Consider the following 68,766-nt stretch of genomic DNA (forward strand, 5'->3'; position numbering starts at 1 on the left):
AGCCTCGGGGAGAACTGACACCCACACCGTAGGGTCACCGCCCAGCTCTGCATTTGCTGTGGTCTTCGCGGATTTTCTTCATTGCCGTTCTGTACTCGTCAGTGTCTAGATCTCCTGCACATCTTGTCAGATGTTTTTGGAGCCATTGGAACTGTTACTCTGGTGGAGAGTCATGAAGAGAAACCTCGCCGAAATGGAGTCTCACACCCTACTGCTCCCGCACATGGATACTGAGTTACTGCCCCAGCAGGAAGAAGGAGGTCTCCTCGTGCCCCCACCCCCAAAGCCCAGCCAGTGAGACTGTCACAGTGCAGACTCTGAGCTCCCAGTTTGCTGCAGTGGACTTTTCCTTTAGCACAGCCCTCCCAGCTCCCCATTCCTCTGTAAAGTGTACCTCTCTTCTGTTCCCATACCTGCCCGTGGTTTCCCCGTCACCTGCTTGTCCCAGACGGCTGTTCCCCAGAAGCCCATCCTTTTTTTTTTTTCTCTTTTAGATTTTTTAAATTTACGACAGAGTGAGAGAGGGAACACAAGCCATGGGGGAGCTGGAGAGGGAGAAGCAGGCTCCCCACTGAGCAGGGAGCCCGATGCACGGCTCGATTCCAGGACCCTGGGATCATGACCCAAACCGGAGGCAGAGGCTTAATGGAGCCACCCGGGCGCCCCTAAAACCCATCCTCTGCTGGTAAAAGCAACTGGCCATTTTAGTTTTACAGTTAACACTTTTTAAATTTTCTTTTTTCATTGTTTCATTGCTAGTGTATAAAAATATGATTTTCATCTAAGAAATTGTATTCTATGACCTCGCTTAATTCCCATGTTCTGTTGATTCACTGTAGAGACGACTTTCTTCTTTTCTTTCTTCCTAGCTGGTTTGCTTTTCCTTTTCTTATCTCATTGCACTGGTGGGGACCTGTCCTGTGATGTGGAGTAGGAATGAGAAGAGCCTCATGTTGTGCCCAGTCAGGGTGGAGGCCTTTGTCGTTTGCGAGTGTGGTGCCCACAGTGAGTTCTGCTGGGGGGCGGGGAGCAATTTGCCTTCTGTTCCTACTTCACTGAGCGTTTTTGTGATGAGTGGGTATTGAGTTTTATCAAATGCATTTTCTGCTTCAGTTGAGACAATGGATGAATACCCAGTCAGCCTTGCCTTCTCCCAGAAGCGCGCTTGCTCGTGCCGTATTACCCTTGTTATACATTGTTGGGTTCCATTTGCTGAATTCCTGGTAAGAATGTTTCCGTGTTGATGAGAGGGTTCTCTGTAGCTTCTTTATGGCGTCTTCACATGGTTTCGGTTTCAGGGTAATGTTTGCCTCAGTGAGGAAGCTGGGCGTGTTCCCCACCCCCAGCCCCTTCGGTTTCCTGGACTGATGATCGGGCACTAATTTCTAAGCATATCAAAAGCCATCTTGAGCTCCGTAGGGTGAGTCGACACAAACCTGTAACACCCATTTGCCAGTGCTCGTGTCCTGCGGTGGCCGTGAGGTCACCAACTTTTATCTGAAGCGGACTTCTTCAGTATTCCGTAAGAGGGGCTTGGGCTCTTAAGTCATAGCCTTTTTACTCAGAAACTGTGGGCTGACCATTACTTATGGGAAAGAATTCTGGAAACACTCGGGACCGTTTCTGAAGGACACACAGAGTGCTTCTCCCAGAGGGCCACCTCACCTAGGGACTGACCTCTTGGCCAGTCAGGGACAGGAAGGCTTAACGACGGAAGGGGCCAGTGTGCTTCTCGAGCTGGGGTGTCCTTTGAGATCTAAGATTTTTCTGCAAACATTTCATAACTCCGCATTTACGTTTTGGTGATCTGAGAATATTAGACCGTATTTGGTCATCTATAGGGGCCGCATAGACTCAGGCCACTCCCCTGGGGTCCTGCCCTGGCCTGGCCACTTGGAGCCGTGTGACCCTGCCGTGTTACAGAAGTGGGAGCTCCTGCTGGTTGGCAGCGCCCCGTTCAGAGTCCGTGCTCATCACGAATGGCAGTCGCGTCGCTGCTCCTGACCGCCCGGTGGGCACTCTGCGGCCAGTCATGTGGTGTGATCCAGTGACCGACGCCACCGACACATGGACTCTGATCGGCCTGACGTTGTGCGGTGAGGGGAACACCTGTGGCGGTGGGAACGGAGGAGGCGGAGTGGGGGCGGGGCCAGAACCCAGCCGGTGGCACTGGGAACTCCTCGTAGGGGAAACCACCAGCTGGGAGGCTGGTGTTCACTCTGCGGGGCTGCGCGTTGCCACAAAGTGTCAAATACAGGCGTATCTGCCTTTAGCGGTATCGTGATCTTTGGATTTGGTTTTACAAGTTGGTTTTGGTTTAACAGTTACATGAGGGATTAATGCCTTCTTTTATGTTATGTAGGTTGTATTCAGAATCATTTAAGTCAGTGCTGGAAATGCAGGGAAGTTTTTTCCTTCAGAAGGCGTTTGCATCTTACTCAAGTTTGAGAAATACTGACAGAAATTCCATCTGCCCTGGCAGACTTGGAGGTGGATGTATTTTTTCTGGGCCTTGTGCTGTCCTGTTAAAGGCACGTGCCTGACCCCTTTGTCACCAGGAATAAGGCTCTGAGTGACAGCTGCCAGGCCTGAGGGTGGTCCGTGATCGTAGAGAAAAACACGGTTGGGATTTCCAGGCCGATCTGTACTCCGTGCTGTGAGTTCCGGGTGTACCGGCAATTTTCAGGGAAGGGATGTTCTGCGGGAGACCTACTTTGGACAGGCGGACGGCTGTCCTGCTCGGGTGGTGCTGGCGGTGGCCAGCCTTCAGTCTGTGGATGTTACACGAACAGCCTCCTAGTGACTTTTGTTTTCAAGGACATACAACGATGTCTCATACTTAGGGTACTTTTTTCCAAAAAGCTACCCTGCAATCTCGAAATGAGATTTCTCATTTCCAGAAGCGAGAGTTAACTGGCTTTTTCTGTCCGAGTGTTATATGTTCTAGAGACGCCTGCTCGCAGCGGGGTCTCGAGGGGAGAGCGCCGCTCAGGCTTCAGGCTCAGTCCAGCCAGGTTCTGCCCCTCACTTTGTGACTTTGGGCCCAGCCTCTCCGAACTGCTTTTGCTTTCTCTGAGATGCAGGGAGTGCGGGTCCCGTTACTGTCTTGACCAGCATCTCAAATGGCTCCTAGTTCTGCAGGAGCGCGCTGGGCGTGGGGTGTTTACTGAGGGATAAAACAGAATGGCCTTTGCACTGCTGAGCTTAGGATCTGGGAAGAGGGATGACTACCGAGCAGGTGAATAGCCAGATACTTAATTACAAAACTCACACAGTGCCTGAGGCGTTAGCATCCAGACGACAGCGTGGGCGGGCCACTGTCCTGCTTGTGTCCAGTGAGCTGCGTGGCTGCTGGCCTTGGAACTTACCAGCTTCGGGTGGGCATGGAGGGGTGTGGTCCCCAAGAGACTCTGGTGCGGGATTTGGCCCTGGGGCTTGGCTGACCAGATGTGCTTCTCACTCTGGTGCAGGGGGCAGGGGCCAGGGCAAGCCCAGGCTCAGTTCCCTCCCAGGCACTTTGAGCCAGCTCCGCAGTTCTCACCGGAGCAGACCCGCTGGGCATGGCTTGGGGAAGGTCCGTCGGCTCTGCCTTCAGCGGTCTGTGCCCAGCAGCTTCCTGGGGTCTCCTGAGGAAGTCAGATGAGGACCCCCATCGTGGATGTGCACCTCGCTTCCCTTCGGGCCAGAGAGCCCTGCGGTGATGCTCTGGTAACAGCCCTCCAGGCTGGCTGCCGGCATCGGCAGCGCTGGCTCACCTGTGACGTGTGACATGGATGTCGTCAGTTCGTCGCTCGGGGAAGTCACTCCAGACGTGGCCTTTGCCCTGGGGAGTGCCCTCTGTGCAGGTCAGACTGCGGTGTTCCTTTCAGGGCTCTCCTGCCACTGTCCAAGGGCTGGGGGTCCATTCAGGACGTGCCCCCTTCACCCCAGTTTCAGGAGCAAGTAAAGGAATGTGAAACACATGTCAGAAAGTCTGAAGAGTTATGACCAAGACGGATGGCAGTATCGAATCTCCCCACTGTGACAAAGGGCTAAGAGGCATCACGCGGAAATGTGTGTTTAGTGGACTTTCAGATTCATTATTTTAATACGCTCTGCTCTCACACCTCCTCAGTGACAGGCCCTTTTCCATTCTCTGAGTTGCAAAGCTGAATGTTGGGGAGGGAATCCCAGCCAGGTAGGGCGCGCGCAGAGCAGCGGGTCACCTGTCAGCAGCATGGGACAGTGAGGATGGGTGCACCCTGGCCCGGCAGAAGAGAACCGAAGAAGTGGACGGCTCATCTATCGCCATTGCGGGCCCCTCCCTGGAGCTTTGCCCTCGCCCTCTGCTTTGCCTGGATGCGTCCGTCCTAGGCTCTGTCCTAGGCTCCGCCATCCTGCTGGGGGTTTCCTCGGATGTCATCCCGCAGGTCTCTTGCTGACCTGACTTAACTGCTCTGCTCCACTCATCTCTGCCCTGCGTGCTTAGCACCTGGCCCTGCCTCGGTCCAGCGCTGACTGTAGCTCACTGTGCACACGTGGTGCCTTCTCAGTGTCCGCACGTTCCAGTCGGGTCTGGCTGCCACGTCCTCAGGTGCACGGTTCTCTGGGCACCTTCCAGACCCCCTGGGCGTCTCCGGCTGGGGCGCTGGCCTCTCCCCGCCCTCTTAGACCCCGGCCAGGCACCACTGGGAGGGGTACCGAGAGCTCTTCGGACACGGTCTCAGAACCTTTCAAGGTCGGGGAAGTTCACAGGAGGAACTTGGATATGTGTGAGGGAGGCGCTTCCGGCAGGAGCCCCTGCAGCGTGGGGCCCGGGGGTCAGGGCAGGGTGGCCGGGTGGGCTCAGCAGGGGCAGCTGCAAGCTGTCTCTGGGGGAGGCGCAGAGCTGGAGGTGGCTGGGGCAGTTGTGGCGTGGCGGTGCTTGGAAGCAGCCGGTCATCTGGAAGGATCCGCGCAGGAGGCAGGCGTGGGGACGGCACCTTTCCTCCAGGTCCGAGATGCCCCGGCGCGCTGTCAAAGCCCGTCCTGTTCTTGCCGGTGTGCAGACTTGGTCTTCGGAGGTTGGCGGGGAGATGAGTGGACGCCCTTCTCCTCCCGAGGGGCGGCGAATGTGCCGCCAGGCCTCCTCTTTTCCTTGTGGCACTACGTGCCGGTCGCTGGGATGCACGCCTTGCGGAGTAGCCGGTCTCCTTTTACCCAGATCATTGTTTTTGCCTCATGCAGTGGACACAGGAGACGTTTTTGTATATCTGTAGTGATTGGCTGTATTGCTCATATCCTACTTAAAAAAATGTTTCTGAACAAAGATACGGAAAGCACCTTGTGCTGCAAGCGTTACCGTGTTCGTTCCTCAGATGCTGCCTTTCTTCGTTTCCCATCCAGTCCAGAGGTGTGGGTGGGTTTGTCACTGGGGTTCCTGTCTCAGTGATGGGGTGGGGGCACGTTCCGCTCAGCCCTCCACAGTGGGCCTGGGATAGACAACAACTCTGGGAATGAACAGGTTTGGCTCAGAGGAGCCTGTGTGAATCAATGGGCCCAACCAGAAAGGTGGGGCTGGGGCCCCGGTTGGTACACCTAACCCCTCCCGGCCCCTCCTGGCTTCTCCAGACCCCTCTTGACCCCACCCCCTGGCCTCTCCAGACCCCTCCTGGCCCTTCCTGGGCCCCCCCGCCCCCGGCTTCTCCAGACCCCTCCTGGCCTCTTCTGGCTTCACCTGGCCTCTCCGGGCCTGCCTGCCTGTGGTGTCCCTGCGGAGCTCTCCCTGCCTCCATGAGTGCCAGAGGAGTATGGGGATGGCTCCATCTGGCCTTTGTGTGTTTTCTCTTCTGCTTAGTTTTAGCGTAATGTCTAAAAGACTTGGGCCCCCGCAGGTTGAGCAGACTCACGAGGCCTATTTTGCTGGGGCATCGCCCCGTCTCCTACAGCCCAGAAATGCAGAAAGCTGAGAACTGGGAGAACGGGAGGGAAGCCCGCGTGGCGTCTGGCCCGAGGGAAGCAGACGGAAGCTCTCTCAGTTTTGCAGAGAAGTGTGAACGTGCTGGATTCCAGGCAGCTGGGGGGCTGTTAGTGGTCTGCTCGCACCCCGCGTGAGCTTTCCGAAGTCGAGACCTCCGGCCGCCCCTTGGATGAGGGGTTGGGAGCCGAGGCCGAAGTGAGGCCCGTGAGGTCAGGCAGCTTTGCGCCGACAGAACCCCGCGTGGGCGCCCGGGTCTCCCCTGTGACCAGGCAGCCTGAGCTCGTGGCTCTGCGGTGCCCACGGCCTCATGCCACCTAAAACCTCGGAGAAGCGCAGAGGGGCTGCTGCAGGCCACAGCCCCCGCCTGTGGGGAGCCGCCGGCGCGTGTGCCGTTCTCATCCTGAGTTACTCAGAGACCGCCTTTGGAATGTGCTCTTTATTACGTTACAAAAACAAAATTACCCACAAAACACAGCTAAAAAAATAACACATTTTCCCAAGATTACATTACCAAAAAAAGTTAATATCATTGGAGTAGATCCATTAATACTGCTTGAAGAAGCATCAATTACATTAAAAACATGGGTGGTATTTTTTTTTTTTTTTTTTTTGTAACCTTAGAGCATTAAAGTGCTTTACCCTATGGAAACAGAGAAGTGGCCATCTGCATTTGAGACCTGTCCCTGATCCGTGCGTGGGGGGGCCTGGGCCATGGAAATGACTGCTCCCCTGTGGCCCAGCCCTGGTGACGAACTTTGCACGCAGCCAAGCCTGTGGGGAGCCGTGAGGGGCGCGGGTCCCCCCGCAGCAACGTGCTCTCTGGCCCGAGCCCAGGCCGGCCGGTGTCAGTGTGGGCGCGCGGCCCACCTCCCTCTCCAGGCTGCTTCCCAGCCAGAGCGTCCCTCCTGCCCCTTCGCCACTGGAAAAACCCCTGCCCTCAAGGTTTATTTGTTCTTGGTTTTCAAGTTCTGCAGACCCAGGGCCTCAGACCTGCGTGGTGTTGCTCCTCACCATTTGCACCGTCTCCTAAGCAGGCCCAAGTTCCTACTCAAGTGATTCTCGTGCCTTGTTCTCCCCAAAGGTGCTCACCCTCCAGCACAGAGAGAGGCTCCAGGACGGCATGTGTGGCCCAGGGCTCCGTGGGATGACCTCCTCCCTCCCCTCTTGATGTTCAGGGCTCTGCCTGCCGCTCTCCAGCCCTTTCCTGGGCACCCGGTGGGGCCCCTGTGGCATTTCCTGCTGGACTGGGGCCCACAGGAGCAGGCTGCAGAGACAAAGCCAACGGAGCCCTGGGCTTGCCCCATCCAGCTGGGTTCCAGCCAGGTTTGCAGACCCCAGCAAGTTGGGGATGAGTCCCCAGCACCTGTGGTGGAACAAGGGGGCACCACTGGGGAGCCCCAGGGTGTGGCCACAGGAGCACTTGCCAGACTCCAGCCCAGCCTTGATGCCCAAGGCAAGAGCACGACAGTGTACTTCTTTCCCCGGCCTCGCGGTGGAGAGGGGGGTGGGGGGGGCATGACATGAGAAAACGGTGGCACGGGCAGCCTCACACAGCCCCCAGTAGCCCTGAGTCTGCGGCCCGTGACCGTGGTCCTCTAGTGCGGCATGCACCTCCCTGGGGAGACGGCAGAGCCCCGTGCGCACGGAGCCCCCCTGGGCTAGGGATCAGAGTCTGCTGCCCGTTGGAATGAGCTGGTTCTGTTGCCCCGGTTGGCCCCTGCTGAGGGTCAGAACCTCCTGGTGCGCTGACAGCCCTGGAAGCTGGTCCCAGCAAGTGCACGGTGCGGGGCGGCGGATGACGGCATTATCCCAGACGCAGCCGCTCACATCCACACAAACGATGCTTTCGGTCAGTGTAGACTGGCCACAGGAACGGGCACGGCTTTCCAAGGCGAAGTCCTGGTCTGGAGGTGGCCCCCAGGGTGGGCTTGGGGTGGGGCTGGCCTGGGTTCTGTTCTGGGGCTCCCTTCCCCTGCTGGCCAGTCTCTGAACCACCACGCAGCAAGGAACATCCCCCCTTCTCCCAGGACAGACACGGGGGAGGGGAGCTGGCATTTTCCCACCCACTCCTGGTCCCGCGCGGAGTGGGACGGAGCTGGAGTCCTGGACGCCTGTGAACACGGGGCCTGAAGAGGAAGGCGCCTCCCACGGGGCTCAGGGCAGCCGGCACACCTAAAGGGAGCGAGGGCCGCGCGGCCACCTTCCCCGGCCTGGAGGCTTGCCTGCCTCCGTGGGGCGTCAGCGGGGACCCGCGCGGGAGGGGCTCACCCACGTTCCACAGGCGCGGCAGGGGCCGGCTGAGCTTGGGAACAGCCACGCGCTGGCACGCCTGCGGGCCTTTCTCCTGCCTGCTGGAACAAGGCGGCGTCTCTGGCCGCATGTCCTGCCGTGGACATGGTGCTGGGTCTGTCGTGTGCTGGCCACAACGGCTCAAGAGTTTCCTTGCAAATGAAAATGGCCCCATGCTGCCCCCAGCCCCCAGCCCGCTGCCCCCCGGGGGTCCTTGTGAAAGCCTGCAGCCCCAGTGCCTGCCTCAGGACCACCCCTAGGAGGACAGGAGGGCCCTCCCCAATCGGGGCTTCCTCGAGCCCCACAACGGGTGCACCTTCCCGCCCACTGCTCCCTCCGCCTGGGAACAGTTCTCCCCACAGCCCTGAGAAAGGTGACCCACTGCCCTGCCCCCAGTTTGCCAGCACGGCCAACGGAGCGGAGCTGTCCCACGTGGAGAGCTTCGCAGCCACACGGCAGGTGGACCCAGCCCGGCCCTCCACTGCCCCACCGCCCCGTCCAGCGTCGGAGTGAGAAGCTGCCCTCGCCTGGCTTGCCCTCTGTTCTAGCGCAGCTTTGTTTGTGCGGACCTGGGGAGCCAGGAATGCAGGTTGAACTCTGCAGGGAATATCAAGGATGAAAGCAAAAAATAAAATGAAAGCTGACCCGCCAAGTGCAAAGGGTATCGTTTTATCAAATATTGACAATTTCCAGTATTCCGATGAGCATGCTGTCCACGTCTGTGCCGTGAAGGTCGCCGAAGGGTGGCGGCTATGGCCAGTGGTATTGGCGTGGGTGTTGGCTGGTGGCCACTGACCAGAAGTGTCCTTGCCTCCCGGGAGGGACCACACACGTGGCAAACGCACTGGCCCCTGGGCCCCTCCAGTTCCAGGGAGATTCTGGTTTTCCTCTTTGGGCAGGAGGTGGAAGGTAGCTGGTTTGAAGAGCGAGGGACAGACTGACGCTCCAGTCTGGCAGAGGGACCCAGCCTTGGGCAGAGACAGGGTCTGAAGCATCGACCCAAAATAAACACGTTTTAGATACAATCCTGGAGCCGCTCAAAAGACATCGAAAAATACTTTGGCAGTCCATCAGCAGAGGGGATCCTCGTGTCCTGAAGGATCCCGCTGGGGAGCCGCAGAGCCCTAAGGAGGACGAGGCCCATGGTGGGTGACGCCAGCCCTCGGGAGCACCCAGGGCACAGGGCACAGGTCCCGCCCCGGCACGTCACGCCCGCTGTCCAGGGTGCTGCGGGGTGGGCCTCGTCCTTTCCTGCGGGCCGGCCTCCACAGGCAGTCTTGGACAAAAGCAAGAGGAGACAAAGCCAGGCTTCCCGGGGAGTCCAGGCCAGGGCCGCTGCTGGCCCTGCGCTGTGCCCTCAGCGGGCGCCCGCCCTCCTGCAGAGCCCGGCTCCTCAGTGAATCTCGCTCTCCGTGAACTCCTCTTTGATGGACTGTTTTCGGGACTTGCAGTCCGGGAGGTCGAAGCCAAAGTCGGCCCATTCGTCAGGCCCCGCACCCCCGCCCGGGCCCCCGCGGTTGGGGATGGTGATGGTGTGGCGCACGCGGAAGTGCACGGCCTCCATGACCCGCTGCCGCTGCAGCTCCCCGGAGCTGCCGATGGAGATGGTGGAGGCGTTGCTGCTGGAGCGGATCAGCTGCTGGGCGCCACAGTCGTGGCTCTGCTTCAGGTCCTGCAGGCCTCTCCAGATGGTCATGCGGTACTGGTCCGGGATCTTCAGGGCGCCGAGATCCTGCGGGAGCCGCGGGCCACCGTTAATGGCCCCGGCCCAGGAGCCCCCCACCCCCACCCCCCAGCGATGGACGGCGCCGGGCAGAAACGGGGCAGCCAGTGCCGCACGCAGGAGGCCATGGCCTTCCGTAACGTAACCGGAGAGCTGAGAAGGGGCGTGTGCGTGTAGGGGTGACGTCGCTCCTGGGCTCTGCGGACCAGCAGGCCCCGTGGGGGCCAGAGCAGATCACTCAGCCTCTGCGCCCTCCCCGCCAAGCCAGGCACCGGAACTAGCCCGGGCAGGAGTGGGTGTGGATGGGAGGGGAGGGCTTTCACGGAGCGACTGGCCCATAGCCCTGGGTGGGGCGCCGAGCCCCTGCCGGCCGCCGGGGGGCTGGAACCCCCTGGGATCTGGGGCTCCCGAGGCTTGAGCTTCCCTTGGCTAACCACACATTAGAGCTCAAGACAGCCCTAGGCTGCGAGCAAGTGACGTCTTTCACAGTTCAGGAGGGACTCCCTGCCGGTGTTCTTGTCCGACCCAGAGGTCGGCCATGGCCCTTTGCTTCTAGCCTGGCACCATCTGAACCCAGGACCCACCGTGGTTGTGGGCGCACAGCAAGGACTGTCTTGCTTTCTGTGGGCCTCAGTTTCTGCCCGTGTAAGTGGCACTCAGCTGCACCAGCTCCGAGACCCTTCTGGCTTTGGCAACTCTCTGTGCTTTGGGAACAGCCTGTCCCCCAAATCATAGGCAGCCGGGCCGCTGGGTCTGAGGGCGGCTTCACAGCCACATGAGCCACGCTCTGCCAGGGGCCCGGGGTGGGGGGTCCCATCCAGCCGCCGCCTGCGCAGCTGACCCCGCCCCCACCTCAAAGGCTGACTTGCTAGAAGCCAGACGTGAGAGAGGAGGTGGACTTGGTCTCAGAAGACGTGTTTTCCTGGACTTCCCCGCCTCCCTCCCTCGTGAGAGCAGGAAACAGAGCGCTGGGAGCAAGCAGAGGACGGCTGGGCCCTGGGCGGGGGCGCCGGGCTCCCTCCTGCGGGCGGGCTCCTACCTCGACGGTGAGGTTCTGCAGGTGGTAGACGCTCTGCAGGCCCTGGGACGTGAAGTACTCGATGCAGTTCGGACACCCCAGTCCCGTGAGGAAACTGCGGGGAGAAGGTGGGTGTGGACCAGCTCTAACTTCCAAGCACACGCTCGGCTGTGTGGCCTGGCGCCCCGGCCTGCCCACGGCCGCCCCACAAGCCCCTGTGTTTCACGCTCTCTCCCAAGCACCTGCTGGGTGCTCCCTCCCGGGCCCTCCCCTGCCGCTGTCTGGGCTCGAGCTGGCGCAGCGGATGGGCACGAGGAGAGGCAGGAGAGGGGCTGAGGTCAGTGGCTTCGTGGCAGGACCCAGCAGCAGGCCACGTACCTGACCAGACTGGGGTCAGCGTGGTAGGGGGGTGGTGGGGTGCAGTGGGACCCCGAGACCATGGACTGGGCACTGTGGCTGCCGTTCATCTCACTGCCGGTCGGCAGGGCGTGGCCATGGTTGTTGAGAATCCCGGGGCCTAGGCAGGTGGCAGTGGGGACTGTCAGGGCCAGTCGGGTCGGGCCTCCCTGGCTCTGCACGACTGGGAAGAGAGCACAGTACGGACCTCCCCGTGGCGGGGAACGGACAGAGGACTGTCCGCGGCTGTGCCTCCCGCCCGTGGACAGCAGCTGCCGGTGCGAGGTGGCCACCGACAGCCCTGAGCTGGGCGGCAGCGTCCGCAGCCGGACCCACGCTCTGCGCCTTCCCAGCCCGCTCGGGCCCCGCCCTGCCCGAGCCACGCACCCATGCGCCCCAGCTGCTCACCCATGGGCCCCAGGTTGGGCCCGGCCGCTGAGCCGTGCGGGGGCGGCTGACCCACCAGCTGGCTGACGGAGGGCAGCTTGTTGACGCCCCCGTGCGCTTTGTTCATGGGTGACAGGACGGGCCCATAGGGCGCTGGCTGCAGGTGGCTCCTGCTCGGACAGCAACAGCTCCTGGTCATTTCCCCGCGACGCCCCATGCGCTGGGCACCCCCTCCTCACCCGCGTTCCCACCCAGACCTGGGCCGGACGGCCCCCGCCTGCCCTCCAGAGCACTGAGGGGAGAGCTGGCCCTGCCGCGGGAACCAGCCGGTGGGGCTGCCGTGCTGAGCCCCCTCCCCACCGCCTCCCGGTCAGTGGACACTTAGGAGGCCCCCGTGGGAGAGGCGGGCCGAGGCCCAGACAGCGTGGTGCACGGAAGGCTCCCTGGAGGAGGGGGCACCAGGTGGGGGCCATGAGTACCTGCCCTGGCGGGGGTGGGGGTATGAGGGTGTGGGGGGTGGGAGGGCGGACTCATCCACCCTTCCGGCCGGGGGCAGCAGGGCGGGGCGGGGCGCACTCACGGCCGCTGCAGGAGCTGCTGCTGTTGCTGCCGGTACGCGTCCACCAGCTGCTGTGGCACCAGCTCCATCAGCTCCAGGCTCTCCTTCACCTTCATCAGGATCTCGAAGTTCTCCCGGCCCCGCACCTGAGCACGGACGGGGGACCCTTGGCACAGGGGCCTGTGGGGTCGCGGGGACCTTTCACGGAGCCCCCTAGCATGCTGTGGCCCGGGAGGCCCCCGTTCCCCAGCAGCAGGTCTGCAGCCCGGTGAGCGCCCACCATGCCCCCTTCCCGTCCCGGGGCTCTACACACTCAGGGTGCCGGGCGGGGCACGCACCAGAGAGGGAGCTTGGAGAACCCGGGGCTTATTGTGGAATCAGCTTCACAAAACAGAAGAACCGTCCCGGCAGAGCTCGTGGGCGCTCTGACCCACGCGGCGGCCATGGAAAGTGGGGTCACAGACACCGTGATCCCTGATGCACTGTCCCCTGGAGGGGTCCGCGCCCCCCACCCCCATCTCAGCAGGCCTTCTCGTGTGTGGGGGAGGGTAGCCCACAGAGTCGCTGCCTGGGAGCTGCTTCCCCCGGGCGCCCCGTCCGCTGCCCACAGAGCCCCGGGTCTCAGCCCGGAGGACGCCAGGGCCACTCACGTGCATGTAGTACACGTCCTCGTCCCCCTGCCTCCTCTTCTTCACGTTGGTGCCCAGGGCAGGGACGGCAGGGGGGCTCTGTTTGAAGGCTGCAAGGGGAGGCAGGCCACACGCAGGTCAGGCCCGCAGGATACTGCCACCCAGTGCAAGCTGACCCTCACGTGCGCGTGACCATGGACGGGCCTGGAGACCAGTAACCCATTCGAGAGGGGCCGACCCAGGGTGGGGTCCTGCCAGATGGCGCTGGAGCCAGGGCACCCCGTGGCTGGCACCCCCAGGCCGTCCCGCTCTGGCTGACATCCCGGGCCGCCCCCACGCCCCCGCCCCCGCCCAGGCTGCTCACCGCGCTTGCTGGTGGCGCCGTTCTTGGTGGCGCTCTCGCTCAGGGCCTGCTGCTCCCGGAAGTGGTCTTCGTCAGCCTTGCGGTCTCGGCCAGGACAGGCGCAGATGCGGCCCTCAAAGGACCGGCGGCCCAGCACCTGTCCGCTGGCGGGGGGCCGGGGGGGCACAGCCAGGATCATGAGCCTCAGGGGCCTGCCTCCAGCCCTGCCAGCCTTGCTCACCCTCCCCGGCCACCTCATCCAGGGGGCTCTCGATGAGCCGGTGAGGGGACGCCTGAGCTCCTGGCCGCTCTGGGACACCAGGTCCTCTGCTGTCCTCCTGAAGCCCAGCTCCTGCTCAGGGAGCCCTTGTGGGAGCCGGGGTGGGGCTAGGGGGCTCCGCCCCTCCTCAAACTCACCTCCAGGGCTAGCGCCATCCCTTACCATGCCCTGGATTCAGGTGCAGCCCCAGCAGCACTGCCCCAAGCCCCCGCTCCAGCCGCCCCCGCCCACGTGCCCAGCAGACTCACTCCCGGGTCTCCAGCGTGATGATGATGAGGATGGGTCGTCGGTTCATGCCCCCCACACAGCTGCTGTTGCACATGAAGTTGTACAGGATGGTCGTGAATTCTGTCCCCACCTGCACACAAGAGCACGGCGGGGGGTAGGGCCGGGCTGTCAGCGTGCGGGCCCCAGAGCACACCGGTGGGGGCTCCTGGGCTGGGTCCTGACTGGGGCAGCAGGGGTGGAGGCGGTCCCTGCCCTGTGGTCCTTTGCCCTCCACCCATCCACCTGCCTCCATCTACCTCCTGTCCTACCTCCGTCCACCCGCCTACTCACCGATCCATCCGTCCGTCCACCTTCTGCGCACCCACCCGTCCAACCCACCCACCTGCACGCACTCATCCACCGCCGTCCGTCCATCCGTCCATCCATCCAAATTATCCACTCCCACCACCCGCCCACCTACTCGTCCACCATCCAGACCATCCGTGCATCTCCCCGCCCGTCCGTCCGTCCATCCGTGCAGTGCACAGAGTGCCATGTGCCACCCGGGCTCCTGGCACAGAGCCCGGTGGTCTGGTTGCTCCAGCATCTCCCATAACACAGACTAGAGGTCAAGCCCTGGAGGCTGGGTGTGCGCGGCAGGTACACAGGTTTCTGTGGGCACAAGTGTGTGCTCTGCTTGCTGTGGGCTCTCCTGGGCAGAACGGAGCGCGGCCTTGCTCTGGCAGAGGGACGGACCAGAGCCATCCGAGTGGACCCCCATCTCCAGCTCTTGCGCCGTTTCCCAGGGAGTCTGTGGACAGCTGAGACATGTACCCAGGACTTTTGACCCCTGGGCATCCCAGGACCACAAATGGGCCGTTGTCATTGTCTCCCTGGGTCAGAAGATAAAACTCAGCCGCCGGCGTAGGCAAACCCGGCCTTTCTCGGAACTGCTGGCACATGGCAGCCACCAGGGGGCGGGAGAGCCCTGCTTTCCTGGGGGCTCCGGCTGGTGGGAGCGGGGCTAGGGAAGGAGGGACGGCAGGTGGGGGGCCTGGGGGGTCCAATTGGCCAGGTACAGGGATGGGGTTTGAGTGCGATCTGGGGGCCAGAGCCAGGCAGAAGAAAGGTGGGGGCTCCCTGTGCCCACTCACCCTGGGAAGCATGGTGCACAGGCTGGAGGGCTGCGACCCAGCCCCCCCCCCCCCCCTACCCCCCACCCCGCCTCCCTGCCCAGCCCCCCACCCCTACTTGACTCCACCGCCAGCGTTTCACGGCAGCTGGACCCTCACAGGAGCCCCTGAACCTGCTGCTGCCTTCAGGTCACAGCGGAGCCCCGGGGCGGGGGTGGGGGGCTCTCCACCCCACCCACCACCCACTCTGGCCTCACTCCTCACCTCCAGACCCTGCCTGCACCCTACCCGTCTCTCTCCCACAGCCAGAGAGGGCCCAAGGGGGCCCCACCTAGACCTGCGCACAAGTGGTCAGAAATGGGTACTGGCTGCCGGGGGGGGTGGGTGAGGGCAAGGAACTGCTCCCTGGCAGGCCTGGAGACGCTGGGGCCACTGGGCAGGCGGACGGAGGATCGGAGGTGACGTGACTGCTCTCTGACGGCCAGGCCCCACCCTGTGGCGGCTGCAGGGGCCCCCGCCTACCTGCGGGGGCTCGTAGGGAACCATGACGCTCTGCCTGCCCGTGACGGGGTCGTCCACGTACTGGGAGAGGCTGTTGCCCTCCACGCGGATGAGGTGGCTGGCTGGAGCAGACTGTCCTGCCGGGAGGGGACAGCGCTTCAGAGGGGTACCTGGCTGGGGTCTGGCCATGCCTGTGGCAGACGCATTGCAGCCAGCTGGGGACCACAGGGCCGGGACCACAGGGCCGGCCCCACCGGCCTCCTGGGACCAGCTGCCAGCTTTCGGGTCCCCGGAGTGCTTGGTCCAGCAGCCCACCGTCCTGTGGGCACCCATGTCCAAGGGCCCAGGTGCCGCTGGGACGTAAGGGGGCTGGGGAGAGGAAACGGGGAGCCCACACTGCCCACCACTGCTGCCTCCCAGCCAGGGGGGCGAGGCCAGCCCTCCCCTGGTCGGGGTGCCTGGTGCGTCCCGGCTGCTGGGCACAGGGGCTGGAGGTCTCACCCTCGTTGAAGTCCCGCCCGAGCTCATGGTTGGGGCAGCGCTTCACGACCTCGGTCACGTGCTCCGCCTTCTTGTAGACGGGCATGGCCCGGATGATGGTGCCCGGGGGCGGCGGGGTGGACACCTTGATCTGGATGGGGCAGGTCTTGGCGATCTGGCAGTAGAGCTTCTTCAGCAGTGGGGAGTACTGGTGGGGGTGGGGGCAGGGTTCAGGCCCAGCCCCAGCTCAGCGCCCCCAGTCCAGACCAGACCCCGGCCCTCCAACGACCTGCTGGCCCCTTCGCTGAACGCCTCCAGCCGTCCTTCCTCCAGGCGCCTCCTCCGGGCACCTCTCCCCCACTCGCTGGCACCTGGCCGGTTTGGGTGCAGGGAGCGCAGTGGGGCTTTCTGTCTGGATCTCTCTGGCTGGAGAGGTTAGCACCACTACGTCCCTCTTAGGGGTGAGGACAGTAAAGTCCGGGAAGCGAGAAGCTGCTGGAGAGTGGGGGCTGGGAGGCGGGTCTGCCTCGCCAAGCCCAGGTCTCCCCACGGTCAGCCTTCAGCTCCCGGACCGCAGTGGTCTAAAGGAGGGAATCTGCAGCATCGCATTTGTTTTCAAAAACCCAGAGTTAGGCTTTCCTGGCATTTTGATGAAAAACGTGTGTGAGACAGGCTGGGTGCCCCTGTGCCCCAAAGCTTCAGGAAGGAACTCCCTAGAGCAGCGTGTCAGAGGTTGAGCTCAGCAGCTCGGCAGGGGCCACTGGTGTGGGGGCCTCTGACCTCAAAGCTCCAGTCCCCGCCACTCGGGACCCTTTTCCAGGGAGGATCAGCGCCCAGGGGACCACATCACCCACCTGAGGACCCTGGCCAGCTCTCGTGAGTTCAGAGGTGACCCTGATGGTGGTCACAGGGTGCCCACTGGCTTCCAAGCGGACTCGCTTCTGGGGATCCATCCAGGCTCCTCATGCCTCCTTCCCGGAGGCACGTGTTCCTATCCTGACTCGCAGGACACTTCCTGTTCCCGCCCCTTAATCCCCATGCCCCCCACAAAGCCCCAGCGACCTGGAGTTGCCCATCACACCCCACTGCAGTGCAGCCGGGGAAAGTGTACTGAACCAGGAGGCAGTGTCGCACAGAGGCTTCCGGCTGGGGCCTGCCACCGCCATGTGCTGCATCGCAGCCAACTGGGGACCACAGACCAGGGCCTAGGGCTTACGGCGGGACCTGTACCCACCACGGTGTAGTCAGGGCAGCCGAGGCTGGGTGCCGGAGCTGCTAGCAAAGGCAGGGCTGGTCTAAGCCCCCAAGGAAGCTGGGGGCCCTGACACCCTCAATCCTGCAAAGGTAAGACCCCCACTGGCCACCAGAGCTCCCTCTCCGGTCATCAAGGGACACTGTGGACCCTCAGGGACTCATACCCTTAGCAACTTCCAAGTATACAAAAGACAAGGGGTGGCAAATGCAGGGCGATGAGGCTGACCCACAGCCTGAGACCAGGGGGACTCCAGGGCCCTCAAAGCCCTGGGCCCCACAGTGGGAGCCATCCCTCCCCTGACGAGCTGGCCGGGGCTCCCTCCTGGAAACACTCACCCACCCCCAGAGTGGAGTCCAAGGAGGCATGGGGGGGACAAGTGGGCTGAGGTCTCCCTAATGGCATCCTCGGGGTGCTGGGCCCCGTTCAACTTTCCTGTGGTGCTGAATTCAGTACGTGCCCTTCCCACCCCCATCACGGATGGGAACTGGATGCCCCTGGGGCTCACCTCCTCACAGGTGCCCCACTCACCGGGGTCCCCCGAGCCCAGCGCAGCCCGCCACCCCATACCTCAATACCTGAGACCCCACCTCTTGGGGGAGGCAGAGTCCCCAGACCTATTTCGAATGCAGGAAAGAATGATTCCGCACAGCCCTGGGAGGGGGAAGGGTGAGGCATGGCTGGGAAAGCAGAAAACAGGGCTGCCTAAGGGCGGGCTTGGGGGGCCACAAGGGGAGTGGGGGGCCGCCTGCTTGTTGTTGTGGGGGTCAGTCCTGCTTCCCAGGGGTGTCCGCTGACCTCTAGTATCCCCATCACTCCCCAAAGCACCAGGGTGGGCGATAAGCTTGGCACCCTGCCCAAGGACTGTGCCCAGAACAGCCCAGCCCAGCCCAAAGCAAACACCAGGTGCCAGTCCGTTCACACCCAGCTCTCTGGTCCATCCACAAGCGAGGCTTCAGAACGGGGCCCTGACCCTCACACAACGTTCAGGTAGTGTCAGGCAGGGAACTGCCTGGCAAGCATTGTGGAGGCAGGAGAGCAGTCACCCAGGGGACCTTCCTGGTGGAGGAGGGCCCCACAGGCAGCCATGAGCCTCAGCTGGATGGCAGGGACCTTCCTGACACGACTGATGACACGGTGAAGCCCGCAAGCGCTGTGGGGGGGCTCCTGCCTGCCAGGCCCTTCGACTCGCTAGGGAAGATGGGCTGAGCACTCCTTCCAGCTGCAGAAGGATCCAGACTTACTGGAGGCACCTGGAGACCATGCGGCCTGGTGCTGGCCTGACTCAGCTAGTGACCAGTGGGTCCGAGCCCTTCTGAGGCAGCTGTGGACTCCCAGGGACATCCCTGTCCCCTGCAGGGTCAGCAGGGACCCCAGCAAGGCCCACGGAGGTGTCCCGTGAGGGGTGACCTGGGGCTGAGGAGGGCATGCAGAGGACCCTCAGAGAGGGTCCTGCTTCATCCCTGAGTGGGGGCTCAGTGGGCAGACATGCTAAGGAAAGGTCTGGTCTGGGAGGGGGGCAGGTCATAGTCACAGGTGAGCAGCGGGAGAATGGCCTTTGGGGTCCGGCTCTCGTGCTTGGCCGCTGGGACGCTGTAAACCAGGAGACCAACCTCTCCAGGCTTTGGCGGGGCGGTGACTGACCACGAGTAATAACCATGGGCTCCTCTGTGCTGTGATCATTGCCACGGGAGAGGGTCCCTGGCCCCTCTGCGAGCAGGCCTGAGAGTGCTCCCAGGGGCGTGCAGACCCTGCAGTGCCCTCCCGGGAGCGACCACCCAGCGGCCCCCGTCAGTCAGTCACCGACCTCCTGCTCCCTCCGCAGATGCCCCGAAGGGGTCTGTAGACCCCACAAAGGTCAGGAGCCTTGGCTCCCTGGCCAGCAAGGATGGAGCAGGACTCCAGGCGCAGCCCTGGGCTCCGAGCCCCCCTCACGAGGTCCTGCAGCCCAGTGGGGCGGGGGTGCCCCAGGGGTGCTCTTCGTGTCAAGACTCCGTAGGAGGTTTCCCGGGAAAACCGGGAGACCCGCGGCAGCGCGGGCGGGCGGGGGCGGGCGCGCCAGGGCCGCCCCGCCCCGGGGAGGAGCCGCCGGGAGCTGTCCGCGGTACCGACGCCGGAGACGCTGGGCGAGGAGAGAGCGCGCGGCTTCTCCCTCTGCACCCCCCGCAAGGCCACCACCGGACTTGGGCCTGGCCCCACTCCCACAGGGGTGTCCCCAGTCCCGGTCCTGTCCCGCCACCCCCAGCTGGCTGCTAATATGGCCTTGGGCACGTGCACAGGCCAGCCCCATCTCTGCAGGGGGTTGAGCCCACGGAGAATGCCCGGCCCTGTCGGGGTTTCCCTATACCCCGAGCATCTGGCTGGGCTACAGGGGCAGGAGGGGGCCCTAGGAGGGCCAGACCTGGGGTAGGGCCAGGTGGGGGCCTGTAGGAGATGAAAGCCTTCTCAGATAACCAGGTCTGTGTTGAAGAGGGCGTGAGCCCCCACCCCTCCGCCAGCTCCATCTCTCCTCCCCCCGTAGCTCCTGGGCCCCAGGCCCTGGGCAGGTGGGGAGGAAGACTCTTGGGTCCCATCTATTCTATAGAAAAGGTCATGTAAAGACACTTCCTTTCCCTCCCTCCCTCTTGCCTCTCCTTCCCTAGAACCGCTAGATGGATGTGTTTCAACAGATTCTGAGCTGATAAAATCTTATTTATCTTCGGCTGTTGACACAGAGCCGTCTGGACTTGCCTGCTCCGGGATGTGCGTATTCCTCTGCGCCTGCAGGAAATGGTTTGCCCGAATGCTGGTGTATGCCCACCCCTGCCCTCCTCCACTCGGACCCTCCCCCTCCCTCCCCCCATCAGAGTCCGCGATGGCCCAGTCTGGCTAGGAGCCCGGGGCCTGGCGGGGCTGGCGTGGGGGTTGCGGGTGGCAGGCGCGGGCGGCTCTGTGGCTGTTAATTTCCTCGCGCCCGCTCCCGGCAGCTGGGTGCCCGGCACAGGCAGGTTTGGGCAGGGGAGAGCGGAGAGGTGATAATAAGTTGTCTGTCATTTTCCAGGGACGTGTAGCATCTTGCAAACCGCAAATACCGTTAACCAGCTTGGGCGAATCTGTTACAACAGATTCTGGAAGACGGGGCCTGTGGTGGGGGGAGCTTTTATTTTTTTAAATTATTTTTTTTATATAGTCCACTTTTATCTGCTTCCCGTGCGTGCATGGGAGTGTGCAGAGCACATTTCTGTCCTCTCTGGCTACAGGCTCCTTTGAGGACCTGCTCAAGGCCACAGACCCATCTCTCCCTAGAGAAGCTCTATGGGTTCATAGGGCAACCCCTGAGATCCACAGGGAGCCTAGGCCCACAGCCCCACTGACAGACCTCCTGGGTCCCCTTCTTTCCAGGTAAGGAGGGGCCTCCCAAGCTACATTGCTGCACCCCGTCCTGTGTTCTCTCCCATCCCGCGGAGCGGGGGCACGGGGTAGGCTCTGATACATGTAAAGGAGGCCTGGGCAGGACAATGGGGAAGCTGCCAGCCCGGTAACTATCACCCCAGCCCACTTCAGAGCCCCCAGGGTCAGGAAGCAGTGAGAGTCTGGGCACAAGGAAAACCACGGCCAACACCCCACCTTGGCCTCAGGCCTGCTGGTTGGAGGCTCTGGGGAGCCGACCCACAGCCAATGCCTGCAGACGTGTCTGACGAAGAAGGCTGCCATAATCCCCCAAGAGCTCCTGGCTCGGGGAGGGGACAGATGCATCTGCTGACAGACTGGACAGCAGGGGCTCCCCTCGCTGGGAGCCCAGAGGATAAACTGGAGGCAGAAACAAGGCTTTGCAGGTACCAAGTGACCCTGACCATTGTCCAGGGGTGTCCCCAGAAGCTGCTACCTGGAGAGGTGGGCGTGGCGCTGGCGGGGACACCCCTCGGGAGCCAGGCAGCCTGTCCCACCACATCGTAGAGCGAGGTCCCACACAAGAGAGCAGGAGCCTGGGACTCTCAGGATCTGGAGGTACCGTGCCCTGGGAAATGGAGAGCGTTCCCCTCTCAGTCTCTAGGCCACAGGGCCTTGGTCCTGCTCAGTCCCTCGTGGCACACATGGCTGCCGGCCAGCAGGGACACCCTCCAGTGGCTTCTGTCCTGGGCTAAGATTAGGGTGGGCAGCTGTGAGCATGGAGCTGAGCCAGGAGAGAGGTGTGTGGACACCAGACCAGGTCTGCCGTGCAGAGGGAAAGAAGGCCTGGGGGACAACAGGTCAGGAGGGAAGGCCCCCCCCAGCCGCCTGGGCATTGAGAGACGCAGTGGGCACAGAGGGGATGGGAGGGCCCCGGGGGTCTGGGGACGCTGTGTGGGCTGCAGGAGAGACCGGCAGACAGTGAGCCCCGAGACAGGGTGTCGTTACCCTGTTTCTCTAGGGCTCCCAGGGTCTTCCTTGAGGCCAGCAATCACACCAACACCCCCTCTCCGCTAGGTCCACACACACCTGGTCTCCACCCTCAAGGTCATGCGCTGACACCAGAGAGCTGCTTCTGAAAGCTGCCGGCTCCCCGGGGGAGACAGCACCGAGACCCCTGAGCTCCACTTGTCAGCACCAGGCTTGACCCGGGTCCAGGAAGACTCAAAGAGGTGTGCAGGGGACAAAGCCTGGACATGGTACTGGATGTGATGCGCTTCTTCCTCTGGCCTGGGGTCAGGGACAAGGGGACCAACAGGTGGGGCCCTGCCCTTGGCCTCAGTGATCTGGGTGGGCACTGTGGGAAACTCTGGGTCTCTGTCTGGTCCTTATTCTGTAACCCAGGTGTGCCATCTGGCTTCCCCTGGGCCCCAAACATGGGACCTTGGGGATAGAGTGGTCTGGGGACACAGCTGGGCTTGCAGAGAGCCCCAGCACCGCCACCAGGAGCCACCCTCCTGCTCCAAGGGCACAGATGGGGGCCACATCTCCAGCACCGAGATCTGCCTCTGCCAGGCCCAAACCCGGGTTCCTCTGCCCCTGAACTCAGTTTCAAGCTTTGCCAGCTGGAGAGCCCATGCCTGCGTGTCCTGGCCTCGTGGAGAAGGCAGACACTCCACTGGCTGGCCCGGTGGGGAAAGCACTCTGGCCAGGACCCAGTAAGCAGGGCTGTGAGCCAGCCCACAGAGCTGGTGGCTGGGAACAGAGCAGGGAGGCCGGCCAAACACGGGGCTCTGCTTGCCCTGGAGAATCCCCTCGATTGCCAGGGGAAAGAGTCACCCCCCCACCCGACTTGTGGCCTCTTGAGCGGGCTTGGCCTTGTCCACAGCGTCTTCTGCTCAAAGGCTAGTCACGAGATCCTCTGCCGTGGGCACACTGTCCCGAGACACACAGCTGGTCTGGCGAGCGCAGGCATGACAGGTCAGCTCCTTCCCCCAGTGTCCTGAAGCTTCCAGATTGCCTGGGGCTGAGGCCGGCCCAGAGGCAGGTGTGTCAGAGGGGGGAAGCTGCAGCCACCAGCCACCGCCGTGGGGGCCGGTGTTCAGGAGGGGACCCAGAGCCGGGGTGGGTTGGCTCCAGCGGGGTGTCCCGCACACACGGCCCGAGTGCCTCTGACCCTCCTGCCACAGAAGCTGCAGGCTGTGTCTCCACTGCAGACCTCCGCTCAGGAGGTGCCCTCTGGCCAGGAAGCCGTGCAGGCAGTGTCTTCGGTCTACAACTGCACTCAGCCAGCAGGAGAGGAGCCCGTGGCATCTCTAGTGAGCTCCGGGACACCCTAGACGTGTGTGTGTGGGGGGGTCATTTCCCAGCATTTGACGCAACAGTTGGCTGGGGTCAAGTTTTCATTGAACCTTGTAAATATCCAGGCATATGCGTGGGGCGAGGAGAGTTTTGGGCCCTGAACATCTTGGCCCCTGCAGAGAGCAGTGGCTCTGGGTGCCAGGAGGAGATGGGCCCACACGGCCTGATTTCATTCCCCCCATGAGGAGTGGGGAGAGGGCACCGCGCCCTGTGCCCCACGGCAATGGTGGAGGAGGCAGGTCTGCGATCCCCGGGGGAACCTAGGCTTATGGCCACTGCAGGGTCCCCCAACAACCTCTGAACATCTACTTCACTGAAGCCCAGAGTGCTGGCCACTTTTTCAAGGGGGCTCTCTGGCTCTAACATGAGCCTTAGCGTCACAGCCCTGTGGCCCCCCTGGGGGTAGGGGGGCCTTTCACATGCAGCCTGGGCCTGCCCCTCCCCCTCAAGGGAGCAGCTCCTCTTTCCAGTTCCGACACCCTAGGCTTTCTGCCCCCTCCTCCCCCTGGGGCTGCCTGGACAAAGCCCAGGTGTGGCCGAGGGGCTTCCACCTAGAGGCCGGGGGAGCCGTGGCCATGGGAATTCTGAGGCCTGGGATCCATGAACTTGAGCTTGGCTTCCAAGTTTGGGATCTGAGAAAATCCTGACACAGATTTCCCCCACAACTGACCACGGAAAAGCTCCCCTGGCTGCTTGGCCGAGACCCTCACCCAGAGGCCCCCAGGGCCAGAGGGGAGGATGCCCAGAAGAAGCTTTCCTCCTCCAGAGAGGCTACTGAACCCAGGGGTTGGGGAGCCCGGCTGGGAGATGCACAGGGAGGGGTGGGGACTGGTGGCAGCCCCAGCCCCTCCTGCACGCACACCATTCCTTCCTCTGCTGGTCAGCCAGGAGTGTCCCATAAGGCAGCTTCTTAGAGAATGGTCATTTGTCAACCCACACCAGGCAGGGAGGACGGGCGCCTGACCCTCCCTGGGGGGTGGCAGCTGTCACTCACTCATGGGCAAGCAGGAACCCCAGGCTCCTGGGGCCCAGATGGACGCTCTGGGCCTCTGAGGGTCAGCCTGTCTTCCCGGCAGCTCACTGGGGTCCTGGGACGTCCCCAGAGCTGGGAGAAGACTGCTCACTCAGAGCGCCCCTACACTCACAGGGGCGCACAGATGCTCCCCCCAGGCTGCTTGACGAAAGCCAGAGCTCGGGACCCCCTCTCCTCCTGCCTTTCCTGGGCCTCGGTGTCCCTACCATGACTGCCGGGAGGCTGGGCCTCTCCTGCACACCGGGGTGGGGGTGGGGGGGTGGCCAGCCCCCGTCACAGTCAGCACTGTCAGATCGACATTGTAAAATCTACGGAGCTATATCCATTTTGGGAACCAGTCCCAGAAAATAGAATTCTTCATAAAACATTGATTGTATCAGAACGCATGGACACCTACCCCCCAGGGGGCTCTCCCTCGAGGCTCCTACGGGAGCCCAGGTGGGGAGGGTACAGGCTGTCCTGGGCGCACCCCTCAGCCCCTGGGACTCAGGGCTTCCCGGCCCCACTGGGGCCTCCAAGGCCAAGTTCTGTGATCTCTGGGCCCTGGGACTCCAGCTACACAGATGGAGAGAGAAGAGGTGATGCCCGGCTCAGGCCAGGAACCGCGGCCAGCCTGCAGGACACAGGTCTGCCCCGGGACCTTCCCACAGTGCCATCCGTGCAGTCTCCCCTGCTCACTCCTCACCCGTCTCCACGACAGACAGAGCCCTTCCCTGGCCTTAAATTCGTGTAATTGCTTCTGGTGCCAGTAAAAGGTATTAATTCCACTTATGCATTCCATAAACTTTAAGGATAACGCAATTGATACCATGATCGTGTTGGGACACCTCCGCTATTATTTTCCTGCTTGCAAACCTCCGAGGGGCTGGAAAGTTTTCTCCTGAATCCATTAGTGTTGACTCAGCCACACTCTGCCAAGAATCCCGGGGAGAGCCTTTGAGCCTCCCCGCTGCCTGCTTTCCCTGGGACCCTTCCCCGCCAGGAGGGTGGTGGTCACTCTGTGTGCACTGGCTCACCCCTGGGACAGATGGGCTGGCATTCACCCACGGTCACGTGTGGGACAGCTGGAGGCCACTCAGGGGGGCGGGCCACGTGGAGCCCCCCAGGGACTCGCTGAGCCCTCCTCCCACCCTGGTCCACCCTCACTGGCCTGCCTCACACTGCCCGGCTGGACCAGGGCTCCAGCCATACAAGCCTCTTGGCTGACCTCGGAGTCCCCTCCCACACCTCCCAAAACGCGAGGGCAGTCCCCTTCCCTGGCAAGGCCCAACCTGGGAGCCAGAGGAGATGGAGCAGAGCAAGCTGGCCAGCATCCAGATGCCCCATCATCGGGCTGCTCCTCAGGACTCCTGGGACCGGCTGTCCGTGTCACTGCCAGCCCCTGGGGGGCCCCGGGACAGGAGTGGCCGTCAGGGCCCAGAGGCCAGGCTGGAGTGTGCTGGGTTTGGAGACAGGGACAAAGGCACGAACACTGCCATCCCTGGCCGGGCTCTTTACCGCCCACGGGGCCAAAGAGCATCATTGCCCAGGGGGACCAGCCCCTGCCCACAGCCCTGACCATCTAGCATGTGTCTCCCCACAAAGCTCCTGACACAGGACAAGCCCCAGACAGAACAACCCCAGAGCGGCCATGTGTGGGTGCTTCCTAGGCACGAGGCCCTGTCCGCAGCCGTCCCAGGAGCCAGCGCGCTTGTCTACAGGGACCTGTCGGGCTACAGCCCTGCAGCAGATCAGAGGCCTGAACCTTGCCTGGTTTAGAACCTCGGAGGCTGAACACACACCCTTCCCGTGCTCTGCAATGCGCACCCGGCCGTCCTGGCCTCCTGTGGGGGAAGAGGCCTTTGTCGAGCCCTGGGTGGCGACCAGAAGGGGCCGGCACCCAGGCACACGTGTCTGTGTGCATGCGTGTAGTCTCACGTGTGCATGGAGCGCGTGCATGGCTTCCCAGGTGTACAAGGCGCCTTGTGTGCGAGCTTCGTGTGAGCACGCTGGCCTGCGAGCGGAGGGCTCGCCTCGGGGCTCAGGGAGCACACGTGTGAGATCTGGTCGCAGAGGGACCACCTGGGGCCAGGGACACTCGCTGGGGGCCTCGGCCAGGCAGAGGCCAAAGACCCCATTAACAGCTGTGGTCCCCGTGAGGACCGGAGAGGGTGTTTTTCCCGAGCGAGGAGAGGAGTGAAGGCAACAGTCAATTTGGAATTGTACTTGAGAAAAATATGAATTATCTATCAGTTACCAGCCGGCCGGCATGGTGGGGCCACGCGGGGTGGGGTGCTGAGGCCCAGACGTGCGGCCAGGAAGCAAGTCTGAGCAGCGCCCGCGCAGCCAGACCCCCAGAGCTGGGAGCAGGCGGGCTGCCCGGTGGTCCCCATCCGGCACCGCGAGCCTGCCCGCCCCCTCCCCGGGCAGGGAAAGGAGCCTGCGGGGCGTCTGCTCCCAGAGAGCCCAGGAGCCAAAAATCTCATTATCAATGTCTGTCGCACCTCCACCCCTGCACTGATGAGGGCTGGGGGGGGCAGCTGTGCACCAGCAGCTCACTCTCCCCTCCCCCAGCACGGCTGCAAGAGAGCAGACGCAGGGGGGTGGGATGGGGTGAGGGGTGGTCAGAGCTTGGGGGGGCAGAGCCGGTGGGCACAGGTGAGCCTACCCTTGCCCCGGGCGTGACTGGCCGGGGCCGACCACTCCATGCGGCCACGTGGGGCCAGACAACCGTGACCCGCCATGGGCCCTCCAGTCCTAACACTGAACCTCTGACAGGAGAGGTGGAAGCAACGGGGGGTAGGTTGGCAGAGACCCCAGGCAGGCGGTGGGGGCACAGTCAGCAGAGGGGCAGCTCCTGTCCCTCCCTGAGGACCAGCGCAGACCATCTACAGCACTCCAAGCCCCCCAAGACCCTGCAGAAACCCCACCAGCATCCTCAAACAGCAGAGAGAAAGAGCCAGGACCCCCCCCAAGGCTTGCCAAGATTCCTAGGGGCCCAGCAGCTCAGGCCTTAGTGCCAGTTTTGGTGTGGGAGGGGCTGGGACCTGATAGGCCAGGGAAAGGGCTTAGGAAACAGTATGAGCATGGACGTGGAGAGGGAGTGAGCCCCCTGTCGCCAGAGGTGTGTAAGGCATCTCCTGACAGTCAAACCTCAAATCTGGGGTCGGGGGACCAGAACCGTACAGGCAATAAGAGAATCCCCCAGTGAGTACAGCCGTTGTCCAACAACCTCACCCAGGAGGACCAGCTCTAGGGCACCCGGCCGGGCCCTGCGTGCGGCTACGGAGACACTAATACCTGCTCCTGCTGCACTAGCCCCGGTCGCAGGGACGGCGTCCCCTCTGAAGAGCAATAGTGGCATCAGGGAAGCACGAGGACGAGGGCTGGGGCCCTGGACCGGGTGCCTCGCAGCCAGCGATGGGTCAGGGAGGGGGCCCAGCCAGGGCGAGAACCAGAGACAGCCGCAGGGACCCCGGGCCTTGGATCCCAGACCCGGACTGGCCCCTGCAGAGCCAGACGGGTCTCCCTGTGGACCCATGCCCCTCCAGCCCCCCAGGAGCGTGGGAAAACCACAACCTGGCCGGCGGGACAGTGGGGGTCGTGAGACCCTGTTCCTCATGCGGCCGAGCCTCAGGGTCCCCTGCTCCGTGCTCGCCAGCCCCGCGGGGACTTCTCTGTCCAGGGGCCATTTCCAGAGGCTGGGGGAGACCTCGGAGCTGCTGTTCCCTGGAAGGGGTGAGGCTGCCCTACGGCCAGGACCTGCTCGGTGTCCCGGGGGCAGGGTCCTGGCAAGCGTCCTCATCCTTCTCCTGTGTGGGGACAGGAGAGCTGGAGGGCCCCCGCGGCTGCCTTTCCTGCCAATGCCCCGTGTGCCCTAGTCTCAGCAGCGAGCCTGTGGTCTGTCCCTGGGGGTCTCAGAGTCCCTGCCCCCCACAGCCCTGTCGTCCGTCTCCCAGCTGCACCCACCTCCCCACCTCCGTTAGGAACCCAGAGCCCCAACCCGGAAAGCCAGTCCCCTGGATGAGCACTTCTTACCTGCCTAACACCAGCGAGCTGCTTGCCCTCCCCTCCGCTTTCCAGAGTCAAGGTAAACTCAGAGCACCCCAGGGGGGCCAAGGAGCACAGCATCCAAGCTGGCGGAATCCCCGTGGGGGGCCAGAATGCTGCCACGTGCAGGGTGGGTGCAGGGGAGGCAAGACCTGAGTCCACAGCGCCCGTGGACTCCCACCCCACCCCCTGACTTCCCGGTCGCACACTGGTGCTCGCAGATGACAGCCCAGAGGCCGGCAGGCAAAGCCCCAGCCTGCCAGCCACCAGACAGTAGACCTCCCTGCCAACGGCGCTCCCTGGAGGAGGCGGCTGCTCACCGCTCACCCGTTCACCCGGGACGGCATTCTCACCCGGACCGGACTCAAGCCCCACCGCAGTGCGGGGATGCCAGTGGTCCGTCTCTGTCCCATGGACCTCGCTGCTGAGCTGAGTCTGCCCCTCTGGGGCCCCGCGGAGGCTGGCCACTCTGGCCGCACGTCCAAGGGGTGGGCACGCCCAGAGTGCCCAGCCCCAGACCCGCCTCCTGCCCAACGCTCCTCCCGGCGGTGGTGGGCCAGGTGGGAGCCCCGTGCGGACACCTGGCTGGTCCTCCCTTGCTGCCCAGCCGGCCGGCCGGTGCGGGGGGCGATCAGCCCTTCCCACCCCACACCCCGGGATGCCCCTGGGAGCAGGGGCGCCACTCACCGTCCAGGTAGCTGACTTGGCCGTGCTGGACTGCTGGAAGGTGACGTCAAAGTGGTGGGGGCCGGGGTAGTCGGTGTTGGAGGGGATGGCCGGTGCGGGCGACATGGTGTCGAAGGTGGAGCTGGGCTGCGCGTAGGGCGAGTGGGTGGGCACGCTGGCCGTGTGCTCCGGGGTGTAGGGGCTGGCCGGGGCCGCGCGGCCGCTCATCTGGTCCATGGTGCTGCTCAGCAGATTGAACTGGGACTAGCGTGGGAAGGGGGAGGGAGGGGGACACACAGTCAGGCTGGAGAATGGAAGCACGGCCGGAGGTGTCCTGTTACAGGAGCCTTAAAGGGCCAGCAGCGCAGTCATCCCAAATATTTCCCGCCCCCCCCCCAACCTGACAGGTCACTGCCTGTGTTGGGATAAACTGACATACTCACCTCGCCCTCCCCCCTCCCCCTCCATCAGCCTCCCCGCGCCAGCGCTTCTGGGTTCCACGGAGCGCGCGCACCTGGAGGGCAGCTGCTGGGGAGGGGGAGGCTCCCTGCCCCTGGACCTCCTGCCGGGAGGTGGGCTCGGGCTTGGGGGGCAGTATCCCCGTCGCCGGACCCCCACCCCCTGCACAGCATGAAGTAGGGAGACCCTGGGCTCAGGGAGGCAGACAGGGCAGGGGGTGGCCCCAGGGTGTGGGGCCCAGGGTCCCCTTCTGCCACCCACAGCCTCTGTGCTAACCTGGCCCTGGGAGCCCAGCCCCTCCCCCCGGGGCCACACACGCAGGAGCACAGTGTGGAAGCATCCCCAGCTGCCCTCTCGGGGTCCCTGCCTGGAGCTCAAGGAGGCCCCAGCAAAGGAGGGGGAGGACAGATCAGATCCCTCCTGGAAGGCCAGCAGGGAAGACATCTTTCCCAATCTGGAGGCTTCCACCGGAGGTGGGTCAGGTCAGGGTACAGGGCTGCTGGTACTGGCCAGAGGGGCTTCTAGGCACAAACATGGAAGCTGCCCTCCCTCTGTGCCCAGGTGGCCATGATGGCCATGATGGCCATGTGGTTTATTTTAATCCTCTCTGTGGGCCTGAGGTGGACACTGTTATTATCCCATTTTACAGATGAGGACAAGGACACTGAGGTATGGAGGGGGAGTGATTTGCCTGGGGTGAGGCGGTGGCTCCAGCCACCCTCAAGGCAGCCGCCCTGAAAGGGCATTGCAGGGGACGGCCAAACAGGGGCAGAGGGCCCGAGGCCCCCCTTGGGGGGCAGAGGCAGACTAGCAGCCAGTGCAGGAAGTAGGGAGACTCGGGGCCCAGGGGAAGCTCGCCCTGCAGCCCCCCTCCACCGGCCTGCCTCCAGGAGTGCGTCCCTCAGGGCCGGAGGGACTGGCTGCTCAGCCGCTTCCGCCCCCACCCCCGGGGGTCTCCTTCTCCATCGGGAGCTGGGGTTCCTCCCGCTTGGCACCCCCAGGAAGGCACACATCTGCCTGTCTGGTCTGTTAGTGACAAGGATCTTTAGAGCTTCTACTGAATGCTCAGTACCAGGGATGCTGGAGGGGAGGGAGGTGACAGGCAACAGGTGACACTGTTGCTGAAGCCCTGGCTTGGGGTCCACGGGTGAGGCCAGGGCTTCCTTGGTGCTCCAGCCCTGCCCAGGCCTGGCTGAAGCTGCCGTCCGGAGGCCCTTGGTGCGGGGGAGGGGTTGATAAATGTGGGGCCTTGTCCACCACCAGCTGGACAGGAGACCCTTGCAGGGCCCCCTGAGAAACCCTTCCCGCTCTGGCCCCCCACCACCTTCCTAGCTTCCTGCGCCTTCTCCTGTCCCCTGGGGAGCACTCCCCAATGGCCGGCAAGTGGAGAGATTGGCAGGTCCGCAGGTCAGAACGGGACTGACAACTGCCCCAATTAAGGAGCGATGGAACAGCCAGGGGGACCCCAGGCTTGCCCAGAAGTGTACTTGCTGGGAGACCTGCTGTGGGGTCCCTGCAGAGAGGCTGGGAGGGGCTGGGGGCCACAGCGACGGGGAGCCCCGCTTCCTTGGGGCATGAGGAAGGTGCTCTAGGAGTCACTGTGCGGGGAGGGAGCCCAGAGCTGGGGAACTTTTCTAAACCGCGGAAATGCAGGCTTTGAATAGGCGAGTTGTGTGTTATGCAGAACGTGGCTTGTGGCTCGATAAAGCAATTTTAAACAAGACAGTTGATAAAGCAATTTTAAACAAGACAGGCGGCAGAGGAACCAGCCTCCCATTCCACGTGGGGCCCCCGCTGGGGGACACCCCCTGCCCTGCGCCCCCCCATCCCAAGGGCACATCGCTTCCCTGTCCCCTCCCAGCCTCTGCTTTCTGTCTCCCTACAGGACTGCGGGCCTCACAAGGACCGCCACATGTCCCCACGCGTGGGACTGTCCAGTACGCAGGCACTGGCCACACAGGCACGTGGAGCATGGCCGTGGCGAGCCAGGGGGGCGCGCAGCACCCGGACTTTGGACACTCGGTGCCACGAGGAAACGTAAAAAGGAAGGATCCACGCTCGGCTTCACACTGAGCACGCACCGAAAGCAACGTGCATCATCCCAATACACGGCGCACATTATTACATTGTTTCCACGGGTTTCCTTTTACTGGTTTTCTACGTGGCTGCTGGAAAGCGCAAAATCACCCCAAGGGCCTACTGCTGGAGGGAGCTGGCCCCTGAGCATCTGCCCCAGGAGCTCCAGCCTCATCCCCCCTCCCTACCTCACCTTCCTGGGTTCCAAGCTCCTCCCCGGTGAGGTGAGGGGCACTACACAGAAGAGGAAGGGGAAAGGAAGGAAGAAAGGAAGGAAGGAGGGAGGGAGGGAGGAGAGGGTAAGAAGGATGGGGCACTAACCGGCCCTCCTGCTCAACCAAGCTGAGAGCCCCATGGGTCCTGGGCTGGGGAAGACGGGGTGTCAGCCTGCTCCCCAGTCGAGTCCCCATGACCTCTCTCTTCCAGGACAAGCCAAGGCCCCACAGAGTGAGCAGTGAGCGGCTTCCCTGTGGCCACCCAAGGGCTCAGTGAGGACAGCCGACTGTTGTCCTCGCTCCATCCCCAACAGGAGGACAGCCCAGGCCAGCAGGGCAAAGGGCCCCTGTTCAGGAGAAATGAGAGGCAGGCCCATGATGGCAACATTGTTCAGATTTTAACTTGTCCACATTCTTTCCCAATCTGAGGTGGGTGCCAGGGAATTAGTCACTGAACCAAAAGAGCCGGCTGATAGCATCTGGGCGGGCGCAGCAGCCACGAGGCAGGAGGGAGCCGGAGGCTTCCAGCAGGCAGGTCCCCCAGAGATGCGAGGGAAGAGGGGAAGAGCTCCGCACACAACACCCAGACCTGGCTGCAGGCTCCCTCCCTCCCTCCCTTTGCCAACAGAGAGAGCCTGTCCTGGGCAGCCGGGAGCACATAGCCCTCTGACCCACAGCACTTCGGCACTTCGCTGACCCGGTGTCTGGGGAGCTGCCCCCTCCCAAGGCGGCACCTTGTTGGGTCACTGGACAGGTGATAGCTGTCCCTTCGAGTCCTTCTTGGGGTCCTGTCCCCCCAGGAACACCTCTGACTGCACCCCAGGTGCTGTGTGGGGCCGACTGTGGGGGTGACCCCGCTGGCCAGATGTGGATGTGTGAGCCTGTGTGTGACTCCCTTCCTTCCCTCCCTTTGCATTCCTTCCTAATGGAGATGGGGAGGGCCGTGGGGGACCAGCCCCTCACTCTCTCCCCATCTCGCTTCCTGAACCTGCCCGACACAGCCTCACAGAAGGCTGGGGAGCAGCTCGTCCAGACCAGAGGCCCCTGGAAGCTGGGGTGAGACCCACTTGGCAGGAGGAGGAACCCGGGCAAAACCAGGACTTTTTTGGTTTGTTTTGCTTTCAATCAGAGCTCCCAAGAGAGTGGGCTAATTAGGACATGCCCGGCCCCAGGCGGCCCACATGTGCCTACATGTGCGTGCAGAGCTCCTGGGCCCGACCCAAGGAGGGCTGCGAGCAAGCAGACGGGGGTGCAGATGCCGTGGTGGCCTCCCCTCCGGATGGGGCAGACGATGAGCCGAGCCTGAGCCGATGAGCCGGGCCTGCCTCTGAGGCGGGCAGGCAGGGTCGGGCTCTGGGGGTGGGGGGTGGTTTTGCTGGGGCAGGAGGGAGCCTCTCCTCCCAGATCCCCATGTGCTTGCTGGAGGGTCAGTGGGGATGACCTGGGAGCTCCCTCCACCAAGAGGAGATAGGCTCCCCCAGGCTCTCTCTGTCCGTTTGCTCCACAAACATGCTTTCTGCTGCTCTCTGCCGACTTGCGAGGGACACAGTGCAGGGCAGAGAAGGTCAACCTGCCCTCGGGACACATGCAGGGTGTTCAGCTCTGCAGGGATCTAGCCGGGCTCCCATGGTCAGCTCCTCTCAGACCAGGATCCCCGGTGGGCCCATTTCTGCTCAGGCAAGGGCATGCACAGGTCTGGGGGGCCACGCGCTCATGGGTGTTCACACACAGGGCTCAAAACCCACACAGGGATGGGGCAAGGGGCTTAGACCTCAGTCCGCCAAGGGAAGGGGCCACTGGATGGGATGAGGGTGAGTGGAGACCCCCCCCCCGACACCCCGCTCCGTGGATGACCTGGGCTGTGTCTGAGCACCTGCTCTCCTCTGGAAAAGCAGCTGGACTGCCGGGGCCTCAGAGTCCCAGGCAAGGAGAATGCGTCCCCGAGGACCAGCAGGGGGAGGACGAGGGGAACCCCTGGGGTGCAGCTGTCCAGGCATCTGCAGTGGGGGGTCCTCTTCTCCCCTGTGGATCTGCCGGGGGTCTCCCCAGCAGCTACAGCAGAGACTAGCTCCCAAGGTGGAGACAGTGACAGGAGAGAGCTGTTGGCACTCACACGCGGTGACACTCTGGCCAGTCTCAGCCGTCAACCCCATCCCCAGACCCTGCTGCTTTGATCCATCCCACGCCCAGGGGGTGGCAAAGAACAGGGGCCTGGTTGGGGGTCAGAGGCCTCACCTCCCGTGCACCCCCACCCCCATAGGCAGCAGAAGGTCTGGCCTGCCCACTGGTCCTCCTGCCCCGGGAACTCAGCTCAGCCCAGCCCCACAGCCCCACCTGCCAGACATCCTAGCCCAAGCTCCCAGCGCCCTTTGCTGGCCAAGCCAGTGTTGGGGGTCCCTACAGCTGATTAAGGGATGGTGACTGTGTTGGCTATCCCAGAACATGGGCTCTCCTGGCCAACCCACTGCCCGCCTACAGGTCTACCTGTGTGCCCAGGTCCGGGATGAGTGCCACCCACAAGGACCACGTCCTGGGGCAAAAGCAGAGAGACAGAAGGGACTTCCCAGGTCCAGCAGGGCAGAGCAGGGCTCCGAGGTCAGGAGACGTAGGGGCTGAGGTCCCAGTCCCACCTGTGTGACCCAGCCTGGCACTCCACCTCCCATCTATAAAGTAGGGGTGAAGCCATAGGTCGGTTATGGGGATCAGGAGAGTCCAGAAAGGCTATAACCTGCGACTTTCCTTCAGGAGGAAGGACCCCTGCCCAGGACACTCCCCAGATCCAGGAAGCCCTCCGTGCACGGTGCACTCCTCTCTCCTCGTCTGCACAAACGCCCAACAAGGAAAGGGCTGCAGACGAGGCAGACCCGGCCAGCCCCAGGCCCTCATCCACTCGCTCAGAGGCCAGGGCTGAGCCCAAGGCACAGATAAGGGGCGAGCGGGAAACCCCTGTGTCCCAGAGAGGCCACGTCCCGCCATCTTGTCATGCTTGGCCCCGAGGTCATGCTCAGAAACTCTGGGCTGGATGAAACAGAGCCGGGAACTCACGGACGGACCCCAAGGCACACGTGGGCCACGGCCCCCACTCCTGTTCTGGGCATCTCTGGGGCTGAATGCGGGTCCTGCAGGAGCACCTGGCAGAACCAGCCACAGAGCGCGCAGCCAGCCTGCCTGCCCCCGGGGCCAGGCCACCTCCCTGCACCCGCGCCTTCTTTTTCTCCTCCCCATGCTCAGCAGCCGGCCTTCTCAAAAAACAGGGCTCCCCCCGCTGCACGGGGCAGCCGTTCCTTCCTGTGAGCGGGGCTTATGCAGCTGCATAAGATTCCTGTGTTACGTGTTTGTTTATATAAAACTGATAAACCAGGGGCGCCTGGGTGGCTCAGTGGGTTAAAGCCTCTGCCTTCAACTCCGGTCATGATCTCAGAGTCCTGGGATCGAGCCCCGCATCGGGCTCTCTGCTCGGCGGGGAGCCTGCTTCCCCCTCTCTCTGCCTGCCTCTCTGCCTGCTTGTGATCTCTGTCTCTCTCTCTGTCAAATAAATAAAATCTTTAAAAAAAAAAAACTGATAAACCAGCTCAAATGAGGTTTCGGGACGTGGATGGAAAACAAATCATTTCTGAAAGCCTGTGCCGGGCTTGCTTCCTTGTGCCCTGCTCACTTCCCAGCGTCTGTGGCCCCTTTGGCGGACCCCAGGCGACCGAGTTGGGGAAAGCCAGAGCACAGGCGGGCTGTGACCATGCAGCAGCCACCCCAGGCGTGTTCTCAGGTGTCACACGTGCTCTCTCCGGAGGGGACAGAAAACCTTGTCGCTAAAATTTACGACTCTTAGTATGTCCCCAAAGGCTCCATTCCAGGCTGACTCACTCACTAGTGGAGGGGACTGGAGGGAGAGAGAGGTTATTCAGCCTCCTCCCTGCATGGGACCGCACAGGGGCAGCCGGAGACACTGGGTTCAAACCCCAGTTCAGGAAGCATCCCTTTGTCCCTGCCTGAAGGACACACAGATTCCAAAGACAGAGCTCCTGCACCTTTGGGTGGTGACATGGGGTCGCCCAGGGGGCTCCCCGTTCCCAGCCTCCTTTGCATACTGCTGTCCGTACCACAGGGCTTTTGCTCCTGTTGGTTCCCTCCTGGGACACTGTCTCCTCCCACCTGTAGAGCCTTCCAAGGCTCACCTCCTTCTAGAAGCTTCCAGGATCTCCTCCTGCTTGTATTCTGTGTTCTGGGGCTTTCTCTCCCACTTCCCTGGTAGAGTAAAAGACATCAGGATGCACGCCCTCGTGGGTTCATATCCCGTGGGGTGTCCACTTTCCAGCCAGCTCTGAGCCTCTAAAAGCTGAAGCTTGACCAGCACCAGGTTGGGGCATGGACACGCTGCGTGGTCAGAAGCACAGTTTGTGACCCTCAACCCGAGCGACCGCCAGCCCATCGCCCGGAAGCCTCAGGGATCATGTCAAGTCAGGGAGCACGGACGCTGAGCGCCGTGCGCATCACAGACATGACGTTCTCACGAGGAAGGAAGCTGGAGGAGAGAAATCTCATTCAGAGAGGCTCAGGAAGAGGAAGCCCATCTCCGGGCTGCAACCGGAGTCCACGCACGGGTGGACTCGAGCAGTTCAAGCCGGTGGGTGTCGGGTCCACTGGTTTAAAGACCTGCGGCAAAGGGCTGCCCGGCTGCCCGGCTGAGCTCAACGCCCCGGGAAGCTCCTCCTGGACACTGAAGCTCATGGCCCTCCCCGTGCAGAGAGCCCACAGGGGTGGGCCGGCCTGCAGCCCTGCCCAGGCTCTTCTCCTTTGGGACCTTGGCCGGGCTCACAGGGATCATACAGGGGAACCCCCGGCCGGCCAGTGCCGACTGTCAGAGTCCTCCATCCGTCCCCTGAGGCTCATGACAACGGGGAGTGAGGACATTTCCAAAGCCCTTCCCCAAGAGGCCCAAATGCCACTCTGAGCAAATTTCCCCATGACCTTTCCAGATGGGGAAGGTGGCGACACAGCTGGCCTGAGGCATCATGGGTTCCTCTCTCCTTCCTCCTACCCTCCCCACCAGGCCTTGCTGGGAACTGATGCCATGCCAGGCCCCCTGGCTGTGTCCACTGCTCCCCAAGCCTGTGGCACCACGGGCCGCCTGTGCAGCCCTAGGGCCTCGCAAACCCTTCTCCCTTCACAGCCCTAAGGGAACAGCCTGGAGGAACAGTCTTCGTGGCCCCCCAAGGTCAGCTCCCGCGCACCCCACATTCGCTGCGGGCCCAGCACAGGGTCCCACCCTGCAGCCCCGGCAGAGAGCTGCCCTGGATTCCAGCCGTAACCCTAACCCACGGTGGGGTTCCCAGCCTCCCCGGCCCCTTCCTCGTCCCCTCCGCCAGCTTCTGCCCTCCAGCCTCCGGGCCCTACACAGAGCCCACCTCCCCGGGCAGGTTCCCCGCTCTGCTGCCCCTCCCGGCCAGGGGCTGGGGCTGAAGCTGAGTGCTGGGCACCCTCTCCCGCACTGGGGGAGGCGCTCTGGGCCCAACCTGGAGCCACACCCCTTTGATCTCAGAAGGCTCTGCCTGGTGTCTGCTCCGACCGCCCGTCCTCCAGCTCCGCAGAGAGTGCTAAGACTTCTGCAGAGTGTGAAACTCCAAACCCCCTGCTCTTCTCCGGCAGGCCTGTCTGGGCTCCGGTGCGCCCCCACCCAGAGGTGAGTGACTGGCACGCCGTCCAGGCTTTAGGGGGAGACAAGTGGCCCACTTGGAGCAGGATGTCTGTCCCACGGTGCTTCCCACAGCATCTCCTGGAGTCTGTGATTAAACGGGTGGAAATGCCAACAAGACAGAACTCGTGCTGGGGGAGGCGCTCTCTCCTGAAAATATGCATGAACGCGGTCTCCTCACCCGGGGCAGAGGCGAGGCCTTGCCCCATCCTCCGCCAGGGCCATGTGGAACTTTCCACACCTCGCGCGGAGAACCGTGCCCCCAGAGGCCCGCTCCCGTAGCTGCTGGGGCGCATGTCCGCAGGTCGTCCCTGCCCGCCTCCCCCTACACTCAGCCCCGCTGAGACACGGGGGCAGCGGCCTGCAGCGGGGGCCTTACAGGGCCCCCGGGGGGCTTGGGCTGCGCCCTGCCGGCCTCCATGGGGCTGCCGTGACACAAGCAGGCGGCCCACTGACATACAGGCTTTATTTTAACTCCCAGGGCACAGCCCCATCCAGGATGTCCAGGGTCTGCAGCAAAGCTGAGGCACAGCTCATGGGGTACCCCTTGGGCCTGAGCACCGCTGGGGACAGTCGGCCTTCCTGTCCCCCTGCCTGGCGCCCCAGAGCCTGACCTTACCCAGGCGTCTGCCCTGACATCCTTCGCCCACCTCTCCCTGGTCTGTCTGTCTGTCCATCCTGCAGGTGCTGATCAGGCCCCGCCCACACCAGACCTCACCAATCCTTGGTGACAAGTGCCATGAAGGTGACAAGGACGGGGAGGGAGAGTCACGAGTGTGCCCCCTTCAATGGCCGGGACCCAGGATGGAGAAACAGCCACGCACCACCTCAGTGAGGCTCTCGGCCACTAGCTGGCTCACTGCTTCCCCAAGTCAAGGCTCTGGGGTGGACAGAAGGGCCGACCCAAGCCCCTCCCACCCGTTCTGCTACCTGACAGCTTCCTGGCGATAGGTGAGCGTAGCCTGTCCCTTCCCCACACATCTCCCAGGGGCCTCCGGGGCGCTGGGAGCCGCCGGCACCTCGCACACGTGGCCCACAGCCTCCCGCAGTGGCCGGAAAACCAGCGCGTGTGTAGGGGCTCAGGGCTTCACACTGGGCTGAACGCAAACACAGCCGGGCAAGGCGCCGGGGGAGATGGGCCGGGCACAGGGAATCCTCCAGACCGGAGAACAGAGAGCAGCGCCCGCTGCCCGAGGAAGGGCTGAGGGGGACGGTTCGGCTTGGGATCCCAAGCCAAAGGCTGTGACGTCAGCCGCGGAGCAGAGCAAGGGGCTGTACGACCCCAGGACACACCGACGGGCTTCTCATGAATGGGAGGCTGGATGGTGCAGCAAGGAGGGTCAAGAATAGCTCCAGGTTTTGGCCAAGGCAAGGAAGAGTGAATTTTCCACTCGCTGAGACCAGACACATCCCCACGGGGCAGGCGGGAGCTCAGGTCAGGGAGAGGGTGCCTGGGGCCGCCAGCCCATTCTGCAACCCAGAGCTCCAGCCACTCTGGTTTGGCTCCATCCTGCGACAGGAGCCCCTCCCGCCTGGTCCCCAGAGGCCTGTCCGTGCTGCCCGCCTGCGACACCTCCTTTCTGTTCCCCGCGGCACCCTCTCCTGGCTCCAGGCAGCCCCTCTTGTCTCCTGGGAGGACTCCGTCTCCTATCTGGTTACTCTTCCTCCGTTCAGCCCCCACCCGGGCCAGGACTCCCCCTCCCCCGTCATCTGCACCTGACACCTCCCCCCAGTGTTCAGCTGCCCTCTGCCATGCCAGGCTTGTCACACTCTCCCTCCTCCCAGCCGCTCAGCCGGCCACACACAGCCGAGCTCACTCTTCACCCCAAATCCCCCTCCCACGGTTTCCCAACCAAATACACAGGTGGCGACTCCCTTCACCCAGCCTCCTGGGTCCAGCCTTGGTCGCCTTTGCCCTCCCCACCTGCCCAGCCTCCAGCAGATCCGTTCCGGAACCCGGGTGCTCGCTCCTCCCCGCTCCCGCCTGGCCCCAGGTGCCAGGGCTGTGGGGCACCGTGCAGCAGCCTCGGCCCTGCCCTCCAGTGGCCGCCCTGAGCACTGCAGCAGGGGCTCCTCTCAACACCCCCCCACACACACACACCATCTCCTCCCTCCCCCTGCTAGTACCTTGGATACCCGAGGCGCTTAGTACCTATTTCTTGATGCACGGTTGGCGCTTCCCACCAGGGACCTTCCTGCCCAGAACCGCGCGTCTGCAGGAACGGAGAGTGACCGGACCCCATGGCACAGGGGGTGCTAAGTGCTGGGGCCTCCCGTGCGGCTCCCGGACCGCGAAACAGCTCCCGGACAGCCCTATTTGTTCATGTTGGGGTTTTGGCTGGTTTGGGGCAAACCCCCTCCCTCTTTTAGGATGTTTACATGCAGCGGGAAGCTTCTCTCTCCCTCTGGGATAGAAACAGGAAGCAAACGCTTCTACAAGTCACTGTGCCCAGCCCGGCCCATCTCCCCCGGGGGCAGAGGCTTCGGCGTCCACCTGCCCGGGGCCCAGACACCCCAGAGCCGCTGCTCAGAGGACGCTCGCCGACCGAGATGTCCGTGGTCGACACAGAACCAACCCTGCTGGTCCCCGGGGCAGGGGCCCCAGCCACAGAGTGGACACCAGTGGCCTTCCGCTGCCTACTGCTCCCTCCATGGTGCCACAGAGAGCCCTGTACCCCCCGCCCCCCGGGAAGGAGGCCACGCAGCAGCCGTGCTCAGCCCTGCCTCATTCGGGAGAAAAGGTTTTGCCAGAATCCCTGTATGCCCAGGCCCCTTGCTGGCTCGCTGGCCTCCAGAGCCCGGGGTCTCCCGGTTCTAACTCGGGTTGTGTACGTGAGAACATCAGTGACAAGGACACGGCCCCTCCTGGTTCCCACCCCACCTGCACGGAGAGTCTGGGGGTCCGAGTCTGCTTGCATGCCATGGAGCCCAGTGACACATGTGGTGGGGAAATAGTCAGTGACAAAGTGAGTGACAGAAGGGGGGACGGAGAGGAAAGATGTCCCCTCCCCAGCCCAGCAGTTGCCCACACTAGTTTCAGACAAAAAGCTCACGTTGACTGAGTGCACGGAGCCAGGGCCGGAGTCAGGCCGTAGAGACGTCTCACCCACACCCCTCACCCCTCTTGGGACACACACATACACACCTGTCATTCATCCCATGGCCTTGCTGGGGACACACGCCCACAGGCACAAACACATACATGCCTGTCCCAGCACGCAGTGAGCACAACACACGTGCACACGTGTTCTCACTCATGTGCACACTCACATGCTCTTGCACGTAAGCACACGCGTGTGCTCACACATGCCGCTAAGAGTGCGCAGGTCTCTAGAGGTGGCCGCAAACCCAGGTCCTTGTGGCCCGGGCTCCTGTTCTCTGCCCGTGCAGCTTGGGAGCGCCTGCACTCTGTCCAGCTGTCCATCCTCTCCCTCTGCCCGCTGCTGGGTCTCCCACAGGGCACAGATGCCAGGGCCCCGGCTCTGCCCGCCTCCCTCTCAGGAAGAGCGGCTCCAGCCTCCACCTGCTCAATTAGCTGCCTGGTGCCTGGCTGGCCCCGGGGACCCGGCAAGTCTGGAGATGAGCCCAGGTGCCCAGGGCCCAGGCTGTGGAGACCAAGCAAACCTGCGGTCCCTTCCTTCCTTCCCCTCTGCCAGGCTTTCTTTCTGTGAGACGGCGACAGGACACCTGAGGCCGGCTTGCCGCAACTCCTTGACCTTGAGCCTAGACCCAAGGAGCAGCTTCCCAGGAGAGGATGCTTTGACCTGGGAGCAGGTGAGGGCAGCCTCACCGTCCAACCCCCGGGGGCAAGGGCGACCTCCAGGGTCCCCTGAGCTCCTGGCAGCCGGGGACAGGGCAGGGCAGATGGTGGCCCCTGAGCCTGGGACAAAGTCCCCAGCCCGAAGCTGGGGAGCCTCAGAAACCCCCACATCTCAGGGCAGCCACCCAGCCCTGGCCGACAACTGCCCGCCCTCCTCTCCCAGCCAGTGGGCGCCCGTCCCAAACCCCACCGGATGCCCCCTGTGCCCAGGACCAGCCCCCCAACCGTGCATCCTGCCCAAACCATCCTGCCTGCCCTGGCTTACCCTGGATGGTGGCCCCCAGCCGGCCACAGGCACCCGGCCAGGAGACAGCTGAGAGAACAGCCCCCCCCGCCCGCCTCCCGGCTGGGCCCCCCGAGGAGGATGGCGCAGGTCCGCCCCTACCGTGGTGAAGTGCCGCATGGGGTCACTGACGTACAGCATGGTGGGTGCGCGGGGGCCTGCACACGCCGGGGGGCTGGCGTGCCACGGGGCGAGGCATGGGTCTGCGTGGCCGGGGACTGGGACGGGGTTGCCCACGGCGGGGCGGGCTGTAGCCAGGTGGGGAGGCGCCGCAGCTAATGGGGCGGGAGCTCGGGATGCTCCCGGACACGCGGGCTGTTCGCTGGCGTTCCCTTCTCCCGCAGCTCTGTCAGCCGCATCTAACAACAAAACCGGCGCCCGCCCCTCCGTCCCTCCTGCCTATTCATCACGGTCCAGGCAGGCCCCGGCTTGCCCACCGATGTGTCGGACCGCACCACGGGGCCGCGTGGGGAGGGCCGGCGCTCGGGGCCAGCGCCTGCCCACCGTCCAGCCACGACCGGCTGCCCCCAGAGACGCCGCCCTTGGGAGGCTTGGGGGACTGTGGGCCTCCGCCCCTGAGCACCAGGGGGCCAGCCCGGGGCCCCTGAGACCTCCGTAGGTGAGGCTGGGGCACCCCGGAGGGAAGACGTGGTGCTGTGGTCCCAGAGCCCTGGGCGGAGCACATCTCCCTCCTGCGCAGGGAGCATGGTGGTTCCCCGGGGACACCCCGAAGCTGGATGGAGAGGAGAAGCACCCTAGAGACTGCGTCCCTGGTCCGCCCGCTGGGAGCCTTGCTCCCGGCAAGAGCTGCTGAGGCGTGGCCCAAAGCCATGGGCTAAGCTGGGGACGCGGGGTCCTCGTGCTCTGGTCCCTGACGCTGGCCGTGTCCCCACGGGGGCTGAGCCCCTATAAACAGCGATGTGGCCCAGAAGGGGGACGGCTGGGCCCTGCCCGCCACAGTGTGCTGACCCCGAGACCCTCGCCACCTCCAGGCCTGGGCCTGCATCCCGCAGCCCTCCTGGCGGGAAAGTGGCCGTGGTCACCATGACGCCCTTCCTAGGGGCCGGAATCCTCGCTGGAAGCAGGCAGGGCGTCGGTTACACACAGATAAATCACATATGTGGCCCTGGACGTGCCACGCTCAAGTTCCAAGGCCCCAACAAGAGCTTACAGACCCACGAGGCACTGGACGGCCAGCCCATTCTCACCACCTCCCCAGCCACCTCCCAGCTCCTGGGGGCCTGGGAGCCCCGGGCTTGGGGCACAGGGGGCTCCAGCTGAGGCCCGGCAAGGCATTCGCTGACCAGCCCAGACCCCCACAGAGGGAGAGCCGGAGGCAGAGACACAGCCCACTCCCGGGACCCCGTGGCTGTCGGCTCCCAGCACGCCGGGGACCCCCCACACATCATGAGACCACGAGGAGGGGTCTGCAGAGACGTCCAGTTGGAAGTTCTGGCTGGAGGCAGCGGCGGAGAGCCTCCTTCGCCCGAATGCTTGAAGACGGGAAGGCCTGGGGTGGGGAGCCCCATCGCCACTCCCGCCCTGGTCCTGCCCCTCAGTGTCCTCACGCTTTTGGAGGAGGCTGAAGTGCAGGTGCCTCATGGGCTGGGCAGGTGGGGGACGGGGGACACGGAGCCGGAGAGCAGCAGGGCTCGACCCCCGCTCCCACAGGGCGCTGTGTGAATTTGGGCCCCTCCCCAGACTCTCAGGAGGGGTGTCCCCTCCGGTTGGGCCACATCTCCCCGGGGCTGGGGAAGCGCAGCGGTCTTCTGAATCTGCTGAAAGCAGGGAGCAAAGGTGAGAAGAGCCTGATGGGAGGGACCCCGGAGTCTGGCACACAGGAGCGCTGTGTGGGGACTGCACCCCAAGGTGGCCCCAAGATCCACACTCCGGCCTGTGTCCTGCACCCCCTCCCCGGGCGGCGCTGTGAATGCGGTGACAGCCGCTGGGATTCGGTTACAAACCAGTCAACTCCGAGTCGATCAGCAGGGAGACTCTACAGGTGGGCCAGGCCTAATCAGGTAAGCTCTTCAAAGAGGTCAGGGCAACAACTTCCTAGCTTTATCACACACTCCCTGTGGGCCAACAAATTCCTGCTGGCCTCAGGGAGCACACAGCCAGGTGGTAGAGGCACCCCAGGGCAGCAGACGGCAATCTCTAGGAGCTGAGAACGGCGGCCCTCAGCCAACAGCCAGCAAGGAAGTCGCAACCTGGGCTTGACAACTGCAAGGAACTGAACTTTGCCAATAGGCAGAATCTGGAAGAGGCCCTGGGCCAGATGACACTCAGCAGCCTGGGAGACCCTGAGCAGGGACCCAAGGGAAACAGGCTGGACTCCTGACCCATGGAGACTAGGAGGCTATGGGTGCTGTTTGAAGCCACCAAGTGGGTGGTGAGACCTTGGGCAGAGGAAGCCAGGGCTCTGGAGTGGCTCAGGCCGCGGGGAGGGCCCGGGGACCCAAGCCGGGCCCAGGGATGCTGGCCGTCCAGAGGGAGGACACCAGGTCAGAAAGGTGTCTTCCCTTAAGACCTGGTGGGAGCATGGAACACAGAGGACAGAGGGGCCATGGCCCACCCACACTGCGGGGCACCACAGAGGAGGCTCGGGCACCTCCACAGCGAGCCCGGGCCAGGCTGCGGCCCCGGACGGACCGAGAGCAGGTGTCCACGTGGGCCGGAGCCCCAGTGTCTGCCTGAGCAGCATCTGCTTCCTGTGCATTTGTCCTAAGTCCTGGCTGTCCAGGGGACGGGGACCGGGAGCCAGGGACTCTGTCCCGAGAACTGGCCCCCTCCTCAGTCGGTCGTCAGCTGCTCCCTCTAGGTGGCCTCCCAGGTGGCCCCACCAGCTCTCCTGATTCTAACTCACTAGAGATCGCACACCAACCCCTCCCGCAGGACTCAAGGCAGCAGGAGATGCGGTGGGGTATGTCTTCCTCCTCCCGAGGGCACAGGACTCAACAGAAGGGCCCCAAGGATGTGCCTGCTCCGAGCCAAACTCCTCACACGCCGTCCTGACCACCCACAGGCTCTGCACCCCCCACAGGGGAGGTCACCCCAGGACCTGGTGCTGGCCGGGGCTTGGCTCCGTGCCCCCTAGAAGCACTCCCACCATGGCCTGTAGAAGGACGTGAGCTTGGGGCTCACTGGGAGGGCAGGCAGGCTGGGGGTCCTGGGGCTGACTGTGGGAGCTGAACCCCCTCCCTGGCCTTGAGCTCTACCCCAACACCTTCCTTGGGGCTGCGGAGCCTCCCTGAGGAGAGGGCGTCCTTCCCACCTCCCTGTACACCTGTCCCCTTCCGAGGACCAGCCGTTTCCGGAGAACCTACTTCCGGGGTCCACACTGGGCTGTGCCCTCCCTTCTCCTGCCCTTGGGCAGAAGTGACCCCTCCCCAGGCCAGAAAGGTCTGCCCTGGTGACCACGGGGATCTTGAGCCCAGGCATCTGCCTGGCTGTGCGGCTCTCTGTGGGCACCTGAGCCCTGGGCAGGTGGTGGTGGGCCCCAGCCCGGATCAGCTGCGCCTGACGCGCCTGACGCCCCTGCGGCCACAGCCCGGCCCCCCGCCATGGCCCACCTGCCCACACCAGCTGTCACCACAGAAAGGCGCTGGGAGAGGCGGGAAGAGGCTCGGGGAGGGTGTGTGGGGGCAGGGAGCCCCACAGACTCTGTGGGGGATGGAGGGGGTGGAGGGAGGCAGCCAGGCTCAGCGGGGCACTCGCCATCTCCCTTTCATGCCTCATCAGAGCTGGGAGGGGGCCCCCTCCCCCAAGAGCCTGGCCCTCGTTTTGTCGTTTTGTCCCCAACTCAGAGGGGACACACAGGCCCTTAGCCCACACCCGGCCGCAGCAGAGTCCGGGGGGGGGGGGGTCAGGACTCCTGCTCTGGACACCCGGAGGACCCACGGCGGGGGGCTTCATCCTGTCTGGGCCCCCGCCCCGGGACAGTGGGGGGCCTCCAGGCCCAGTGCAGACCCCATAAGACTGCCCTACTCACGGCATCAGCCCACCCTCCTCCTGAGCCCCTGGGGATGCTGGGGACCCAACAGGCTTCTCTCCCCTTGCAGGAGATGGGAAGTGACTGCAGAGCTGCTGCCGCTGGCCGGTGAACCCCGTGGGGTTGGCTGCCACGGCCACTGCCCAGGGCAAGGGCTCTTCCTACAGGGACCCCATGGTGGACAGGTGGCCACAGAGGCCCTGGGGTGCCAGGGCCTTCCCGGGCACAGCTGCTCCCAGGCCCCTGATCCCTCTTCAACACAGAGCCTCGCCCTGCCTCCCCCTGCCTCCCCCTGCCTCCCCCTGCCTTGCCCTGCACAACATCTAGCTTTATCACACACTCCCCGTGGGCCAGCCACCACCCTTGTCCTCTCCATGCTGATGACGTAGATGCTCTCACCAGCTCAAGGTACAGACAAGGAAACAGAGACCCGGGGAGTTAAGTAACCATCCCCCATGACTCACCTGGCAAAAAAGTGGTAGGGATGGGATGGGTTAGAGTGCCCCATGCCCACGAAGCCCTCCCTCTATGCCCCCTCAGCCGTACGGGGAGCTGGGACCCTGGTGGCCATGACCTCAGGTAGCTCACCCTCCCCCCAAGAATCTGTGCACTGGGACCCCTCCAAGGCCTGCTCAGGGGCCAGGTGGCCTCCTGGGGCCCCGTCCTCTTTACTGCCCGACTCGGTGTGGCAGGGGGTGGTCCGGGGACAACGACCAGTCCTTCCCACAGGGCTGGGAGAGCCCGTGCTGGGCCCCATACACGCGGACTGCCACCCGCTCTGCCGATGGCCACGGAAGCGGTGGAGAGGGTCACCCCTGGCCCCGAAGTGGCCTCTCTTCTGGCCGAGGTCTGACTGCGGGAAGCTCCCATCCCATGGGAAGGAATCTGCCCCATGGCCTGCAGGGCCGACGAGCGGAGGAGACCCAAGGTCCGGACAGCGGGACGTGCCACCCCAGAGGGCTGATGCTACGTCTTGCTGCTGGAGCAATGGCATGCCTGGGGGGCCAGGTCCCCCGTGACACAGGGCACGGCCGGCCCACGGTGTACGCACCAGCCTTCACCTGGCCCGTGGGCTGAGTCGTGGCCGCGGGGCCGGCCGGTCCTGGGGATACCGGACTCCACCCCTGCTTTCTTGCCCCTGCCTGGCCTGGCCTCAGGACCTGGCTTCTTGTCCAAGGTCACCAGCCTGGAGTGGGGCTGCCCCGCCTCCCCCATCCTAACCCGAGCAGCCAGGCAGCTGGGTGGGGAGGGAGCTGTGTCCTCTGGCTCCTGGGCAGGACCAATAGCCCCGCCCGCACCTGGCTCCCGGCCCCTGGGCACACGGAGGCCCTTGGTGGGACAGTCCGGCAGCGGCCTCCACCTGTGTGTCTGGGCTGTGCTGGGGCCTGGCGAGGGGAAGGGCGGGCGGGCTGTCTGCTCGGTCACGGGGCCCGGACCGGTCACGGGGCCCACGACGGGCAGGCAGGGAGCCGAGGTCGACCAGGCGGCTCCAGGGAATCCGCAGCCCTGTGAAGGGAGCGTGGTCCAGTTCGCCCTGCGTGGCTTTTACTAGAAGGCGGGTCCCCACCTGACAGACTCGGCCCTCTTGCTGTTGGCAGAGGGGGAGGCCACACCCTCGCTCCCCCAGGGCCGCTGAGAGGCCAGCCCCCCATTCCTAGCCCAGACACGCTTGGCACCCCACATCCTCCCGGGCGGACGTGGGGGGTGCCTCCCACCCGGGGGGCATCTGGGGCTGCCCCCTCCACCTACCAGAGCGCAGAAGCCCCTCTGGACACCGGGGCCGTGGCGTGTCCAGGGCCCTCTGCCCTCAAGGGGTGAGCGGGGCGGCTGGGGGGCGAGGCTCCCCACACTCAGGAGACCACACTCGGGTCCGCCCTCCCTAGAGCTCCTGCCCCTCTGCAGAGTAGACGGTGTGAGCGCCTGGCTGTCAGCTTCTGACCGGGAGGCGCCACTTAACAGACACTGTGTGGAATGGCTGCGTGGCCGGCGGCCAGTTGGAGGGAGAGCCTGGCCCCCCAGCCATGCGGCCCCCTCGCAGAAAGCCCGGAGGGACCCGGACCGCGGGCCATCGAGTGAGCCTGCCCTCCCTGCCCACGCCCTAAAGCCACGCGTAGGCTTTAAGTTCACCGATAAAGAGTGAGTCACCCAAGCCCCAGGCCGTCCTCCCTGGCCCCGCATAAAGGCAGAACCCCCCATCTGCGCTCTCTCCCTCTCTCCCTGCCACTGGCCGCGTGCCCCGGGGCCCGCCGCGTGCCCTCCAGCCCCGAGAGTGACGAAGCCTCTTTCCAAGGCGCTGCCGTCCGTCCTGCACCATCAGAAGCACAAGGGTCGGTCCAGCCGCGGCGCTGCCTCCGTCAGGAGCCGTCTGAGCGCTCGCGCCCCCGACGCCGCCAGCCGGCAGTGACATCACCGACACACTGGGGAGAACGCTCATGTCCAGGGGGGGGACCCGGGAGGGGAAAGGTCTGGACCCTTGGCCCCTGGGGAGCACCTGGGATGGGGCAGCCCGGCCCATTGAGCCCCACCCTCCCCTGCCTCTGCCTCAGCTTCCGCCCCTGCGCAACGGGAATCGACAGGTGGGGACGTCGTGAGCTGCTCTCACAGCGATGGTCTGAGCGAGGCAGGAGGCCCGGGCCGGGCAGTCAGATTTCTCAGACCCAGTATGAAGGGTTCTCGGGGGAAGCCGGGGACTCTGGAGCTCCCTGCTCACCACACCTCACCCCCCCGGCGGCCACGGCCCAGGTCGCGTGGGGGCAGCCTAGTGTCCTCGACGGACACAACTAAGGACACGGGGGACCCTCCTGCCCCCACCACTGCCTGCCCCCGGCTCATTCACATGCCTGGAGCCCCCACGGCCCTTGCTGGTTGCCAACAGCTCTGGGTTCTTCAGAGGGGATGAGGGCCTCCAACTGTTTGAGGGAGGGGCCTGGCCCTCCCGGCCTCCAGGGTTCCCAGCACTGCTCTGGCTCCTGGCCTGGTCCCCTGAGACGGACACGCTGGACGCAGCACAGCCACCTCCCAGGGAGACGGGGCAGCCTGGGGTCGAGCGGGGGGGATGCTGGGGATGGCAGGTGGCACTAGGCCTCCCTGGGCCCAGCGGTCCTCACACCTGCTTCTTATGCTCTACCCGCGGCAACCTCTTCCTGACGCACAGGGCCCAGGACGGCGGTGCACCGGCTCACACAGCCCTGCCTGCTCGCCAAGAGGAACACCCGGGGCGGTAGGACCTGGGACATGGCAACAGGTGTCAGGGCCTTGGTGGTCCCTGCACGCCCCCACCCGGTCCCTCCTCTTGAAGCAGCAGCTCAGTCTTCCTTTGGGGTCCTCTTCCCACTCCACTCCATCCCATCCTGCCCCTGTCCCACGCGACCCAGGCTCATCAGAGGCACAAGGATGGCTCAGATCTGGACCCCAAACCGTGTTCAGACTGCTGAGAGGCAGGCCTCTTGGCCAACCAGCAAAGAGGAGTCCTCCCTGCAAGGAGGGTGATGCCGGTGGGGCCTGGTGCCCTTCCACAGAGACTAGAGGCTGCCTAAGCACAAAGCCACTGTGGAGGAAGCAGGGCAAGAGACAGAGGCAGCGGTTGGATCACCTGGATCCAGCCACACCTGAATCCATTCCTACACCTGGATCCAGCCACACCTGAATCCGTTCCTACACCTGGATCCAGCCACACCTGAATCCGTTCCTACCCTTGCACTAATGGTTTTAGGAGCTGGTACATTTCCTACTTTGCCACTGAAACGTTCTGACAACCCCTGAGTGCCTGTTTCCCGACTCTGCAGTCTCTGGGTCAGGACCATGCTTACCACTGCAGACAGCAGCCCCACTCACCATGACAGGCGTGGTCATGCCCTGCAGGTGATAGACATCCATGCCAGCCTCTGGGCCGCCCACCACCTCGTTGTTTCCTTGGCTGGACTGGGGAAGGTCAAAGTAGGTGCTGTCTGGTTCCCTGGGAAGACAGGAACAGAGCCATCAGCCCCAGACCACCCAGGCCGGTGCTCGGGGCTGGCCCTCGGCTCCCGGGGGCCCTGCCCTGCAGCCCACCATCTGTCTCCTCTGCCAGCCTCTCCAGAGCTAGGCCAGCAGGGAGGGGCAGCCCCACCGGAGCTCTGTCCCCTGGGCCTCTCCTGGCCCAGACTCTGTACTCTGCATCCCCAGGAGAAAGCCCAGGCCAGTAGCCCCACCTCCCCCTCATCCAGCCCGAGTCCAGCCCAGTGGCTGGAGGCAGTACTCACAGGGAGCTCCAGAGATGCTCGAATGTGGCCCCCTCATCTGTGGAGGTCGGCTGGGCCATCTTTTCTGCACCCAGCCCGGAGGGCGGCTTGCTCTGTGAGGAGGGGAGAAGGACCCTGGTGATTTGAGGAGGCCGGCCCATGCCCTCCTTCAGCATCCCCGGGGGCTGGACAGGGTGGACACCCCTTGATACCCCCCACTTCATCCTCCCCTTTCTCAGGCAGGACCCCACCTTGCAGAGACAGGTCTGGCTCCAGACCCAGGTCAGGGAGGTGCCCTGGGCAGCAAGGGCTTCTCAGAGCCGTCCCTTTTGGGGGGTTTAAAACAGCACCCCTTTGCAAGGCTGCCGCAGGGCCATTTGGGTGCTCGAATCAGAAGTCCTTGCTGTGCCTGGAGCACAGTAAACACGGGGACGGGTGTGGCCGCTATCACTATGAACTGTGTCTCTAGGTTTGGTCTTCAGGCCTTGGGCCAGGCCTGGGGGCTCCTGATGCCCCAGGACATGAGGACAGCTCAGATCCTGGGTCACCCCTTTCTTGGGAAGGGCACATGCAGGGCAGGCCCAGGGGCTGGAGCCGAGCCCGGGGCAAGGCTGGCTGTGCCCCGTGGCTGTAGGAAGTCAGCCAGCCGCCCTGCTCTTAGACAGGGTTCTCCCCTGTGGCCGGACACAAAAGCAGTTCGGACCCCACGAGGGACCCCCAGGCCAAGGCTGTGATGCTGTCACGAGAGCAGGATCACTGTACTGTGGGCCCCCTGTCACAGATGTCCAGGGACTGGGGTGCCCAGACAGTCTAGCCTTTGTCCCAGGGTTTCCTCTCCTGAGAGCGTCCACACCCAGCTCCCACCCCGCAGTGGGCCTGCCATCCCAGGACCGGGCCAGGCACAGCTGGGGCCCCCATCCTCCCGTGGCGGGAAGGGGCAGGGAAACCAGAGCCCGCCCCGCCTACCACCCCTCCAAGGCCAATGTGGTGTCTCCCCTGAGCCAGCCCCCGGGTCCTTGGCAAAGGGCCGTGGGAATCAGCTTGGCCGCCATCCGCCTGGCAGTGTCCCAGCGGGCAAGTCCAGACCTGCCCCCAGCCGCTGGGGGAGGGAGGGCACACCCACTGTATGTCCCTTCGTCCCCAGGTGGGCAGCTGCTGGTGGAGGTCTGTGGCCCTCTCTGGGGGTCGCCACGTGCCTGGGCACTGGTCTCAGGAGCAGTGGCACGAGCCAGGAGTGCGGCCTCAGGGGCTAGGCTGGGCACTGGCAACAGGAGGTCCGAGGGCTAAGGCGGGCTGGGCAAGGATGGCCTGGGCCTGGCAGCTCAGAGAGCACTGGCCCCAAACCAACTGTCCCGCAGGCTCAGAGAGGGTCCGTGCCCGGCTGAGGTCACACAGCACAGCTGTATGCATGGGAGTGACCGACGGTGTTTCCTCAGAATTCAGAATTAGTCACCCCGCCCCAGTCACTGTACACACACCTTTAGCACACGACCTTCCCACGAGGGTTTTTTTATACTTTATTTATATGAGAGAGAGAAAGCGTGTACGTGTGTAGGCAGAGTCCCAAGCAGACTCCGCGCTGAGCCCAACCTCACAACCTCGAGATCATGACCTGAGCGGAAACCAGGAGTCCAGTTCTCAACCGACTGAGCCCCCCGCGTGCCCTGACCCCCACGGGCTTTAACAGGGCTGGGCGATGTGGGCTGGCATGCCTCCTGTTCTGGGGCGATCACTCCCGCCCTGTCCACAGCACAGTGGAGCCCAGTGCTGGGTGTGGCGCTGGTCACGCGGTGATTCGGGTGGTGGCCATGGTAGGCGGCATAACACCAGCTGCCTTGGAAGAAACCTGCCCCCCGCCCCGCCGCTATGGTGGGCCCTTCCCAGGCGAGCAGGGATTGTCCGTGGAGTGGCCTCTGGGGGTGGGGAGCGCACGCCGATAGGAGGCCTTTTGGGCGCCCCCCCTTCCTCAGTTTGCTGATGGACCATCCAAGCCCAGAGACGGAAAACACTTGGCTGATGTCACACAGCAGACGGTCAGCAAGGCCTCGCCAATCTAACCACGGCGGCCGAAAGACGCCAACAGCCCACACCAGCCCTGATGCACGAATGGACAGACGCGGTCCATCCGTACAGTGGGGCATCCCTTGGCCACGGGAGGGAACGAAGCGGGGCCCCTCGTGGCGGCTTGCATGAGCCTTGAGGACACGCTGCTGACCGAGGGAACCAGGTGTCAGGGTCCACGCAGGACGCTCCCACGCAGACAAACCCACAGGCCCCGGAGGCAGGTCCCCAGTACCGGGGCCGGGCAGAGGGGACAGGGACGGGGTTTCCTTCGGGAGTGGTGGAATATTCTGGAGCCAAATGGAGGCGGACGTTGCAAAGATTGTGACTACAAAATGTCACTATGTGGTTTACCTTTCAAAGGGTTAGTTTTATGTTACGTGAATTTCACCTTGATTTAAGAAAAAAATGAATCAAAAAACCGAAGAGGCTAGGGTAGCATATGGGGAGCCCTGGAGCCGCGGAGCACGGGCTGGGCACTTAGCCCACTGGCCGCAGAGAAGGGAAAACTCCCCATGTCCTGAAGCCCAGTGTCCCGGAGCCGGCACGGGGAAAGAGGACACATTCTGCCTCGAGCCTCTGTGCCTCCCTCCCAAGGGAACAGCCAGGGAGGTGGGACCCCAGAGCCCTCCCACCCCAACCGCCAGGGGACACAGCTGGCGTGTCTGCCCTCAGCCTGCACCCTGTTTCGCCCCGAGCTGCACCCGGTCAGGCTGGCTCTGACCGAGGGGGAGGGGGCAGGGCAGACGGAACCCGTCCGGGCAGAGGGCAGAGGGAGCCGGTCCGGCCACACTGGACGGCAGTAGGAAACTAAGTGACCCCCTAGTCGCTGGGGCCCCCGTGAGGGCCGGAGAGGCATTCCAAGGGCTCCCCAGACTCTCTGCTGGCCGACCCCAGGTCCACTGCTCCCCCATCACCACTGCCTAGGCCAGGCCCTCCCTGGGTCCAGCCCGGCCCCTGCAGTGCCCCACACCAGTCCCCTCCCTGTCTAACCCCTCGCCCCAGGGGGCTGTCCCTTGAGCATAGGCAGAAGGCCCCAGTGTCTCGCTGTGGCCCACCCCCACGCCCCTCGTCCCCCACAGGCCTCCACACTACTGTCCTGGGCTGGGGGCACTGCCCAGCACCCGGGGCTCAGGTCAGAGGCCACCGTCTCCAAGAGGCCATCCCGGCACCCGGTTAAGCCAGCTGCCACGACCCCGTGTTACCTGCGTCCTTCTCTGTCGGTCCACAAGCAGGTCCAGCCTGAAGGACGCAGAGACACAGTGGCCCGCATTTACCTGTTCATGTCCCGCTGGGCCCCTGGCCCAGGGCGGGCTCCAGCCATATGCAGCCAGGCGTGCCCCGTGCAGGGCCACCGTCACCGTCACCGTCGCCGTCACCGTCACCGTCGCTGTCACCCCCGCGTGTCCTGCTACACCCGTCGTGCTCCCCACCAAACCCCGTGTTAGGGAAGGCGTCCCGTCCTGCCCATTGGGCTTCCCCACTGAGCCATGGGCACAGGCCTGGAGGGGACTTCCCCGCTGGCCTGAGACACCGGCAGTGGCCCCCGCTTCAGAGGTGCTGATCTGATGCACATTCCCAGGGCGCCCGGTAGGCGGTGGGCGGAGCACTGGGTTCTTGGTTTTGGCTCAGGGTGCGATCTGGGGGGGTCGTGGGATCAAGCTGAGCACGGAGCCTGCTTGGGATTCTCTCTCCCCTTCCCTCTGCCCCTGTGTGCGCCCTCTCTCCTTCTCTCTCTCTCTCTCTCAGATAAATAAATGAATCTTAAAAGGAAAACATCCTGGGGGGCCCTGCCCAGGGCTCCCACAGCGGGAGCTCAGGAATCTGCATCTTTAACCGGCACCAGGGGGTTCACCGGGACTCGCAGCCCAGCCCCCGCTCCATAGGGCCCTTCCCTGTCCACCTGCAGGGTGGCCGCAGCCTCCACTGGTGACTTCACTCAGGATCTTCATTTTGGCAAAACGAGGGTCCAGAGACTTGCGCTGCCCTGTTCACAGGATGCCACGGGGCCTGAGCCCAGAAGCTACTGCCTCCATGACTCCCAGTCTCGCTGGGAGGCCCCCCCGAGCCGGCGCACAGAGCCCAGGCCCCCGCGTCCACGAGTCAAGGGAGCCGCAGACCCCGTCCCGTGGGCCCCGGGAGCTCCCACCGGCCATGGAGACAAGCAATGCTGATGTCGGGGCGAGGACCGGGGCCCTCACTGGGCACCAGCCCTGGACCCCGGGGGCCCCTCCTCTGTCCTCGGGGCAGGGGCAGGGTCATCCCTGGACCCACTGTGGCATTTCATCTGAGGACGGCAGAGGTGAGACCTAGGACAGCCCCTTGTCAGAAACACCAATGGCCCTACCGACCCGCATTTTAAATTTGGAAACATGGCTCCGGGCCTAAGGACAGTTGGCAAACGCAGCCCACCACCTTAAAGATCACGTGTTCGTGGGGGGAGGACAGGCCCCCGAGGAAACGTCTGTGAGGCTGTTACCGAGGTCCAAGTGCGGACGCGGCCCGGACCGCCGGGGGCCTTCAAGGAAGAGCCGGTTCCCCTGCAGGGAAAGGGCGCTCAGCCTCTCAGGGAGCAGGGCCCCGGGGGGTGAAGCCGTGGGTGTGGGAAGTACGGGCGCCCACAGGGCCCAGGACCGCCTGGCCGGGGTTCAGCGCCAGAAAGGGTGCCCCGGGCGTCCCCGCTCTCAGGGCGCTGGGCCTTGCTGGGGGCTCTGCTGACGCTGCCGCTCCTCAAGGAATTTCCAGCAAATTCCTGTTACTTGGGGGGCGTCGCGGGGCTGCCGGCGAGGCCCCAGGACCCCCAGAGCTCGGGTGGGCTGGGGGCACCATGCAGCCCAGAGCCGGAGTGGAGGCGCAGACAACCCCCTTCCTCTTCAACTTCGGCATGTGACACATGGGATTCCCGAGTCCCCGACCCAGCGGTCTCCGCCAGAGCCCGCGGCAAAATCTCCCAGCATTTTCATCGTCAGCCCTGGCGGGGGAGGGGTGCTTCTCGACACCCCAATCCCTGCGGTCCCCTCACAGAGAATGTTCTAGATCTGGGGTCAGAGTTGCAGGGGAGACCTGGGGCCACACCACTGCTTCTCGGTGCTGCTGGCCAAGCCCTACACAGGGCCTCCGGGAGCTCACACCCTCTGTCACGCCCAATCCCCGTGTCCCCTCCCTGCCGCCTACCCTGTCCTTACATGTCCCCTGACCCCGTTCTGTCCCCACATGTCCCATCCCTGCCTTCCATCCTGTCCCCTCTGCCCCTACCTTTCCCCACATGTCCCCCCCACCCCGTACCCCACCCCCATCTGTGTCCTCCTAGGACAGTTCAGGCCCCAGTGTCCTCCAGGAAGCCACTGTCCTCCCTGATCCCTAAGCAGGACACTGTCTTCTCTGCCTCCCATCGCCGAGCAGGCGGTGGAGCACAGCTTCCTCTGCTTGGCCCCCAGGAGAGCCTCGCTTGTTGGGCCGGATGGTGCCCCGTCCCCTCCCCCTGCCCTGGGCCCCCACACCACCTCCAATAAGCTGGGGCTCCTGTGACCCGCTGACACTTGACAAAGGGAAGCACCCCATGCGGGGGGATGGCAGTCCCCACCCCCGTCAGCGGTCACCCCCTCCCACTGCTTGTAGAGTCCGGACAGGGAGGGGACGCTTGGCCTGAGCACAGGGAGGGCAACTCGGGGCCATTGGGATTCCAGCATCTGGGGAGGGAGGGAGCTCCCTTTGCCCAAGAGCCCCGCTCTGACCCTGTCCCCAAACACTCCATCTCAGCGGTTCTTCTGACCCCGTGGGTATGATGTGGCTCCTTCCCACCGTCATCTCCCCTTTGCGCTCAGCAAACTCAGAGCATCACAGGAAAGGACCCCAGGGCCTTCCCGGGCCCCTTCCAACCAGCCCCGTGGACTTGAGGCGACTGCGGACACTCTGGCGCCCAGAAGGGCCCTACCTGGGTGGAGGCTCCAGCGGCTGGCGGGCGAGGACCGAGGGAGCAGAGCTGTGAGAGGGCGCTTGTCCCCAGCCCAGCGGAGTCCCCGCAGGACGCTCCGGGCCCAGCTCCCGACAGGCCTCTGCCGCCCCAATCACCCCCCAGAACAGGGGCGGCCCTCGCCTCGTGGGGTGCGGCCCGGACGGCCCAAAGTACGTCCCTCCTCAGGGACCCAGGCCAGCGGCCATCTTTGCCCGCCCCGCCGGCCTGTGGCCCAGGCCACGTGGCCACGGGAGTGCTGGGCAGCCCCAGCCACGCAGGGTGGGGTGGGGGGGGGGTCAGAACAGGGCTAGCCGTATCTGCGCCCGGGACCTCCTGCAGAAAGACGGGGCCCCGCCGGGCCTGGTGAGGAGGACATGCCCACGGGCCTCCCGTCACCCTGCACCGGCTCACGGTTGCCCCTCTGCCCAAGGGGGGAGCGCAGTGACGGCCAAATTTAGCCTCTGCACCCTGGGCCAGGGTGCACTTGTGAAATAAGAAAACAGCTGGAGGCGCCCGATTAAGCTGCCCTCCTCGCCTCCCTCCCTCCCGGGCCAGGGCCCACTGGAAGGAGGCAGGGCAGAGGGCAGCCTCAGAGCCCCCTTGGGCCCTGTTCCTTCCCACCTGCCAGCCTCTTACCCCAGCCGTCAGCCTCCGTCACGGCCAGTGGCTGCCACCTGCAGCTGGCAGGGTCGGGGTGGCCTTCGTCCGGCACCCGGGCCCAGTGCGGAGGACTAGGAGCCGCCAGCCGTCCGGGTGTGTCTGGGGGTTGGCTTAGCACCCGCGGGAGCTGCACAGCAACCGTGCCCACCCCTGAGCACGTGGGCTTCGCACGCTTCCAGAAGGAAACGCCGGTAAAGCAGGCCGCCCGGCACCGTGGGGCTCCGGGGTCTGGCCCTGGCCAGGGGAGGCTGTCGGCTGAGCAGTTTCGGGAACCCACGACTGAAAACCCCAACACCCGGCAGGAAAGGGCTGTCACAGACCAGCTCCTGCAGAGGAAGTAAACCAAGAAACACCCAAGCATCGCCAGCCGCTACAGCACCCAGAGGGGGGCGGGGGGACCAGAAAATCTGCAGCTCCTTTGACTGTCGAGGTGGAAACATGCACAGAGAGGGGAGGTCACCTGCTCAAGGACACCCAGCGAGTTGGGGCCCAGAGTCAAACCCAGCCGTCTGGCTCAGGGAACCCTGCTCTTGACCCCGCCCTCTACCTGGCCTGACCCTCCCCAGCCTGCACATCCTGCCTGGGAAGCCCCTTGCCCACCCCTTTCTTCACGCAGCACCTCAAAGCCCCACCCGCCGCGAGACACCCTCCCTAACCCCGCCGCCCTCTGCGGATCTAGAGGCGCCCCTCCTCCACTCCCTCACCCGACCACATGCAGGTCACGCCTGGCCACACAACTCCTGTCCCATGGTTTCCGCTCCGCGGCTCAGCCCTGTCACACACCCCAGCTCCCTCTCCCCCTCCGTACACGTCCACGCAGCCCACCTCTGCTGCTCTGTAGCCATGCGACAGGTGTACTGCCTGGACAGGTGTACTGCCCATTCCGAGCCACATGTGCAGGGAAGAAGGGACACACTGAGCAGGGCGCTGACCCGGACACATCCCGGGAGCCTGAGAATCAGCAGCGATCTGCAGCGGACCAACGGTTCCTTAGAACAACCAGGGGTCAGTGGAGGAAGAAGCCAAGCCCTGGTCAGGGGCGGCGATGGAGAGAGGCTGGGCCTGGTCGCTGCCCTGTCCATGGCTCATTAGACATACCCCCCTGCACCCCGCCGTGGTCTGTCCAGGAGCAAGGCACCTGCAGAATGAGACACACCAGCGTCCTGTCACTGCAGCCTCCTTCACAACGCCCACCCCCAGCCTCTCCCGATACTAGAGGTCCCTGCCCCCACCACTTGTGGCCGCTCTTCCCAGGCCCAAGGCTGCCCGGCACACGGAGGTGGCAGCTGGTCCCTGTCTGTGCAGGGCCAGGAGCTGCCCTCTCTGGAGGGGCCTCCACCTTAGGGACCTGCTGGGACGGGGTCACCATAGGGCCTGGGGCCAATGAGCAGACACTGTCCTCTTGCCCACTGGGCTGTGGGCACCGCTGTCCTTCTGATCTGTCTCCTCCCACCCCCTTCGCGGCCCTGTTTCGGGGTCGCCCTTCCACAGACTCCTAAGCTCCTCCCGCCGCGCGTCTGACAAGACTTCACCCAAGTTGCCATAATGTCGGCCCATCCAACCCTCCTCCCTCCAGAAATGTCCACAGAGCTGCTGCTGCCCACGTCCTGTCCCTGTCCGCAGCCTTGGGGGCATCTTTCTGATAATGGTGCCCAGAATCTACTGCACGCTCCCTCGGTCCCGGCCCCGGCCCGGAGACCATTCTCTCTTCCTTATAATGCAGCAGGAAGGGAGACTCTCTGCACCCCTACTCTCTCCAGACGTTCTTACAGCAGCACTGAGAGGGTGGGTCACCTGCCCTGGGCCACACAGCTTGGAAGGTCAAGGCTGGGTTGGGGTCTGCTCTGGCCCCCACCAGGCAGCCCCACCATCCAGGAGACCCCACTACTGGGGGACAGACAAAGCTGCTTCCACCGCCCAGCATGAAGGGCGGCCTGAATGGGTGCGGACCACGGCCAGGGTCAGCGTGAGGGCACACGAAGGTCCACATCAGCGTGGCCTTTGGAGGTCTCCCAGGCTGATGTTGGGCTTGGGGTCCAGGGGAGAGTAGGCACCCGCAGAGTAGGGGGAGGCGGGACTGGACCGCGGTCTGGAGAAGGGACAGGCCCTCTGGAGACCACCTGAAGAGCCCTGAGCCCGTGGACTTCGGGGAGCCAGGTTCAGGGTTCAGCTCATGTGGGGTGCAGTGGGCCGTCCAAGGGGAAGGTCACCCTGGCAGACACACATGGGCCCAGGAGCCAGAGGCGGGTGGTCAGTGAGGCAGGCCTCGGCGGGGTCCAGGTAAGGCGGGGGCATGTGGAACAAGTGGACAGTCCTGAGGGTGCAGGGACAGGGAGGACGAGGACGCGGGTCCTGCCCAGGACCACCCCCTTCCAAGCCGATTCCTGGTGCTTAATGCCCTCTTCGGCAAACCTCCTCCCAGCTCTAGACCCGGTGCCTCCGGCCCACTAGCAGCTTCGTGCACACGTGGGGGTCTCTCTCTTCCCCCTGTGGGGCGGCAATGGTCACAGCCCACACGCACGACTGAGCTACACACGGGCAGCTGGCAGGCGCCCTGGGCTGGCTCAGGGCTGCAGAGCGTGGCTGTCCGTCGGGCTGTGGGGCCGTCAGTGTCTGTGACTGAGTCATCACTGGATCAGCTGGCATCCTGCATGCACGAGCGCTCCTACACGGGAGGGGACAGGACCGCGGCGCACCCCGCACCCTCACCTGGGTGCGCGCTCCCTCCGCCTTCCTCACATGGAGCCCGTGGTAATCACCGTCCCCTGCAGGGGGGCCAGGCCCCAATGATCCCTACCTCAGGAGCCCAGCCGTGAGGGCAGGACAGCGGTGGCAGTGGACCGACACAGGGAACGGGCCCTGCCGTCCCAGTCTCCGCAGAGGCCGCTGGGCAAAGCAGAGGGGTGGGTCTGGACAGGCTCTTGGGCTCCGTGCAGGTGACGGAGCCTGGACAAAGGGGGCCCCCCCTGAGAAGCTAGGGAGTGGCGTCTTCCTCGGCAGGAAGTGGACAGTTCCCAGCAGGCCCATGGGTGGAGGAGGGCTCCAGGATAACTTCTGCCCCCACCCAGCCCGGACCCTGCCTGGGCCGCCCAGGAACAGGTGGGGTATAACATAGCGCCCCGCCGTGCCTGGTCCACCAGAGGAGCCCTGGGCATGGCCTCCCTGCGCTGGCCTGGCCGCCAGCCGGCCTGTCTGCCACCCGTGCCCCCCCTACTCTCAGGTGCTGGGGTTGGGGGGACAGTGGGGAGGGGCTCTGATCCCCGGGGGGCCCGAGGGGTGGCTGCTGTGCTGTGCTGTGCTGTGCGGCAGGGAGGCAGTGACAGGACTCCAAGCTCAGGCCTGAGAGAGGCGGGTGGGCCAGGCTGAGCCCAAGCCTACCTTGGCGGGAGCCCGGGCCCTGAGGGTCGAGGTCGGTGTGGAGGGGACGCAGCTGGGAGGCCCACGGCCTGTGGCTGGGCAGGCAGGCGGTGGCAGCAGCGTCCTGGTCGTCTAGGCAATGACACTGGAACCAAGGAAGCAGGGAGGCCAGCCTGGAGCCAGGGCAGCCGGGGCGGAGCGTGGCTGGGAGCCCTGAGGCCGGCAGGCGATGCCATACCCTCCGCACAGTGACCTGGTGACAGGCCCAAACCGCCAGGAAGCAGGCGGGGGGGGGGGGGGGGGGGGGGGGGGGGGGGGGGGGCGGGCCGGGAGCCGGGGCGTCCACCCGCGTATGCACGCCTCTGCTCCGCTGCTCCCGGTAGAAATGTCCGCACGCGTGCACAGGCCATGACTGTCCCCAGCTTGTGCTGGAGCAGCTTCCACGGGTCGTCCCAGTTCACCCGCGATCCATCCGCCGAGGATGCGAACAAGTATGGAGCCGATTTCTCCAGTATTGGGTCTGGCCAGGCAAGTGCTGACATTCAGCTGTGTTTCTGCTGCCCACGGGGCGTGCGCGCGCACAGATAATTCAGGTAATTCAACGTGACAGGAGGCCTTGCCACCACATTCCAAATTTCCCAAGCACGTCCTCTTAGCTGCTGCTCGGAAGGACTTTGAGGCCTGGATGTTAGACTCATCTCCGTCTCCCCCCACGGGCAGCGGCGTGGAAAGCTGACGGCCCTGAATGACGGGGCCAAGGGACCCGCTGATGGGATGAAGGCCAAGGGCTTCCTCCTGGCCACTCCTGGGGGAAGGGTCGGGCCGCAGCTGTGCGCTCCCTGGCTCCTGTGGGGCACGGGCCCGGCCCCGCAGAACAGCCACGACCGCAGGCAGCCGCGTGCACGCATGGGAGGAGGCCACCTGGGTCGCTGCGAGTGTGAGGTGTTAGGACCTCACGAGACGGCGGGTGGGGGTGGGAGGGGTTCCCTGGTCCTGGGAAAAGAGGCAAAGGAGCCAGCGGGATGCCAGGCCCTGCCTCGCCCTCACTCGGGGCGCAGCCAGGCTGCCCTTGGCTGGCCGTGGACCCGGCAGGTCGGTCCCATGACCTGTTCCGCCCTGAAGCCGCCCCTCCCTGAAGCCGTGACCTTCTGGGGGGGGGGTCCTGTGGCCCATCACCTGGGCTCCTATGCCAGTGACCTCCTGGCATGCCCTCTTCCCCAGCCCGTTCCCTGTGGAGAGAGGGAAGGCCTGACTCCCTGGGGCTCGGAGACGCAGCCCTAATCATCTAGGGCTCAAAGAAACTGGGCACAGCCCCGACGCCCGTGTCACACACAGAAGCCCTGACGCCTGTGTCACACACAGAAGGTGGGTGGGTGGCTCCGAGTGATGACGGCAGACGGCCTCTGGCCACAGGACAGTTGGTACCGTGAGGCCGGCTGCCAGCTCTGGGTGGGACGTTCCGCGGGCGCCAGACGAGCACTTTTCACGTCTTCTTGCCACCGTGGGACGGACTTGGAAAGCTCTTCCTGCGACACTTCTGGGCGGGCCTGGGAGGTCCAAGTGGGACCCTCAGCCCAAGGCCTGTGCATCTTTTGAGCGGGAGAGCAGAAGGCCAGCCCAGCAGACAGCCTGAGCCCCCCATCCCTGTGGGCGCACATGGACTCTCTTAGGGTTCTGGGGTCAGAAGTCCCAGGATGGTCTTGTGGGGCCAAAATCAAAGTGGTTGCGGCTGCTTCCCTGGATCCCCCCTGCCTGCCTTCAGCGGCTAGGGATGCCTGTGTCCCGTGTCCCTGGCTCGGGGCCCCTCCCCGCAGCTCCGGAGCGCACCCCCGAAGCCTCTGCCCCCACGGCCCTCTATGCCTCTGACCCGGGCCCTCCGGCTCCAGCTCACCGGGTCTTTTGCCATGACGTGGGCCCCGCGGGGGCTCACCATCACCTCTAGGTCCCTTTGTCATATGAAATAACGTGACTCTAGGCTCTGAGCCTCAGCTTTAGGGAGCCCCCAGGGACACACCCTGTCAGCTGTGTGGGAGTCAGCGAAAGCCACCGGGGCCCCCCAAGCCAACGCCAAGCTTCACGCTGGCCTGGAGACTGGGATGTCGACCACAGCTGGGGTCGGTGGTTGCTCATCCCCACACATGAAGGGCTCCCGGTCCTGCTCCTTGAGACACAGCACACGCCCCTCTGAGACCAGAGGTCGCCTGGCTTTAGCCACGGGTGAGGGGAGGTGGGGGGACGCCAGTGAGGTCTGGCTGCACTCACTCCCGTCAGGGTCCCTCCTCAGAGCCCCCCCAGCCCCACACAGGGATGGGCTCCCAAAAGCGAGTCAGGAAGTCACCCCGCCAGCAGACCACGGATCCACCACACACTTCCCCTGCGTGCAACACAGATCAGACACGGGCTACGGTGCAGGCCCGGGAGAAAACTCCCTCCCTCTGGCCGATCAGCAGAGCGAGGCTCGCGGTCAGGCAGCTTCAACAACACCGGCCGTGAGTGAGGCGAGCCCTGGGAACAAAGCACCACTGGGAGGACCTCCCACCTCCCGCGCAGCCCAGGGCACACACACATTTCCTGCAGCCTGTGTTTCCTCTTTTCTACTCTTTCTTTCTGTTTTCTGGCAAGCCCCATGCCCAGCGTGGGGCTTGATCTCATGACCCCGAGATCAGACGCTTCATCACTGCGGAGCCCAGCGGCCCGGGCTGTGCCTGTCTCTGTTCTCACCATACAGTACGGTCCTTGGGCCTGTGTCCCCTGAGCACCAGGTGGGCCAAAGCTTTGCCATGTTTGGCATGCCTGCTGGCACGTTTCCAAATGCCGAGGGACCCGGTGGCACAGGAGTGACTGAGAGGACAGGCCCTCTTGCCTCCCAGCCCCCACCCCACCGTCCAGACCAGTCCCCACTGGTAAGAACAAAGAAAGCTGCTCCTGGGGGCCCTAGGTGGTGGTGGGGCGGGGTGGTGGGGGTTAAGGTCTGGTGAGCCCTGGGCGTGGCTCCCACGTACTTGCACGAGGGAAGGGCAGGTGCCCCATAAACAGCGATCGTGCGTGAACGCACAAATAAAGTCTTAAGTGAAATATGGCCTATTTCTGCATTCTTTTGGTGAGTTTTGAAATCCAGAGAGCTTGGAAAACTAGATTTTCCTTAGTTCTGGGACAGACTCCTAAGCTCTCCGTGACCCTTGCTGCCCATTTAGGGTCAACATCCCCTTATGTTGGGGCGCCTGGGTGGCTCAGTAGGTTAAGCCTCTGCCTTCGGCTCAAGTCATGATCTCAGGGTCCTGGGATCAAGCCCCGCATCAGGCTCTCTGCTCAGCGGGGAAACTGCTTCCCCCCTTCTTCGCCTGCCTCTCTGCCTGCTTGTGATCTCTCTCTCTGTTCAGTAAATAAGTAAAATCTTAAGAAAAAAATCCCCTTGTGTTGTAGGAACAGGGGAGAGCTTGTCTGTGTGGTATTTCCCACGGACCCATCGGTGGTGTCCTAAAATACAGGATTCAGGTACTGTGTTACTTTTCTAAAATACATTTTTTTGAAGTCTGAATTCTGACTCTTTTAAAGGGGACATGGGATAAGGGATGGTGAGCCTCTTTTGGAAACCTTTTGGAAACCCTATGGCATCCCTAGATCAGACCGGGAGACACCCAGGAGGCGGGCGTGGGCAGTGCTCTGGGACCAGGCGTGCTCACCTCAGCTCCCCGCAGCATCTCCCGGGAGGAGGGGTGGGTCCTCTGCCTCTGGTCTTACAGAAGCCAAGCTTGGAAAGGGTTACAGGAGTAAGAGTCAGGGTGGTTTTGAGCCCACTTCTGGATGATTCCTAAGCTAGCCACCCTCACCACGACTTTTGTCGCCTTTTACCATCGTAAAGTTTTGTCGAGGAAATGCAAAAAATTTGGCAAGTCGGAAAGGGCACAGCAGGAGTCCACACCGAAGCCTCTGGCCCCTGGGCCCCTGGCAGAGCAGCTCCCGCTGAGAAGGGGACACAGGGGTTTTCGCTGCAGTAAGGAAAGAAGGCAATCCCTCCAGGCTCTGCTGCTCAGAATGACCCTGGGCCCAGACAGTCCCAAACTCTGAAAATACAGCCTGCCAGGGTCCCCAGCCATTTACGGGGCGGCCCCCCATGCTGCGTCCTTCTCGCAGAACACGATCCCCCAATTACTGACCCACACAGTTTCCTCTCAAGAGGAGACTTTCCGTTCTCACGCTTCCCAACCCCAAACCGACCAGAGGGAGATTGGACAGTGTTCGTGGACTTACACTGACCTTGATCTCACCATCGTCTTTTCTGCTATTTTTATCAGAATCCATCATTTCCACATTAATCCAATTAGCGTGGTGTTTACCGGTGCCTCATTCTTACATTTGTGCCTTTGTCGGGGAAAGCTCAGGGACGGGCTCCCTGCTCTGCTCCTCCTCCCTCATTACTGCCAAACAATTAGTGGAGGAGCATCCCTGATCAAAAACTAAGAAGCCAGGAGCAAGTCGGGGCACGCCTCCCTCCGACAGAAGAGAAAACGAAGGGGGATGGCTAATGAGGGGTTTTTGTGGTGGTCGGGGACAGTGGGAAGCAGAGAGCGAGAGGGGAAGGGGAGCTTGCCCTTCAGAGTGTCTCTGATCCTGGCGGTCAGAGCAAGGAGCTCCCGCCCATCTACACCCCAAAGAGGAGCTGCACCGTAGTCACCCTCCCAGCAGGTCCCTTCATTTAACCGGCTGCCCCCCCTTTTCTAAATGGGGAATGTACCTTTCTCTCTGGTGGCCCCAATGCCAGCCAGTGAGGGCTGTGCCCTCCTCTGCAGAAGGGACACCTGTGTCCCTGGCCAGCCCGCACTCTGCAAGCTGCTCCACCCCGTCTCCCCACACAGGAGGGCAGGACCCACATCTGGGACCCGCTGTCACCCTCCCTCCTGTGCACACACAGCCTGCCTGGAGCCTGCAAAGGAGAACCCCCTGGGTCTTGCTCACGCCGTGCAGAAAAATGGAGAAAACATAGCCCAGGAAAGTCGCCTCAAAAATCCCAGGCAATGGGGCAGGCAGGGGTGGGGGGGGAGCGGGCATTCTCCCTGCACACTTCAAAGGACCCAATGCAACCCCTCCAAGGGGAGGCTACCAGCCCAATTAGCCAAAGGCTTCCCCAGCTGCCTGCTCCCTCCTTCCCCCCAGGGCCTGGCACCTTGGAGCAGCAGGTGAGCAATTAGAACCCCTTGCCCCCGACCCACAGGCACCCAGGGCCACAGGGAGTGGTTCTGCCAGCTGGCACTGGGTGGGGACAGCCAGGACAGGAACTTGCAGCAACTCCGAGATGTCCGTCCACCCCCTACACAGAGTACCCAGGCCAGCCCTGCCCGCTTGGGCCCCTGCACTCTGGCTGGGGACCTTGGCAGGCCGGGCAATGCCTGGGAGTTCTGTGCCTGCCTGGTGGAGGAGGCAGGAGTTCCTGGGCGCTTTGTGTGTGCCCTCGGGGGTTCAGGTGTATTCCTGCGGCAACTCATGGGAGGGAAAGGCTAGAGCCTCTCTAGAGAGACAGGGCACAGTGTGGGGAGGCAGATGGGTGGGCCCCGAGCTCCCATACAGACTCCCAAGGCCGAGCGTGGCCGAGCTGGGATCTGGGCTGGGAACGCGAGTCCTGACTAGTGCTGGCTCTGCCCCAGGCGTGCCCGGCATGCACAGTCACACCCCGATGATGTGGGACATCTGGCCCCTAGACGGAGAGCGTTTCTGTGGTTTAAACCACCCACCCTATGGCCAGTGAGTTAGGCGCCCCAGGAAACTTAACACAGCTATCAAAGGACTTAAAAGCAAGTTTGCGATCTACTTCTGCCTACGATTCCTTACAGGTAAATTGACAAGGTCCCCAACAGGTCTAATAACTCATACGTTCAACTTGGCGACAAGCACAAACGAAATTTTGAGATTTCTGCTGCAACGGTCATGCACAATGAAAATATTGGTGATTCCTCTCGGAGAAGAAGTCACACATACCCCTGGGGGGGGGGGCTTGCTGCCTGCGTCCACACTGCCTGGGACGCTGACATTCACTTTGCCGTCAAACACCGCGGGAGGCGCCACCGTTTTCCCCACTCGAGTTTACAGCACCCCGGACTTCCACATTCTGCTTTAGATGGTTCCCAGGACCAGGGCTGGGCTGTGTCTCCCGTTCAGGATGCTCTGGTCCTGAGGGGTTGGGGGCAGGGGCGCTGCTCAGGCTGCTCCCCTCCCCTCCCCTCAGCATCTACTTTGTGGGCTGTTGTGAACGTTACTGGGAACAAGTATACGGAGGGTTCAGCTATGAGCCACCACGGAGGGAGGGACGGTACTGGAGGGGCTTAGCCAACACTTGTTAGGCTGGATTTTTTTTTTCTCTCTCCGGGTCTCTGACTCAGGGCAGCACGTCCGGAGGAGGGGAGGGGGGAAGAGCGCTTTTGATGAGCAAATGTCTGCTCTGCCAGAGAGTGGGCAGAGATGGGGCGGGGGGCCGGGGAACAGACGGACGTTGATAACCGCAGTGCTCATCCCTCAGACCTATGACTTGTCTTTAACTTGAACCCCAATGAGCAGGGGGAGCGTTTCTAAACCAGAACCCATTTTCCTCTACATAACACACGACGAAAAGATTTTCTAGGAGTCTCCCATAACTTACTTAAGAAGGCAAACTTTTCAAAGGCGACATTGCTGTGTGTTTTGGTAACACACAGGTAGATGCTGCTAATTACAGGTGTGTGTTCTGTGTTTGTTAAAGAAGTCTGGGCAGGACTGGATGCCTTCAGCAATGGGAAAATGATCCACAGTGTACTGGGTAAGGGTTGGGGGAATGGGTCGGCAATAAAGCTTTTCCCACAGGAGGGAAGACCCCCACCCAGGAGAGCAAGGGAGCGCAGCTGCATTACTTAGCCGCCCCTCTATCTTTTTCCCTTTTTTGTTGTATGAAGTTAAGCCACCAGAAAATGACATATGTTAAAATATTGTCCCAGCCCTCCCACAGAAATGCCCGAACTGGGAAAAAAGGTGTGCCCTCCCTTTTCACGGGGGCTGGATAGAATAAACACACTTGGAAAATGCTTCTACTTTTTTGCAAACCCAAAGTTCACTATGTGTGCAATGGCTTTTTTCTCCGTTATTTTGTTTTAGCCACGACTTTTATATAACTAGAGGACGGACTCCCCTTGAAACTGTCTCCCATGCGGATGACCGCGCGGCTTCTACTCCCCCACCAATGAAATGAGTTCCCTTTCGGGTGTCAGAACCTCGGGGTGAACATTTGCCTCGCTCCTTAAGCCCTCAGCCTCTCTGCCTCAGTTTTAGCTGCGTCCCTTACATGTGTTCAAGGCTGTAAATCCACTCCTGGATGTGGGTGGGGCACAGTCTATAAATAGATCCCGAACGGAGGCATCTTCCCCACCAAGCCGGGAACTGAGGCCATCAGCCTCCGCCCAAGCCCTGGGCAGATTCCTGCCCCCAAGTCAGCCACTCCACTCCCTCTGCGGGGAGGAGGAGATCTGTGGGCCCCGGCAGCTGCCCCCGCCCCCCAGGCTCCCAACTCCAGGAGCAGCACCGAGGACCACAGCCGTCCCTCTGGGCCCAGTTAGTGGACACCAGGCATGGACTTGTCCATGGAGAAGAGGGGATCTGGACCTGAGGATCCTGACTCCCACAACTACCTGCTTAACGTCTGTTACCGTTACTGTTACTGCTTAATGTCTGCTACCGGCTCTCCCATGGGCTACCCTTCCGGATTTGGAGCCACTGCCCTGTTCCCTATAGCCTTCACCGGAAGGTCAGCGAGTGGCATGGTGCGTAAGCGCTCTGGGGCCAGGGCCCAGGTAGCAGCGGCCAGTCCAGCTCACCTGCAGCCCTGACCGCCGGACGACTGAGCACGCACAGCTCTTCAACCCTTTTTAAAACCTAACGCACAATCCGCAAATGTGTACGTTGCAAAATTTCAGACATCCTGTCTTTTTGTCCTCAATGCGATGTCCTTTTAGCTTCTATGAGTGGATCAGATGCCAGGCGGCCGGACGGAACAGCCAGCTCCGCGGGACAACGCGATACAGCTCGCTTCACTCATTTTCTTCCGAAGCTAATTATTACGGCTAAACAGATGAACAGCAACGATGACAGCAAACAAAGCCAGTTGTGCGAACGGTTCCCAAACATCCGGTTATTTAATAAACAGACACAGTCCATTTGGACCCACTGACCTCTGGTCAGAAGTTCGCCATGCCTGGCCTCGGCCCCTTGCTGGTTGACAGTGGTCTACCTGTCACCATCTATTTATGTCACAGGTGAATGCTTTCTGCATATCCACTTAGGGACCAGGCGACAATACAAGCTGAGTAGGAAGGTAATAGCTTCCTCCCTCCAAAGGCTGAGAGGACAGCCGCTTCGAGGCAAGGAGAAGGAGAGGGAGGCAGGATGGAGGTGCTGTTTCCCCAGGGTGGGGGGGGGCGACTCTGCCCCTCCTCTCTCCACCTGGACACATTTAGAAGACAGGCTGGGCACGGGGGGGGGGGGGGGGGGGGGGGGGGGGGGCAGCTCTGAACCACCTGGAGGTGGCCCTCTGGAACCGGGGCCCTTAGTCACCGACTCCATCGAGCTGGCTTGGTGGTCGTGCCCAGTTCTGCAGATCCAGGGGAGCCTGGGTCTCGCTCAGCCTTGGGGAGTGGGGGAGTAACCCCGCAGGATTTGCGGAGCCCTCGTGGGTGCACACGAAGTGGGCAGGGGCGGGGAGGACCTCCTCTGCGACCTGCACCTTCACCAACTTCCACCCCCTCCTGCACTCCCGCCGAGCCTCTTCCCCATTGCCTTCCCTGAGCCTCCCCTCGGAAGCTGGGGTGGACAGGGGTCAACTGGAGGAAGGCCTCGGGGAATCCCAGCCCCAGCGCGGCTGTTCCTGGCCCCAAAGGCACTCGGACAGGACCCCGCATCTCTTGGCCGGGCTGATCTCTGCCAGCTTCCTGCCGCCGGAGCAACCTCCCAGGAGCCGGCTGGACTCGGGAGGGACACCCCACGGTACCCATTCTCCCTGCGCCTGCACGCTGCCTCCCTCCTAGCAACCCCTAGCTTCGGAGCCGGAGTGCCCCCCGCCCTGCGCTCGGCCTCGGCAGGCCGCGCCGCGCTTCCTACCTGGTGCGGTCGGAGCCGGGGGCATCGACGCCGGAGCCGGCGGGCGCTGGCCCCGTAGTGGGTGCAGGGCGAGCGCGAGCTGCCCAGGCGGGTTAAATGCGCGCGGGGAGGGGAGGCGCCGCGGGCAGGAGCGGCCGCGGGCGTTAGCGCCTTGGGCCGCCGGCCGGGCGGGAAGGCAGCGCGGGCCGCTCAGCGCGGCGGGAGGAGCGCGGGCGGCGGGGCCGGGCGGAGGCCGAGGTGGCCGCCGGCGCCCCGCCCCCCCAGCTGGCCAAG

General features: G+C 63.6%; 1 protein-coding gene across 1 annotated transcript; it reads right to left on the bottom strand.

The window, feature by feature from the left end:
* Nucleotides 1–8,880: 8,880 nt before the first annotated feature.
* Nucleotides 8,881–56,300, bottom strand: LOC111154804 (tumor protein p73). The gene is made up of 14 exons (XM_022514723.1): nucleotides 55,999–56,300; nucleotides 49,368–49,459; nucleotides 48,961–49,081; nucleotides 28,615–28,857; nucleotides 15,905–16,091; nucleotides 15,425–15,540; nucleotides 13,811–13,920; nucleotides 13,304–13,446; nucleotides 12,961–13,049; nucleotides 12,332–12,456; nucleotides 11,773–11,921; nucleotides 11,347–11,485; nucleotides 10,990–11,083; nucleotides 8,881–9,959 (listed from the first exon to the last, which is right to left on the bottom strand). The coding sequence occupies exons 2-14, from the start codon at nucleotides 49,424–49,426 to the stop codon at nucleotides 9,621–9,623; spliced, it is 1,914 nt and encodes a 637-aa protein (XP_022370431.1). The 5' UTR covers nucleotides 49,427–49,459; nucleotides 55,999–56,300; the 3' UTR covers nucleotides 8,881–9,620.
* Between the last annotated feature and the right edge of the window lie 12,466 nt (nucleotides 56,301–68,766).

The sequence above is a fragment of the Enhydra lutris genome, unplaced genomic scaffold (genome assembly GCF_002288905.1).
Source record: "Enhydra lutris kenyoni isolate GAN:26980312 unplaced genomic scaffold, ASM228890v2 scaffoldscaffold38, whole genome shotgun sequence".
Taxonomy (NCBI): Eukaryota; Metazoa; Chordata; class Mammalia; order Carnivora; family Mustelidae; genus Enhydra; species Enhydra lutris.

Bases quoted from the DNA above. Each gene is read 5' to 3' on its own strand.
- LOC111154804 (XM_022514723.1), bottom strand. From the start codon at position 49,426: ATGGCCCAGCCGACCTCCACAGATGAGGGGGCCACATTCGAGCATCTC. The intron at 28,858-48,960 runs GTGAGTGGGGCT...TTCCCACGCTAG, and splicing joins GCATGACCACGCCTGTCATG to TCCCAGTTCAATCTGCTGAG. The intron at 11,084-11,346 runs GTACGTGGCCTG...TTCTCCCCGCAG, and splicing joins GCTGACCCCAGTCTGGTCAG to TTTCCTCACGGGACTGGGGT.